The sequence below is a fragment of the Oryctolagus cuniculus genome, chromosome 5 (genome assembly GCF_964237555.1).
Source record: "Oryctolagus cuniculus chromosome 5, mOryCun1.1, whole genome shotgun sequence".
In the NCBI taxonomy this organism is placed as follows: Eukaryota; Metazoa; Chordata; class Mammalia; order Lagomorpha; family Leporidae; genus Oryctolagus; species Oryctolagus cuniculus.
The window spans coordinates 137,000,814-137,072,902 of record NC_091436.1 but is presented as its reverse complement, the minus strand read 5'-3'; positions in this window follow the sequence as shown (position 1 = coordinate 137,072,902).

Below are 72,089 nucleotides of genomic sequence, written 5' to 3'. Positions count from 1 at the left end.
CTCCTGTGCTTAATGAACCCACCTCGGAAAAGCAATAATCATCCAGCCATCCACCAATTCCAATACCAGATAAGTACTGATCCCCTCTTACACCACTACCAGCTCTTCCTACAACTCCTGTGGCAAGAGTATCAGACACACTCCTTACCTATTGACCCCTCTCAGCTCCTTTCAGATATTGAAGACTTACATTTCCAGGGAACCTTCTCAGACTTCACTCCCTCTGAGATCTACACTTTTCCATACCCTCTCCTATTATCTCATTCCCTCTTCTATATACCACAATGAATCTCTCAATAATATCACTCCTTCTACTCCTCTGTGCCTGTCCCACATCTACAGCAGCCCCTGAAGCACATTATGCATGGCAATTTCAAATATACTCCACTTCCACTCCATCCAAACTACTCAGTGTGACCTTTTGCACCACCACTGGCTGTGCAGGCCCGATCACTTTGTATTTTAATTTTGCTCAGGCCTGCACATGTAACTGTTATGACTGGGCTAGATATAGGTTATCTCACTTCATAGAAAATCCGTATTATTTGTGCCTAACTAAGAATAACACAGGCTCATATGATGACAGCTATTGGAAAGGGTGCTTATCATGGTCCTGTAACTATTACCACACTGACCAAGGACAGAGCCTCCCAGAAAACAATTTTATAAGGTCCTCCCCCAGGAAAAACCCACTCTAAATAGGAGGCCATTGTTAGGTCCAGACTACGGGATCCAACCCCTCTTAGCTTTCACTATAGTCAACCCCTAGCTTCAGGCCTGGCAAGATGGAGTTGAGGGATCTGTCACTTTGTATAGAGGAAATAACCTGCGAGATCCCCATGGAACCATAAAAATTATCAGGATCTACACTCAACTCCTGACAGCTCCCACAGATGTGGTGGTTGTTATGGTAAAGAAATCCTCTGGCATTGTGGTGCCTCTGGCTTTGTTTTTGTTGTACAAGATTGCTTTAGCTATTCGAGGTCTCCTGTGTCTCCATATCAATTTCAGTATCATTTTTTCCAGATCTGAGAAGAATGTCTTTGGTATTTTGAATGGTATTGCACTGAATCTGTAAATTGCTTTTGGGAGAATGGACATTTTGATGATATTGATTCTTCCAATCCATGAGCATGGAAGATTTTTCCATTTCTTGGTATCCTCTTCTATTTCTTTCTTTAAGGTTTTGTAATTTTCATCGTAGAGATCCTTAACGTCCTTGGTTAAGTTTATTCCAAGGTGTTTGTTTGTTTTTATAGCTATTGTGAATGGGATTGATCTTAGAAGTTCTTCCTCAGCCGTGGCATTGTCTGTGTATACAAAGGCTGTTGATTTTTGTGCATTGATTTTTACTGCTACTTTGCCAAAATCTTCTATGAGTTCCAATAGTCTCTTAGTAGAGTTCTTAGGATCCCCTAAATAAAGAATCATATCATCTGCAAAGAGGGATAGTTTGAGTTCTTCCTTCCCAATTTGTATCCCTTTAATTTCTTTTTCTTGCCTAATAGCTCTGGCTAAAACTTCCAGAAATATATTCAATAGCAGTGGTGAGAGTGGGCATCCCTGTCTGGTACCAGATCTCAGTGGAAATGCTTCCAACTATTCCCCATTCAATAGGATATTGGCTGTGGGTTTTTCATAAATTGTTTTGATTGTATTGAGGAATGTTCCTTCCATACCCAGTTTGCTTAGAGTTTTCATCATAAAAGGGTGTTGTATTTTACCAAATGCTTTCTCGGCATCTATTGAGATAATCACATGGTTTTTCTTCTGTAGTCTGTTAATGTGGTGTATCACATTGATTGTCTTGCGCACATTAAACCATCCCTGCATACCAGGGATAAATCCCACTTGGTCTGGGTGGATGATCTTTCTGATGTGTTGTTGCATTCTATTGGCGAGAATTTTATTGAGGATTTTTGCGTCTATATTCATCAGGGATATTGGTCTGTAATTCTCTTTCAATGCTGCATCTTTTTCCAGCTTAGGAATTAAGGTGATGCTGGCTTCATAGAAAGAATTTGGGAGGATTCCATCTTTTTCGATTGTTCTGAATAGTTTGAGAGGAATTGGAGTTAGTTCTTCTTTAAACGCCTGGTAGAATTCAGCAGTGAATCCATCTGGTCCTGGGCTTTTCTTTGTTGGGAGGGCCTTTATTACTGTTTCAATTTCTGTCTCAGTTATGGGTCTGTTTAGGTTTTCGATGTCTTCCTGGTTCAATGTAGGTAGGTTGCATGTGTCCAGGAATCTATCCGTTTCTGATAGGTTTCCCTGTTTGCTGGCATACAAGTCCTTGTAGTAATTTCTGATGATTCTTTTTATTTCTGTGGTGTCTGCTGTTACATTTCCTTTTTCATCTCTGATTTTATTGATTTGGGTCCTTTCTCTTCTTTTTTTAGTTAGTTGGGCCAATGGGGTGTCAATTTTGTTTAGTTTTTCAAAAAACCAGCTCCTCGTTTGGCTGATTTTTTGTAATGTTTTTTTGGATTCAATCCTGTTGATTTCTTCTCTGATTTACATTATTTCTCTTCTCCTACTAGATTTGGGTCTGGTTTGCTACAAATTTTCTAGATCCTTGAGGTGAATTGAAAGCTCATCTATTTGGTGCCTTTCCAATTTCTTGACGTGGGCACCTATTAATATAAACTTTCCTCTTAACACTGCTTTTGCTGAATCCTATAAGTTTTGGTATAAATTTTTCTCTGAACACTGGCTTTGCTGTATCACTTAAGCTTTTTTTAACAGATTTATTGTATATATTTGAAAGGCAGAATTATAGAGAGGTGGAGGCAGAGAGAGAGTTATAGAGAGAGAAAGCTGTCTTGAATCAGCTGCTTAACTCCAGGTGGCTGCAATAGCTGGAGCTTTGCTGATCCAAAGCCAGGATCCAGGAATTTCTTCCAGGTCACTCAGGTGGGTGAAGGGGCCCAAAGTTTGGGTCGTCTTCTACTCCCTTCCTAAGCCTCATCGGAATGCTGGATATGAAGTGGAACAGCCCAGACTTGAACCTATGTTCATATGAAATGCCAGCATTGCAAGTGTTGGTTTTACCCACAGGCCACTGTGTCAGCCACATCCCATACATTTAGACATGCTGTGTTGTCTTCATTCGTTTCCAGTAATTATTTGATTTCTCCTTTTATTTATTCTATGAACTACTGTTTTTTCAGGGGCTTGTTGTTAAGTCAGAATGTATTCATATATGTTCTAGAGATTCCTGAGTTGCTGATTTCTAGCTTCATTGCATTGTGGTCTGAAAAGATGCATGGTATGATTTTGATTTTTTTGAACTTGCTGATACACACAATATGGCCTAATATGTGGTCAATCTCAGGGTGGGTTGCATGCACAGGTGAGAACAATGTGTTTTCTGAAACTGTAGGATGAAAAGTTCTATAGATATCTGTTGGGTCTATTTGGTATATAGTGTCAATTAACTCTGCTGTTTCTTTGCTAATTTTCTGACTTATTGATCTGTCCATTGCTGAAAGCGGAATATTGTATTTGAGTCTAATTCTCGTTTTAGATCTCTTAACATTTCTTTTAAATAGCCAGGTTGTTGTGGTTGGTTTCTTCTGAGAAACAATGTTGCAGTGGATTCCTTTCTGAGAGGAGGAGCGTGGTGGGGGAAGAGGCACAGAGTCACCACACAGACTCCAGGAGTAGGGTGAAAGCAGGCCTGAGGCAAGCAGTTTGCAGACTTGTTTATTTCAGTTGGTACAACAGCTTATATAGCCAAGACAGCCAATCCAATCAAGTGGCGGTTTATGCCCTAACCAATCACAGCCAGTTGCCAGGCATTCTCCATTTGCCATGTGGGATTCAAAGCCATCCAATCACAGCTTGTTGCCAGGCAGGCTCCGTTGCCAAGTGGGATTCAAAGCCATTCCTAAGTAACTGACGCTCGCTTGCCAGTGGCCATCTTGGCATGGCCTTCTCATTCCATCATACCAGGTGACCTGTAATTAGGTGCATATATGTTTATAATAGTCACATCTTCCTGTTAAACTGATCTGATAATCATTACATAGTGTCCTTCTTTGTCTCTTTTAATGGTTTTTGTATTAAAGTCTATTTTGACTGATGTTGGGATAGCTACACCAGCTCTTTCTTGGTTTCTGTGCGCACGGAATATCGTTTGCCATCCTTTCATTTTAAGTCTTTGTGCATCTTTTTAGGCAGCAATAGATGGGTTTCGGTTTTTCTTCCATTCAGCCAGTCTGTGTCTTTTAACTGGAGAGTTAAAGCCATTTACATTCAAGGTGACGATTGATAAGCAATGACTTTGCCCTGACATTTTTCCATAAATATTCCCATGGTTTACTTTGAATTTCCTTTGCACTTTTACTTGTAACTATCCTTCCTTTATCTTCTACCCTAGTGATGATCATGTTTCTGTGTTTCTGTGTGCAACACATCCTTAAACATCTTCTTCAGGGCTGGACGATTGTGACAAATCCTTTCAGTTTCTGTTGTCATGGAATGTCTTTATTTTACCTTCATTCATGAAAGAGAGCTTTGCAGAGTATAGTATTTGTAGTTGACAGTTTTATTTATTTTTTTCTCATAAGACTTGGACTATATCTAGACACTCCCTCAGCCTGTAAGGTCTCTAATGAGAAGACCACTGTGAGTCTAATTGGAGATCTTCTGAAAGTAATCTGATGTTTCTCTCATGCACATTTTAAATTATTTTATTTATGTTTTACTGTGGAAAGTTTAATTACAGTGTATCATGGAGAAGATCTTTTCTGGTCACATTTATTATGAGTTCAATGTGTTTCCTGTACTTGGATTTGTCTTTCTATCTCCAAATTGGGAAAGTTTTCTGTTATTATTTCACTGAAAAGGCTTTCTAATACTTTCTATCTTTCTATGCCTTCAGGATGTCCTAGAACCCATATGTTCGGTTGTTTGAGAGTATCCTATAGATTCCCAACAGTGTTTTTTAGTTGTCTAATTTCTTCTTTTTGTGTTTGCTCTGTGTATAATTTCCTGTACCTTGTCTTCTACATCAGATATTCTTTTGTCTGCTTCACTGATTTTGTTGTTAAGGGCCTCTACTATATTTTTTATTTGTTCTATTGAATTCTTCATTCCCAAGATTTCATTTTGATTTCTCTGTAAGATCTTCATTTCATGGGAAAAATTTTCTTTCATGTCATGTCTAGTTCATGCATACACTTCTGATTTCTTCTAAGTAATCCTATGATCAATTTTTAAATTCTATTTCTGGATGTCATTAGTCCCTTCATCTTCACAATCTAGTATTGAGGTGTTGTGCTCTTTTGAGGGTGCCATGTTGTCTTCATTGTTCTTTTTTCTTAGATTGTTGCATTTGTTATTTGGCTTTTATGCTGATACTCATGGGTTTCTTCTTTGATTTTTTGTTGTGGTGGCTTTTTATCTTTGGACTATATCTGATTGGATTAGTTGGTTGTCTACTTTCAGGGAATAACTAGAGTTGAGTGGTGAGAGTGGCCCAGGAGCTCTGCTCCAGGGAGAAGAGGGGGTCTGAAGTGACACACCTAAGTTTAGAGTGGTAAATATGCTTTTTTTTATATATATCAGATGGGAGGTTTCTTCTTGTCTGTTGGCATAGACTCAGCTGAGCTCCTCCCTTCGAAGGAGACCAGTCCCCCAGTGAGTATATTGTTTATTTGCTCTGCCAAAAGAACCACACAAAGGATCCATGCAAGACTCAGTATAAGCTCAGATACCCCAGCAATATCTCTTGCCAGGTAGCCAGGGAGCCCTGGTCATGTGGAGCATTTACCAGGACTTCCCAATATCCCAGCCACACCTTGAATCCTCCCACACAGCCTTGGTTTTTTTTACAGTCCTGGCACACAAGACTCGCACAGTCATGAGCACCCAACCCCCAGTTATTTCTACCCACCAGACTCAGGAGTCTCTGCTTGGCTGGTTGCAAAGAATGAACATGAACTGGCAAAGATGTTTCATATGTCCAAAATGGGCCTGCTTTCTGTCAGCTTGTTACAGGATGGCTTTTCAGGATGATTTGGGAGAGAGAAAATGTGCTTCCCTTTTTTTTTTTTCTTCTGTAGAGGTTGGTATAATGTCCCCTATGGGATTCCAAGCCAGATTGCCTCTAGGATCTTCCTGCAGCTTTTCATCAGTGGCTCAGGCTACTGTAATCTGGTCTCACCTTGTTATCCAATGCTGGTGCAGAAGTAATTGGCTGGTGGGGTCTTAAGTTGTGCATTCTTCACCCTCCGCATAGGTCCTCTGTGTTCCTCCAATTAACATAGGGTTTCCTCTGTTGTTGTCCCTCTCACTCTTCCCTAAAAGGAACTCTTTCAACTTTTTTTTTAAATGCCTTCTCCTAATCTTGAGGAGCAAACTTCCTATCTATTCTGCCATCTTCATTCAGTTATTTAAATAATTATGAATTTACTATAAATCCCATGACTCAGTCATTTGACTTCTAAGAGAAATCAAATTGTAGATGTATAAAACACTTGTCAAACATTAGTAGTAAATTTTTCAATATGTAAGAATTGGAAATAAACTAAATGAACATCTTGTGGTATGTCCATAAAATAGATAATTCCTCATAAATAAATAAGAGTAAATAACTTTTTACAAACTACAACCTGAGTTAATCTCAGATAATTGTATTTAATAAAAGAAGTCAGAAGGCATATAAAATATGTATAATATACATATAATATATGTATAATAATATAATCTATAATAATTAATACAATATTATAATACATTATATTAATATATTATATATTAGTCCATATATAATATGTAATATAATATATCATTAATATATTAATATAATATATAATAATATGTTATATATAATAATATATGATATATGATTCCATATACATTAAAATCTATAGCAAAGAAAATATTTTATAAAATTTCATAAAAGGAGAAGTAAAAGCTCTGATCTAATTGCTTTAAATTTTTGTAACAAGTCTATAGATAGATATTGATAGTTTCTCTTCACAATATGTCAGGTGGAACATGCTAAGCATATGTGGTATTTTAAAAATAAGTCCCAAAGGAATAAGAACTATAAAGCATCCATCTATACTCTGAAATAACATTCAGAAATCTATTGTAATGTGCAGAATAATGGTCCCCTAAAAATTTCCAGCTAGAAAGGTTATCTCTAATTATCTGTGCATGATAACATATGATGACAAAGAAGGTAAGGTGTAGTAGTAAACACACAATAAAGAATTGGGTAGGGGTTGGTGCTGTGGCATAGTGAACTAAGCCTCCTCCTGCTGTGCTAGAAAACCATATGGGTAGAGGTTTAGATCCTGGCTGCTCCTATTCCAATTCAATTCTCTGCTGTGGCCTGGGAAAACAGAAGAAGATAGCCCAAGTGCTTGGGCCCCTGAACTCATGTGGGATTCCTGGAAGAAGCTCCTGGCTCCTAGCTTTGGATTGTCTCATCTCCACCCATTGTGGCCATCTGGGGAGTGAATCAGCAGATGGAAATTCTTTCTCTCTGTTTCTCCCTCTCTCTGTAATTCTTTCACAAAAAAATATGTTTCCGGCAAGATGGCGGAATACGAAGGGAGCACACTGATAGTCTGGGGAGAGATAGTTTAATAAAAGTGGAGATACTGCAGGTTCAAGGAAGAGTAGGGGAGGAAACAGCAGAAGAAACTCTTCCGGAATGCGTGACTCACAGCGGATCTGCGTGCAGAGCGTGGGATCCCACAGTTCGGGACACCAGCGGCAGACTCAACACACCAGCGCTGGAACCCGAGGTGAGCCGAACCTCAATAGCCCGAGACACCGGCAGGCAAGCAGAGAGAGGAGACTAGAGGGAACGACCCCCGGGGGGGGGGGAGTTCACAAGGCTAACTGGAAGAGAGAGAGAGAGAGAAAAAAAAGGATGACTAGTATGGACACGGGTTTCTCTCTCTCCGCTCACCTCTCAAGGGCGAGCAAGACAAAGAGCAGGTGCCATCTTGGACATACGTCATAAGCAGAGCGACCTCAGGTCTGCACAAGCCCTGAGTCTAGGAGAAAAACCTGACTCTGGGCGGGGCGAATTAACAGGAGATTAGGACCTAGTAAATTTGTGGTGCTACTGAACTGAGACTGTGAAACAAGAGAAGGTGGGGGAGAGAACTCACGGAATTCACGTGAGCACTCTCCAGAGATGCTACAATTCCATAACTTTGGCAACCCAGTGGGAGGCTGAAGGAGAATTTGAGCCCACTCTGAGGGCCGAACAGATTCCCTGTGGGGTTCTTGGGAAAGAGCTTCCGATCTCTGGCTCCTGTGGGTATATCATTTGCCTGCTAACTACCTCCAACTTCGTTCAGCTGTGCGGAATTACTTCCCTTTTGAATCAAAAAAAGAAAGAGAGAGAGAGAGAGAGATTTACCACGCCTAACCTGGGAGTGTCACCTTTGCCACACCAAACAGAGCTCTCAGGCCACACCCATCTCAAGCCCTAAGGCTCCATCAAAAACAGATAGTCCACCTAATCTTGAGTCATAGTATAACAAGAAAAAGCACCACAGTGAAGAAACCAAATATCTCCAATATGCCAAATAACAAACACAAAAACCGAGGTAATAAAAACAAGGAAGTCACCATGACGCCCTCAAATGAAAAAGACACCCCAATTCAAGATTATGAAGATGATGACATAGAAGAAATGCAAGAAGCAGATCTCAAAAAATTGATAAGAACATTAAGAAGTTCTCAAAAACAAATTCTTGAACTACAGAAATCCTTAATGGACAAGATAGAAAATCTCTCTCGTGAAAATGAAATATTAAGGAGGAATCAAAATGAAATGAAACAACTAGTACAACAGGAAACTGTGATAGTGACTGAAGTGAAGAATTCAATAGATCAAATGAAAAACACAATAGAGAGCCTTACAAACAGAATGGGTGAAGCAGAAGAGAGAATATTGGACTTAGAAGACAGAGAACAGGAAAGGATACAGTCAGACCAAAGAAAAGAAGAGGAAATTAGAAATCTAAAACATATTGTCGGGAATCTTCAGGATACTATTAAAAAAACCAACATTCGGGTTCTAGGAGTTCCTGAAGGCATGGAGAGGGAGAAAGGATTAGAAGGCCTTTTTAGTGAGATATTAGCAGAAAATTTCCCAGGTTTGGAGAAGGACAGAGAAATCCTAGTACAGGAAGCTCACAGAACCCCTAATAAACACGACCAAAAGAGATCCTCACCACGACACGTTGTAATTAAACTCTCCACAGTGAAACATAAAGAAAAGATCCTAAAATGTGCAAGAGAGAAACGTCAGATTACTCTCAGAGGATCTCCAATCAGACTCATAGCTGACTTCTCATCAGAAACTCTACAAGCTAGGAGGGAATGGCGAGATATAGCCCATAGCCCAGGTACTAAGAGAGAAAAACTGCCAGCCCAGAATATTATATCCTGCAAAGCTATCCTTTGTGAATGAAGGTGAAATAAAGACTTTTCATAGCAAACAGAAATTGAAAGAATTTGTCGCCACTCGTCCAGTCTACAACAGATGCTTAAAGATGTTTACAGACAGAAACACAGAAACACGGTCATCAATATGAAAGAAGATAAAGGAAGGAAACCTCACAGAAAAAGATCACAGGGAATTCAAAGCATATATTAGAACTTATCTTTGGCAAATGGCAGGGCAAAGTTACTACTTATCAATAGTCACATTGAACGTTAATGGCCTGAACTGTCCAGTTAAAAGACACCGATTGGCTGATTGGGTTAAGGAACAAAACCCATCTATTTGCTGCTTACAAGAAACACATCTTTCCAACAAAGATCCATACAGACTGAAAGTGAAAGGCTGGAAAAAGATATACCATGCTAACAGAAATGAAAAAAGAGCGGGCGTAGCCATCTTAATATCGGACAACATAAACTTTACCACAAAAAGTGTAAAGAGAGACAAAGAGGAACACTATATCATGATTAAGGGATCAATTCAACAGGAAGATATAACAATTATCAATGTATATGCACCTAACTACAGGGCACCGGTTTATCTAAAAGATTTATTAACGGACTTAAAGGGAGACTTAGACCCCAATACAGTAGTACTGGGGGACTTCAATACTCCACTCTCAGAAATAGACAGATCATCCGGTCAGAAGATCAACAAGGATACAGTAGATTTAAACGACACTATAGCCCAAATGGATCTAACAGATATATACAGAACTTTCAACCCTACAGCTAAAGATTTTACATTCTTCTCAGCAGTACATGGAACCTTCTCTAGGATTGACCACATACTAGGCCATAAAGCAAGTCTCAGCAAATTCAAAAGAATTAGAATCACACCATGCAGCTTCTCAGACCATAAAGGAATGAAGTTGGAAATTAGTAACTCAGGAATCCCTAGAGCATACGCAAACACATGGAGATTGAACAACATGCTCCTGAATGAACAATAGGTCATAGAAGAAATCAAAAGAGAAATCAAAAATTTTCTGGAAGTAAATGAGGATAACAGCACAACATACGAAAACTTATGGGACGCAGCAAAAGCAGTGTTAAGAGGAGAGTTTATATCAATAGGTGACTACATCAAGAAATTGGAAAGACACCAAATAGATGAGCTTTCAATTCACCTCAAGGATCTAGAAAACCTACAGCAAACCAGACCCAAATCTAGTAGGAGAAGAGAAATAATTAAAATCAGAGAAGAAATCAACAGGATTGAATCAAGAAAAACATTACAAAAAATCAGCCAAACGAAGAGCTGGTTTTTTGAAAAAATAAACAAAATTGACACCCCATTGGCCCAACTAACTAAAAAAAGAAGAGAAAAGACCCAAATCAATAAAATCAGAGATGAAAAAGGAAATGTAACAACAGACACCACAGCAATAAAAAGAATCATCAGAAATTACTACAAGGACTTGTATGCCAGCAAACAGGGAAACCTATCAGAAATGGATAGATTCCTGGACACATGCAACCTGCCTAAATTGAACCAGGAAGACATCGAAAACCTAAACAGACCCATAACTGAGACAGAAATTGAAACAGTAATAAAGGCCCTCCCAACAAAGAAAAGCCCAGGACCAGATGGATTCACTGCTGAATTCTACCAGACGTTTAAAGAAGAACTAACTCCAATTCCTCTCAAACTATTCAGAACAATCGAAGAAGAGGGAGTCCTCCCAAATTCTTTCTGTGAAAGCAGCATCACCTTAATTCCTAAGCCAGAGAAAGATGCAGCATTGAAAGAGAATTACAGACCAATATCTCTGATGAACGTAGATGCAAAAATCCTCAATAAAATTCTGGCCAATAGAATGCAACAACACATCAGAAAGATCATCCACCCAGACCAAGTGGGATTTATCCCTGGTATGCAGGGATGGTTTAATGTGCGCAAGAAAAACAATGTGATACACCACATTAACAGACTGCAGAAGAAAAACCATATGATTATCTCAATAGATGCCGAGAAAGCATTTGATAAAATACAACACCCGTTCATGATGAAAACTCTAAGCAAACTGGGTTTGGAAGGAACATTCCTCAATACAATCAAAACAATCTATGAAAAACCAACAGCCAACATCCTATTGAATGGGGAAAAGTTGGAAGCATTTCCACTGAGATCTGGTACCAGACAGGGATGCCCACTCTCACCACTGCTATTCAATATAGTTCTGGAGGTTCTAGCCAGAGCTATAAGGCAAGAAAAAGAAATTAAAGGGATACAAATTGGGAAGGAAGAACTCAAACTATCCCTCTTTGCAGATGACATGATGCTGTATTTAGGGGACCCAAAGAACTCTACTAAGAGACTATTGGAACTCATAGAAGAGTTTGGCAAAGTAGCAGGGTATAAAATCAATGCACAAAAGTCAACAGCCTTTGTATACACAGACAATGCCATGGCTGAGGAAGAACTTCTAAGATCAATCCCATTCACAATAGCTACAAAAACAATCAAATACCTTGGAATAAACTTAACCAAGGACGTTCAAGATTTCTATGATGAAAATTACAAAACCTTAAAGAAAGAAATAGAAGAGGATACCAAGAAATGGAAAAATCTTCCATGCTCATGGATTGGAAGAATCAATATCATCAAAATGTCCATTCTCCCAAAAGCAATTTACAGATTCAATGCAATACCAATCAAGATACCGAAGACCTTCTTCTCAGATCTGGAAAAAATGGTGCTGAAATTTATATGGAGGCACAAGAGACCTCGAATAGTTAAAGCAATCTTGTACAACAAAAACAAAGCCGGAGGCATCACAAGACAGATTTCAGGACATACTACAGGGCAGTTTTAATCAAAACAGCATGGTACTGGTACAGAAACAGATGGATAGACCAATGGAACAGAATTGAAACACCAGAAATCAACCCAAACATCTACAGCCAACTTATATTTGATCAAGGATCTAAAACTAATTCCTGGAGCAAGGACAGTCTATTCAATAAATGGTGCTGGGAAATATGATTTCCACGTGCAGAATCATGAAGCAAGACCCCTACCTTACACCTTACACAAAAATCCACTCAACATGGATTAAAGACCTAAATCTACGACCTGACACCATCAAGTTACTAGAGAACATTGGAGAAACCCTTCAAGATATTGGCACAGGCAAAGAATTTCTGGAAAAGACCCGGGAGGCACAGGCAGTCAAAGCCAAAATCAACTATTGGGATTGCATCAAATTGAGAAGTTTCTGTACTGCAAAAGAAACAGTCAGGAGAATATAGAGACAAGAGACAGAATGGGAAAAAATATTTGCAAACTATGCAACTGATAAAGGGTTAATAACCAGAATCTACAAAGAGATCAAGAAACTCCACAAAAACAAAACCAACAACCCACTTAAGAGATGGGCCAAGGATCTCAATAGACATTTTTCAAAAGAGGAAATCCAAATGCCCAACAGGCACATGGAAAAATGTTCAAGGTCATTAGCAATCAGGGAAATGCAAATCAAAACCACAATGAGGTTTCACCTCACCCCGGTTAGAATGGCTCACATGCAGAAATCTACCAACAACAGATGCTGGCGAGGATGTGGGGAAAAAGGGGCACTAACCCACTGTTGGTGGGAATGCAAACTGGTCAAGCCACTATGGAAGTCAGTCTGGAGAGTCCTCAGAAACCTGAAGATAACCCTACCGTTCGACCCAGCCATCCCACTCCTTGGAATTTACCCAAAGGAATTTAAATTGGCAAACAAAAAAGCGGTCTGCACCCTAGTGATTATTGCAGCACAATTCACAATAGCTAAGAACTGGAACCAACCTAAATGCCCATCAAAGATAGACTGGATAAAGAAATTATGGGATATGTACTCTTTAGAATACTATACCGCAGTAAGAAACAATGAAATCCAGTGATTTGCAACAAAATGGAGGAATCTGGAACACATCATGCTGAGTGAAATAAGCCAGTCCCAAAGGGACAAATACCATATGTTCTCCCTGATTGGTGACGACTGACTGAACACCAAGAGGGAAACCTGTTGGAGTGAGGTGGACACTATGGGAAACGGTGGCTTGATCAGCATAGCTCTGACTGTTAATGAACAACTTAATACATTATCCCTCTTAGTAGTTTTTTTTTTGTCTCTTCTACTTAATATGACTGGTTTAGTTCTGTAATTGATGCACAGTTATTCTTAAGTGTTGAAAATTAACTGAAATGTGATCCCTGTTGAACATGGGAGTGGGAATGGGAGAGGGAAGAGATGTATAATTTGGGACATGCTCAGGCTGACTTGCCCCAAGTGGTGGAGTTGGAAGCATACCAGGGGATTCCAATTCAATCCCATCGAGGTGGCATGTACCAATGCCATCTCACTGTTCCAGGTGATCAGTTTCAGTTCACAGTTGGTCATGGTGAAGGGACTAGGAGTCAAAGGGAGCACATAGACAAGTCTAGTACCTGCTAATGCTAACCGATGGAGTAAATAAAGGGGAGAGTGATCCAACATGGGAAGTGAGATACTCAGCAGACTCATAGAATGGCAGATGTCCTAAATAGCACTCTGGCCTCAGAATCAGCCCTAAAGGCATTCGGAGCTGGCTGAAAAGCTCTTGAGAGTATTTCAGGCATGGAAAGCCAAGACACTCTGGAAAAAGATCTCTGCGAGTGAGATCCCAGTGGAAAGAACAGGTCATCAAAGAAGGAGGTACCTTTCTCTGAAGGGAGGAGAGAACCTCCACTTTGACTATGACCTTGTCTAAACAAGATAAGAGTCGGAGAACTCAGAGGGCTTCCATAGCCTTGGAAACTCATGACTGGAGCATAGGGAGATTACTGATGCCATAGACAGGAGTGTCAATTGGTAAAGTCAACAACAGGAGTCACTGTGCACTTACTCCTCATGTAGGATCTCTATCCTTAATGTGCTGTACATTGAGATTTAATGCTATAACGAGTACTCAAACAATATATTTCACTTTGTGTTTCTATGGGGGTGCAAACTGTTGAAATCCTTACTTAATGCATACTAAACTGATCCTCTGTAAAAAAAAAAAAAAAGAAATTATCAATTCCCAACTTGACTCTCACTGGGATTAAACATGACAATAGGTCTGATTTGATTTCATCATCATTTAAAAAAATCATCTATTATTTTTCACTTTATGTTTCTGTGTGGGAGCAAACTGTTGAAATCCATACTTGATGTATACTAAGCTGATCTTCTGTATATTAAGATAATCGAAAATGAATCTTGATGTGAATGGAAGGGAAGAGGGAGTGGGAAAGGGGAGGGTTGTGGGTGGGAAGGACGGTATGGGGGGAAGCCTTTGTAATCCATAAGTCGTACTTTGGAAATTTATATTCATTAAATAAAAGTTTAAAAAAATATATAAACTTCAATTTGAGAGATTACTTTCCATAAACATACTTTTGTAACTAGTTTCATATGAGGAACCTGAAAAAATAGAAGACTGAGACTAAAGGGAAAATTATAAAGTAAAAAATGTTAGTAACAATGAATAACAAGAGGTAAAAAAGGTAACAGAACTCACGTTGTGATTCTTCTAAAGATCTTTCTGACATCCCATTGCAAGAAAGACTGAGTTCACACACACACAAAAAAATGAAACCCAGACTATTCAGTATGGTTTTCATCTTAATGCAAAACAGCTTTATCTTACAAACCATTTTCGGGAACTTTCCCAAATAGAAATTTATAACCTTAATCTATGGAGATGCTAATAACTTTGTCTTCAGAGTGTCAGTAAAAAAGAAGGCTTTCTTTAAGTAATGGAAACAAAACTGTAATTTATCAGCCACTTAGGGCATATCTAGACTCATAGAAGCCTGGGAAAATTAAAATGAGCACATAAACATGAATGCCAACTTAGAAATTCTGTGGGTTATCAAAATTTAAAATTACTGGGAAAAATTCTACAAATAACAGTAAATTCAGGATATAAACTTTAAAATCTCTCATTTCTTTATAAATTTTTATTTAATAAAAATTTTTAATAAAAACTTCATGTATTTTATATATACCTCTTTTTTTTTTGACAGGCAGAATGGACAGTGAGAGAGTCAGAGAGAAAGGTCTTCCTTTGCCGTTGGTTCACCCTCCAATGGCTGCCACGGCCGGTGCACTGCAGCCGGCGCACCATGCTGATCTGATGGCAGGAGCCAGGTACTTATCCTGGTCTACCATGGAGTGCAGGGCCCAAGCACTTGGACCATCCTCCACCGCACTCCTGGGCCACAGCAGAGAGCTGGCCTGGAAGAGGGGCAACCGGGACAGAATCCGGCGCCCCGACTGGGACTAGAATCCTGTGTGCCGGTGCTGCAAGGCGGAGGATTAGCCTAGTGAGCCCGGCGCCGGCTATATACGGTTTTAAGATCATAATGATACATCCCACCTGACCCTGCTCCCCTCACTTACTCTTACCCTCCAGTTTTGTTTCTCATTTTTCTTTTAATTTTCACAATGGCATATGCCATAATTTCAATTTTTCTTTATAATCACAAACTTAGCCTTCCACTAAATACCCTATTCAACAAGTAGTAAGTAGAAATGCCTCTCATTTCAACACACTAACAGGAGATTTCTGGTATCCATTGGACTCCAGGTGAGGTAAGTGTCGGTAAAAATTGTGGCTGGTAAACAAAATGAAAGTAAGGACAAAGAGTGAAGGAGATAGGTAGAAGTAAGAGGATAATAGCAGAAAACAAGGTGGAATAATCTCCTGGCACACTTCAAAACAGGGTTAATTTAAACTACAAGATTCTTAAAGGCACATACAGGAAAGATAAAATTTTAAAAATATGTTTATTAAAAATGTTGTTAAAATGTATGTTTATTAGTGTCAATGGGGGCAAAATAAGATCTAGAAAATACATGAAACCTCTTCTCTGTGTATCAGTTTGAAAGGTTAAATGAGTTTACCAAATAAAAAGGAAAAAAAATACACTGAAAATTTCGCCCTCTCTGCACCCCCATAGGACAAGCACTATAATAAGATACTTACCTTCTGTCTTGCTTTGGAACACACACACACACACAAAGAGAAACAAACATATCTTTATTTAAATGTCAGTATAATTAACATTTCTGCCTGTATTCCTGGGGAGTTTGTAGGTTAATTCTCTATTTGAATGTCTCATATATTGACTCAGAAGTTGTAGTTCTGCCTCCCATCTCCAGAATATATATTATCATCACCCTGAAGGACCACAGGTGCGTTTCTGATACAGACAAACACATGTCACCCTTTCACTATGTAAATTTTTATATATGTGTGTGTATATATATATATGTATATATACATATATATATATACACACACAATATTTTTCACTTTATCTCTGGTGTGAATTTCTACTTTGTCGCCACTGTCAGAGGGCTTACTGGTTGCTGCTTAGTCTTGGTGACTTTCCCTCCACAAAGACACCTGGGACAGGCTTCTGTGAACATATCCATGTTTATTCACAAGCACATAAATTATAAGGGCAGGTAAAAGTGTTGTAACCAATTCTGGGGAATCTGACCATAGTGCAGAATGGACACTGGAGCCAATATGCCTATCCAATTAGCTTGAAGGTCATGCAGACAGGATAGCTCCCCAGGTGGGCTAATTGACCTGGATTGCATCCAGGACTAGATTACTTTATTGGCAGAAGGTAGGGATGGGGAGAAATGTGTCTGGGTTCAAGTAACTGCTGAGATCACCCACAACTGGTGCCCAAAACAAGAGGGGGCATATTATTGTCAAATTGATTTTGGCCTTGGATATATGATATTCTTCCAATAGAGCAAATGATTTGGCCCTTCTTGGCTAAGTGTCCTCGTCCACCACCACTTCTCTAATCCTTGACAGGAAAGCAGGACAAGACTTTGGGAAAGTCTTACCTACACAAGGGAAAGATATTCATAAGGGAAATAGGCACAAGAAGTCTTATTCAACTTTGTCAACCATTACTGAAGTGTAAGACCATGATGACATATCACTAAATACCCACTGGAATGACTGAAACATCAGATAATATGCTAGTGAATGTACAGTGCTGGTATGCATATAAAATGGTACAGTCACTCGCAAAAGTAGTTCAAAAATTTCTTAAAAAGCTAAATGTTTATTTTACATGCCACAAATCAGTGCAATCCCTGTATGTATTTCAGAAAGAAAAAAAAATTCAATCTCAAAGAAACCTCTGCAAAAAAAAGTCATAGAAGCTTTTTTGTAAGAGCCAAAACCTGGAAATATGAAAATGGCTTTCATTGGGTGAATAGTTAAGCAAACCTTGGAATATCCATACTTTGGAACACATTCAGCAACAATGAAGCAAACTATTATTACAAAAAAAAATGACTTGGATGGATCTCAAGGGCATGATGCTGAACGGAGAAGATAGTCTCAAATTGTCACCTACTTTAGGTGAAATGACAATTGGAAATGGAAATGGAGAACAGATCAGTGTTTGCTAGGGTTAGAGGAGATGAGGGGGGAGAAGGTTAACCTTTGTGAGTTTAAAGGGATATTAGAGGAAGATCTTCATAGGGATGAAATAGTTCATTATGTTGTGTACATGAACATCCAGATGATACATAATGATACATAAACACACACACACACACACACAAATACAGACATGACTCATGGTATAAGATGCTGAATTGAACTACTTATTTTCAGATAAAAATCTCCTCAATCAACAAACCATCTAGTGAGTCCGTTGTACTTATTCAGAATAAGCAAGTATGAAAAAAATTGACCTGACATCATAAGCAGAATAAAATGTAATGAGAAAAATTTACCTGACATCTTATGCAAACACACACACACACACACACACACACACACACACAAACAGGACTCATGCTATAAGATGCTGCCTTTGAACTACGCATTTTGAGATATACGTCCTCAATCAACAAACTATTTAACGAGTCCCGACAACTCAAGCTCCCAAGAGGCCTTCTGGTCATAAATCTTGGGGCTGAATTAGAACTGTATCTGTCAGCATGTGAGGCAGTGTCATCCTTGAGCCTCAGAGAGACACGCCCCTTTCCAATGGAGACCTTGATGGATTCAGTTATTCCTCAATACGCTGATGTCTGAATGGATTGAAGCTCTTTCCCATGGAGAAAGGCCCCAAAAGAAGCTATTTCTTGCAGAACTCACGTCCAGAGCCACAACATTGGTCTTAGGAGATAGGAAGCAAGAGAACACTACATTCTCCCCCACTTAAGACAGAGACGGTTTTGTCTTGTTGAATCATCTACCACTTCCTTGTTCTAGAGGAGACACAAAAGAATATTAAGCAAAATCCATTTGTTGTGCCCTGCTCCTGTGTAGTATTTATATGTATGAGGAAGGAACATTCATCACAGTCTGTTTTCTTAATACCAAGATTCTCATGTGTACAGCCCCTTACAGTTGATAGGACATGGTCATGTCGTTTACTTCATTCTGTAATTAGAAATGTCCAGGCCAGTGCCATGGCTCAACAGGCTAATCCTCCACCTGCGGTACTGGCACCCCGGGTTCTGGTCCCAGTTGGGATGTCGGATGCAGTCCCGGTTGCTCCTCTTTCAGTCCAGCTCTCTGCTGTGGCCTGGGAGTGCAGTGGAGGATGGCCCAAGTCCTCGGGCCCAGCACCCGCGTGGGAGACCAGGAGAAGCACATGGCTCCTGGCTTCGGATAGGCGCGGTGCGCTGTCCACAGCGCACTGGCTGCGGAGGCCACTGGGTGGTGAACCAATGGAAAAAGGAGGACCTTTCTCTCTGTCTCTCTCTCTCACTGTCCACTCTGCCTGTCAAAAAAAATTCTTAAAAAAAATCTTAGAAATGTCTGTAGCTGTGTGTGTTATTTATTTGCAACATTCAACATGAGAATACCATGTTGTGGTGGAGACTAAGCCATGTGGAGGGATGAGAAGCCCTTTCCAAATGCAGACCCTATTACTGGAAGATAGTCTAGTCCTGTTTTCTATCCCACGTCTGTGTGATTTACAGTAGACTCTCAGAGGGTCTGCTGTCATCTTCTTTGCTAATAACCCTTTTACGAATGCCCAGGATGGAGTATGTAGCCATACTATCAGCAGTCTGGAACAGTGTACTTCTTTCATAATACATGATTATGAACAGGATAGTTAGTTACAAGAGGCCCCTGAAGGAGAGAGGTTACTTGCTGTTATAAGGGAAGTGGTGGGGATGGGAACCTGTCTTAGAGGGTAAGCAAAGGCAGAATGATACCAATCTGTGACAGTAGAAAACAGAAGGCACATAGTGATAGGTAACAGGAATATGCCTTTATTATGATAAAAATTATATTTTCATCAATGTCGGTACAGAAAACAGTTACTCTTAAAATTCAGGTTTTATCCCTTTGTTTAGCGATGAAATCTCCTCTATAACTTCTCCCTGATGTGATCAAGCCCCAGTGAATCTCAAGAAAAAGACTATCCCTTTGTAAGGGCATATTTTGGAGGCAATTTAATTAGTCATAATCAATGATAATAAGAAACATATTTTATATTTGAACTTGAACACATTGATCTTAACACACTTACACATTGAATTTGAAATTAATACAGAGTATTCTTAATACCACTGATCAATACATACATTTGCTCACCTCATCAAATTGATAGTCTTTATGTATTTAAATTAGAGCAACTTCACATCTCATTAATGTTTCCTTACCATAAGTTAAATATCTTCTATTTTATAAATCTATGTTCTTCCTACATAGAGCTTGTAGACCTTGCATAATTCTAAATACTATAACCATTTGCCCTTAATAGCATTTGTTCTCTAATTTAATTCAGTGTCTGTTTCTATGCCAAAATATTTGGATCTGTAACTTCACCTACTTAGAAACTTACCTTTTGCCTATAATTCTGCAGAAATGCCTTGATAAAATGAAATTAGAACCATGATTAAGTGAATTACTAGAAGAATCTTAGATGAATTGGCCATTATGAAGCCATGATGTGAAAAGATAATTCTGGAGATGTTTTGATTGAATGCAATCAATGACTTCACTTTTTTCCTGCAAGTAAACCGGAGAATCATGACTCAGATCAAGATTCCATAAATAAGTTGATACCCTTCCCCTACTATTTCCAAGGACATGGAGGAAGGATGCTGACTCAGGTTATACCTAGGCGAGTAATTGTGGACAGAGTTGGAGGAGGCAAGCTTCCCTTCAGGGCAATGGTGAGCTTTGAGTGGGATAACCTCATCTGATCACAGGTTGAGTCTTATCCTCTCATCGTTCTAGAATAGGACTGAGAAGCTAGAAAGATGTAATTCCAGATCGTTATGAAATTTGTTTGAATGAAAGGTTTTTAATGAGTGATTTACTTGAGGTGAGGATATACAGGGATGAAAATGGATTTACCAGCCATAAGGCATTTGGATCTGGCTAAAAAGCCCATGAGAGTTTCACAGGCATGGAAAGACAAGACACCCTGGCAAAAAAAAAAAAAATCACCAAAATGAAAGATCTCTGTGAATGAGATCCAAGCATAAAGAATGGGCCATCAAAGAAGGAGATATCTTTCTCTGAAGGGAGGAGAGAACTTCCACTTTGAATATGGTCCTGTCTAAATAAGATCAGAGTCGGCAAACTCTAAAGGCTTCCATAGCCTTGGCAGCTCATGACTAGAGCCTTGGATGATTACTAACGTCATAAACAAGAGTGTCAATTGTTAAATCAACAATGGAAGTCACTGTACACCTACTACCCATGTAGGATCTTTGTCCTTAATGTGTTACATTATGCAAATTAATGATAAAGCTACTACTCACAACACTATGCTATACTTTGTGTGTCTGTGTGGGTGCAAACTGTTGAAATCTTAGTATATACTAAGTTGATCTTCTGTATAAAGATAATTGAAAATGAATCGTGATGAAGAATGGGATGGGAGAGGGAGTGGGAAATGGGATGGTTGCGTGTAGGAAGGAGGTTATGGGGGGGAAACCGCTATAATTCAAAAGTTTTATTTTGGAAATTTATATTTATTAAATAAAAATTCAAAATAAAGGAAAATGGATTTACAATATTCCCACCACACAGGAGAAAAGTGCTCGTGGTAGACAGACTGCAATGGGATAAACTGAAGGGTGTGGGGATACTTGTGAGGCCTTGGAATGGATCCAAAGAGAAATAGAGCCAGTAAAGTTCTCAAGAACAGAATGTGAGGGAAATCCAAATACTTAAGTTTTTATAGGATTATAGACTAGAAGAATTTTAAGGTTTTATAACTGTAGAAGAAAAAAAAAATTAAAGTCAGTTGAAGAAATCATGAGGACAAATGACATTAATTAAATCTTTCCAAGTATTCCTTGTTTTCTCTATTGACCTTTCTTAGGCCCGTCATGAATCCTCCTGTTTCTCTCTCTCTCTCTCTCCCTCTCTCTCTCTCTCTCTCTCTTTCACACATACACACACAAAAACACATCCCAACACTATCTTTAAACTTTTCCATGATAAAAATTTCTTTTTAATTTTCCTGGTTTAATTTCAGCTGAAAAATATGAGGTTCAAATGAAGCACTGAATATGTCTTTCTGTTTAAGCTGCTTCTACTATTTGGAAGTGACGATGTCTGCTCCATGCACTGTGACCAACAGGAATATGAGTGTTGTAAGGAATAGAAAGAAAAAGGAATAACAGGGAAGGACTCTGGACTGAACTTTGCACTTCTCCATTTAATTAGTGGCAATAAAGACCTCTAATGAACATAAAACAAAGTAGACTGACCCTAGATATTTATATGCTCATATAAATACACACATACTCAAAAAAATCGCTGAAGACTGACTACTCTCCTTCTTAATTTTTCCTTTAATTACTCCTATTGGTGGGAAGTGTCACTATGTTCCTAAAGCTGTATATGAGAAATACATATATAACTTGTATATGTACATGAAAACTTGTATAACTTAAATAAAATTTTAAGAAAAGATCATCAAAATTACTACTATTTCAAAGAGAAAAATTTAGTGGATATTTAAATGAGGCATTCATACACCAACTTACCAGATACATGTATTTACTTTGTTCAGTGTAATGGATGTATAAATACATCACCTCTGTGGCCCTTTGTTCAGAAAAGCTGATGTTACCTGACCTACTAGGACACAGAGGAAGGATGCTGCCAAGAGTTGTTCTATGGTGAAGAATTGAGGACAGAATTGGAGTGCACCTTGTGTCCTGGATCATGAGTGGGTCTTATCAATACTACAGTTTAGATAAAATCTTCCCAGATATTGAGAAAGGCTGATTCTTACATTTATATCTCCAGAGCCATAAATGTTTACAGCCTGCCTGTGTAGAGTAATACTTCAGATACTTAAAATTATCAAGTGTGCATTCTCTGAGCACTCCCCTTTATTCAGTGTTGTCAACATATAAGACTGAATTAGAAATTCTGACAGTTGGTCTAGGCAAGAACTCATGTAGTAGTGAAAAGCCCATGTCCCTCTTGTTGTTGGGACATTTATGTGAGGTTTAATCTCTGAGGATCCCTGAGGATCTAAAGTAAATTCTAGGGATCATAATCTGAATTTATTAGATACCTCTTGCTTCTTTGAATTCGATTCCGTACTTGAAAACGCTATCTGGAATTCATTCCCCTACACTGATGTCAGCATTTCGCACCACTTTGTTCCACGTGTAAATGTTCTGCCCAGTCCCTCTTCTCAGTTCAGAAGTCTGGATGACTTAGTGAGGTGTATTCTTAAGCATACGACTTATTCTTGTCACACAGCCTTGAAAGAATTTGAATATTTGAGTACAGAACATTTTTCAGATAAATGCAGAATTGCATTAATTGCAAACTATTCTTTTAGATTAATGGATAAGATTTAGAACAGAATTTAAAGCCTATGCATGCACAAGACTTCAGGAAGCGAATTTCTTTCAAAAATGTCCCAACTTTGCAGGATGTCACGAAATTGAAGGGGACTGTGGCCATGCTTCTGTGACTAACATAGATACCAGGACATCTCAGCACTGCTTTTCACAACCCTCGAAGCCTATAATCCAAATATTTCTTATAACTCTCTTCCTACTGGTCAAATTGTTATTTCTGTGGTCATGTAAAAATGCTAATTAGGGAAAGTTAAGCCAAAAAATAATACACAACTCCTTCACAAAACTCTATTGAAAGTCTTAGGAATCTCTGTCAAGTAAACCCGATATAATCTTAGGCTGTTAAGATGACAAACTGTCTACTGTTGTCTAGAGATGTGGATGATAGTTAATGATATTTAATCTATGACTTAGGTCACAAAGTATGATGAAGGCATTTCCAGGATTCACTTAGAGACCTTTCACTGTAAATCCTTTCCTTTCTTGGTAAGGATAACTGAGTTTCCTTCCCTAATTTGAAACTATCCTGTGCCTCTCTCAGATCTGTTAATCTTGTGTGTAACCTTCCTTGAAATTTAGTCTTTGCACTTCTGCTGAGTTAGGTTTTCATTTTAACTTTTTATGTTCGTGTTTGTTTTTTAAGTGTGTGATCCATGGCTCAGACTGCTGATACCAGAATGCCAGTCACACCTTCTGGATGGGCAGGGCAGAAATGCCATGATATGAACTCTAGCTACTTAGTGTTCTTTAAAAATTTACTCTCTACACAGAATTAAAGTATATATCAAATCAAAGGTAATCTTTGTACTGTTTTTACAACTATACTGTTATCTATGTTTTCAAAGTTCATATGGAATAGTTTCTGCAGCTTATAATGCCAAAGCTTGCTGATTTTTGTATTTTCATTTGTTTTCCATGAGTTCTTTACTGAGTATAACAAGGATTCTATCATTTTTGCATTCAGTCTTTCTTGCCATCCTGGTACACTATTTATTTTTAACACATTACTTCAGAAAATATTAATATGAAAAAGTCTCCCAAATATTATTCCCCAGATAAGAATGACTGCAACAGTAAATCAGCCATGAATGATGAAGATAGAAGTTGTGGGGGGAGCCACGGTAATCCACAAGCTATACTTTGGAAATTTATATTTATTAAATAAAAATTAGTAAAAAGAATTGTCATACACAAATATATATGTCTATATATGCATATACATGTTTATACATATAAATTTCATACACATGTATACTAAGGGGCTTAAAAATGCATGGAAAAGCTGAATTTTACATTATTTTGCACTAAATTAAACTTTTCTTGTAATTCCTTTTCCACAGAACTTTTGAAGTACACATATTTTACATTCATATATATTTTCACATATAATGTTGTGCACTTTCAATATATAAATAGTAAATGTTTAAAAGAGTGATCCCATATGTATAAATACATAAAATATATCAAATTATCATTGTAAATCATATCTATTGGTGACCAATTTCATAAATGAGTATATGGACTCAGATGGACATGAGAGAACTCTCAGAGATGATGAAGGTACAAATCTTGGCTAGTAATGTGTTTACATGGGATGAATTTTAGTCAAAATTATTTGGGCTGTACACTTGAAAGAAATGCAGTCTTTGAGCTGAAGCTATACTCAATAAAAATTGTTTTTAAAAAACAGAATAAGAGGTGCTGGTACCAGGTTGACCTTATTGTTCAAGCTTGGCCCCAAAGCAGTGTCTAAGCCAGATATTATGTTGGATAAAATTAAAACAATAGAACAAAATCAAAACCAAAAAGCAGTGTGAGAAACAACTGAAAGTCTTAGGCATTTTCAGTAGGAATTCACAATGGTGTTGCCTCAGAGGAAGCATTTCCAAATTTCTCACAAAGCTGTAATTCCATCATTTGACACAGTATTCCATACATAGATGTTAGCCATAAAAATGAAAACTAACACACACCTAAAATGCTTACATGAATGTTTTTATCTGCTTTATTCACTAATCACCCAAATTGAAAATAAAACATAAATGTTTTCAAAGGGTGAATGGGCAAACTGTGGTATGTTCATTCAATGTACAACTACTCAGCCAACATGATAATGCACACTCAATACCCACATTAAGATGGATGACTATCAGAGGCCTCATTCTGAGTAAAAGAAGACAGGTACTCACATCCATAAATTTTATAAGATATCTTTGTAAATGCAAAAGTATAGAGACAAAATTTTATCCATTGTTAACAAATTAGGTCCTTGAGAGGAATGAGTACCAAGGCATGGTTTTAGAAAATTTATGTGAATAATAAAATGGTTATATATCCAATGGTGGCACATGAGTGTACACATGTGCAGAAACACATAGATGTACTATAAAGAGACAAATTTACTACCTGTACAATAAGAAAACACTTTCTAAAACTATAAATGGTGAAACGAAAATACAAGAGCCAGAGCTGTGGTTAAATGGGTTACTCCACCACTTGCAGTTTCAGCATCCCATATGCACACCACTTCAAGCTCCAGCTGCTGCATTTCCAATCCAGCTGCTTGCTAATGTGTCCAGAAAATCAGCAGAGGATGCCCCAAGTGCTTGTGCCCCTGCACCCATGTGGATGTTTGAGATTGGCCCAGTTCCAGCCATTGCAGCCACATGGGGAGTGAACCAGTGGATGGAAGATTTCTCTCTTGGAATATTCCTCTCTCTCTCTCTCTCTCCTCTTTCTCTCTCTCTCACTCTGTCTTTCAAATAAATAAATAAATCTTTCAAAAAAGCAAAGGAAAAAGAAAATATAATGTGTTAGAAAGGAATGAGAGGGTAGAAACATCAAGATGTAATGTACATAATGTTCTCACAGAGGAAGCTAAAGGATAAAATCACAAACACTTGCTTCCCCCATAGTCATACTGGGTTAAACAAGTGAGAATAATTTATTTCTTTTTTTTAAATAGTTTACTTTTATTCATATCATTTTAAAACACAAAGATCAAAATCTGAAGTTACAAAAAATATGGAAGGAAAATTAATCATTCCTTATTCCTACCCTTGATAAATACTCAACAAATATCACTCAATAGATAATATAGTTTCTTGTATAATATTATAGTGACAATATGATTGTGCTACATGGGTATGTATGTCTATGTCTTATATCGTTTTTCATATGCTACATGCAACAAACACTTCTTTACACTGGACCAGTCTTTAAGGGAGAGCATTTATAGGAAAATTACATGATGCAGGGCCTGGCTCCAGTAGGTTGGTCCTCCATCTGCGGCACTGGCATCCCATATGGGTGCTGGTTCTAGTCCCGGCTCCCTGTCTTCCAGTCCAGCTCTCTGCTATGGCCTGGGAAAGCGCTAGAAGATGGCCCAAGTCCTGGGGCCTCTGCACCCATGTGGGAGACCTAGAGGAAGCGCCTGGCCTTGGCTTCGGGTCAGCACAGCTCTGGCCGTTGCGGACATCTGGGAAGTGAACCAGCAGATGGAAGATTTCTCTCTGTCTCTCCCTCTCACTTTCTGTAACTCTACCTTTCAAATAAATAAATAAATCTTTTTTTAAAAAAAATAGAATTTAAATGATGTAAAGAACCATAGAGAGTATAAAAGGTGATTTGCTCTAGTGCAGGTCTCAGTCCTCACTGACTTGCAGGGTACATGATGTCTCTAGGCATGGGATGACATAAGGGTGAGAGCTATCTGCAAGCTGCACTGATTAAGGCACTGGACACAGGGACAAATGTCCTGAGTCTGTGGACCAAAGTCTTAAAAAAGTCTCAGGGACTTATCAAATGAGTCTCAGGAAAAGTGTAAATATGAGATTTATCTGTCATATTATAGAATGAGACATGTCCATCCTTATATTCTAAGAAAATACACTCCCGTGCAGGGTGTTCTTTTAGGGTGAGCAGTGTATCTGGAGAGGTGAGTGCCTGTATTCACCCTTATAAAACCTGATGGCCCAGAAACCATCCTCAGGTTTTGTGTAAACCCTTTAGTTCCTCACTACATTATGCCGACAAATTCCTAGGTCCCAGGCTGTTCCCAACCTCCACCTCCCAGTAGGTGGTGAGTTATTGGCCCTGCACACAGGGAAGGGCATAGAATCTCTGTGGGTTGTTAGCTAGATCTTGAAGTTCCTCTCCCCATGTTACACATGTCTTCTCTTCAGACAAGATGAGAGCAGGTTGCACTATGTCTGGATACAAGACCACATTCACTGCAAGGAAAATCATTCTTAGACACAGCAGACTCATAGAATGGCAGATGTCATAAATAGCATTCTGGCCTCAGAATAAGCCCTTAAGGCATTTGGATCTGGCTAAAAAGCCCATGAGAGTATCTCAGGCATGGAAAGCCAAGACACTCTGGGGGAAAAAAAAAAAAAAACTAAATGAAAGATCTCTGTGAGTAAGATCCCAGTAGAAAGAATGGGCCATCAAAGAAGGAGGTACTTTTCTCTGAGGGAGGAGAGAACTTCCACTTTGAGTATGACCTTGTCTAAATAAGATCAAAATCGGCGAACTCAAAAGGCTTCCATAGCCTTGGCAACTCATGACAAAAGCCTAGGGAGATTACTGATGCCATAAACAAGAGTGTCAATTTGTTAAGTCAACAATAGGTGTCACTGTGCACTTACTCCTCATGTAGGATCTTTGTCCTTAATGTGTTGTTCAATGTGAAGTAATGCTATCACTAGTACTCAAACAGTATTTTACACTTTATGTTCTGTGTGGGTGCAAGCTGTTGAAATCTTTACTTTATATAAACTAAATTGATCTTCTGTAAAAATATAATTTCTGAATCTTTAGAGTAATGCAAAAAGTAAGGTGTCAATATTAGCCTGAGCTATCCAGAGGACTGTGGGAGGAGCACATACTCACAATCTCACAAGGGGTGCGTCATCCGCCCTTCTCCAACAACTCTTCCTGAAACTGAACCTGAATGGAAGGATTAGAGACCCTCTTAGACCATGAGGGCATGAGCCACAGCCTTGAAAACTTCTTCCCTCCAGTCAGGCAATTTGGCTTTAATTTCCTAGCACAAGAGATAATTTCATTTTCTCTACTATTTTTTGTGCTTTATTTTCCTGCTAATACTCCTAATGTACCCTGCACCTTTCACTTGATCTAAGTATTCTGTTGCTTTTCCTATTTCCTATTCCCATAGGAAGTAATCCCTTAGGGCTAGCATTGTGACACAGCAAGTTAAGCTGCAGATTGTGACACTGCCATCCCACACACATGAGTGCTCCTACAAGACCCAGGTGCTCTGCTTTTGCTCTAGCTCACTGTTAATGCACCTGCGAGGAAAGAAGGTGGCTAAAGGACTGGGGCCCCTGACACCTCTGTGGGAGACCAGGATGGAGTTCCTGGATCCAGATATCAGTCTGGCCCAGCTCTAGCTCAAATGGTAGATGAGAGATTCTCTCTCTCTCCTTTTCAAATAAATAAAATGAGTATGTATTTTAAAAAAGAATTAATTCCTATAAATTACACTTCCTGTTGACTGCAGAGAAATATTCATGAAAATACGTTATTCCCCTCTTGAACAGAAAGAACAAGTGCATGTCCCTCAACACCACTCTCATTACATGTAGGTGCCCCCCAAAAATGCATAGCAATGATCTACATAATTTCTTTTTTTTTTTGACAGGCAGAGTGGACAGTGAGAGAGAGAGAGACAGAGAGAAAAGTCTTCCTTTTGCTGTTGGTTCACCCTCCAATGGCTGCTGCAGCCGGCACACCAGGATGATCCGAAGGCAGGAGCCAGGTGCTTCTCCTGGTCTCCCATGTGGGTGCAGGGCCCAAGCATTTGGGCCATCCTCCACTGCACTCCCGGGCCATAGCAGAGAGCTGGCTGGACTGGAAGAGGGGCAACCGGGACAGAATATGGCTCCCCGACTGGGACTAGAACCCAGTGTGCTGGCGCCGCAGGCGGAGGATTAGCCTAGTCAGCTACGGTGGTGCCGGCCAACATAATTTCTGATAAAACACTTCCTGTGATTCGTTTCTCTCATGCTTTTATCATGGTAATACTTTTCCAGTATTCCCCAGGACTGCATGGTAGAAAGTAAAGCCCTATAAAGTAGAAGCAAAAGATTGAAAAAAGCTCTCATCCTCAGAGTCATCATTTTGATGAGTTGCCCAGGAAAAACAAGCAATCAGGTACATTAGTATTATAACTTGTGGGAGTATAGAGTAACAAATTACGTTAAACTTCTAAGATATGGGAAATGATTAAAAAAAAAAAAAACAGAATAAGGCCGGCACCATAGCTCACTAGGCTAATCCTCTGCCTGTGGCACCGGCACCCTGTGTTCTAATCCCAGTTGGGGTGCCGGTTCTGTCCCGGTTACTCCTCTTCCAGTGCAGCTCTCTGCTGTGGCCCAGGAAGGCAGTGGAGGATGACCCCGGTCCTTGGGACCTGCACCTGCATGGGATACCAGGAGGAGGCACCCGGCTCCTGGCTTCGGATCAGCACAGCACGCTGGCTGCAATGCACCGGCCGTAGCGGCCACTTGGGGGGTGAACCAACGGAAAAAGGAAGACTTTTCTTTTTGTCTCTCTCTTGTCTAACTCTGACTGTTCAAAAAAATTTAAAAAAAAACATAATTAATTAGTTTTATGCAGAAAATGTTTCAATAAAATGAAATGCTATAACACATACTTAAAATATGTTATCTTGTAGACTTACATGATGAGCAGTGATAGAATTCTGGATAAAATTATTGCCTATGTTGGTCACTGGAAAGCATATCATGTATCCTAGGCAGACCAGTGATGTAAAGGAATGCATTTGAAAAGAGAGTAGTCATTAAATCTGTTGGTAACATCCTATTTCAAAAGCTTTATTATTATATCCCTTCTTTTTCAAGCAGAAATCAAAATAGATTAAACATTATTCAACATATAGGCTTCGAATGAACTGAATCTCTCCCAGTATTCTGTAATCTGGCTCTCTCTGAGGCAGGTTTCATGTTTTAGGTTTTGTCAGTACACATGAACAATTAGAACAAGCACTTACATGTGAGTGAGAAGTTGGTTAAAAATCTGAGAGTGGCATTTGAGTTAGAATTTGTTTGAACTTGTAATTGATTGGGAGGCCAAAGATTTAAAGAAACGGAAGATTCTCTTAAGACACAGGAAAAAAGTTGCATGATAAATGGTGGGTGTAATATGTGAATGAGTGAAGGTTTGTAAATGTTGAAATCTAGGCTCCAACAATCATTGTCAGTAGAAAATTAAGCTTCAAATATTTATGCTTTAAAATGCAAGTTATAAAACTAGTTAAATATAACAACTAGTTATAATGATTATGGACACATTTTACCTAGGTTACATTTTACTTCTATTGAGAGCTTGTTTCAAGGTTCTAGCAGGGGAGTGCAGCTACTCGTATACCCTTGACTGAAGACCAGTCCTCCTCTAGTGGGGAAGGTCGTCCTCTTCGACCGAGAGAGCAGCTTAGGGAGGGACGCACATGGAGCGGTGAGGGAGAAAGGGGACACCCGCCTAGCCAGCCAGATCAGCCGAATCAACCCTGGCGATCAATGGGGTGACAGATGTCACAGCCAGATCGCCCTCACATACACATTTTACTTTTATTGAAATATATTTTAAGCACAAATTGGAGCTTGAATGCCAGCTTGGAGAAGAGGGTTTTGTGAATTCTTTCATACTGCAGGTGAAAAATGTGCATTCTGTGGAATCAAACTAATTTCTTTTTTTTTTTACTTTTCTTTTTATTCTGTTTAACTTTTATTGAATAAATATAAACTTCTGAAGTACAAGTTTTGAATTATAGCAGCTTCCCCCTCCATAACTTCCCTCTCACCTGCAACCATCTCATCTCCCACGCCCTCTCTCATCCCATTGTTCATCACGGTTCATTTTCAATTATCTTTATATACAGAAGATCAACTTAGTATATACTAAGTAAATATTTCAACAGACTGCACCCACCAAGACACACAAAGTAGAGAGTACTCTTTGGATAGTAGTTTTAATATAGTCTTTAAAACTAAAATGCTAAAAACAAAAACAGGAAGAAAATCTCATATTAAATCTTTAAAAACATTTTTCCTGGGAATTGACTGGGATCTCAGGCCTTTCTTCCAGAAAACAAGGACTTGTCAGGCTTATATTAGGGTATGAACTTTAATGTCATGTTTGTACTTATCATGAAAGATTGTTAAAGTGAAAAGTGAGTTAGTAACTTTGGTGGTGCAATTAGAGTTCTTCCACTTTGAAAAATATGATATTTGTGGGGCAAGCACTGTGGTGCAATGGGTTAACACCCTGGCCTAAAGCTATGGCATCTCATTTGGGTGCTGGTTCATATCCCAGCTGCTCCACTCCCATCTAGCTCTCTGCTATGATCTGGAAAAGCAGTAGAAGATGGTCCAAATCCTTGGGCCCCTGCACCCACGTGGGAGACCTGGAAGAAGCTCCTGGCTCCTGGCTCCTGGCTTTGGATCATCACAGCTCCAGCCATTGTGGCCAAATGGGGAGTGAATCATCAGATGGCAGACCTCTCTCTCTCTCTGCCTCTCCTCTCCTCTCTGTGTAACTCTTTGAAATAAATAAATGAATCTTTAAACAGAATAAAAAGAAAAGTAAAAAAAAAAAAAAAGAAATTAGTTTGATTCCACAGAATGCACATTTTTCACCTGCAGTATGAAAGAATTCACAAAACCCTCTTCTCCAAGCTGGCATTCAAGCTCCAATTTGTGCTTAAAATATATTTCAATAAAAGTAAAATGTGTATGTGAGGGCGATCTGGCTGTGACATCTGTCACCCCATTGATCGCCAGGGTTGATTCGGCTGATCTGGCTGGCTAGGCGGGTGTCCCCTTTCTCCCTCACCGCTCCATGTGCGTCCCTCCCTAAGCTGCTCTCTCGGTCGAAGAGGACGACCTTCCCCGCTAGAGGAGGACTGGTCTTCAGTCAAGGGTATTCAAGTAGCTGCGCTCCCCTGCTAGAACCTCCAAACAAGCTGATTTAAATTGATGATTACTAACTAGCACTAAACTTGAAATACTAGAGAACATCTAAGCCTAATTCTAGTTATATATTACAAATATAATTTATATATTTATATATTTATTATTACAAATATATATATTTACAAATATATCATATTAGAAAACTTTTACAGTGCAATATAGTTGTTTTTCTGAGGCAAATCAAAGGTAAATTTCTCAAGATTTTTGCTGCCTTTATGTGCAGTATTTAATCGAAGATATTTTATACATTTATAATATATTTTAAAAAGTTACAAATTCCTTTTAAAAAGTTTTAAACCATGTACCACTTTTTACCTATCTTTATATTATTGGCTGAGTCAACAAATTGTCAGAAAAATCCAGAGGTTTGTGGAACACAGGCCAAGTATAATTTTATCTGCCCCTCATCATCTGGAAGCCTGAATATGTACACAAGACCACATACATATTTTTCAGAAAAAGAAGAGGATACTGCTTGTTTAAGTGTTCCTGGTTGAACATGAGAACTTGAATATGCTGAAAGCAAAATGTGAGGATGACTAAGAACCAGAATCAGCCTGAGACTTGAATAAATTTTCTAAGCCAAACACAGATTCACTAACAAAAGATGAAAACCTTATTGGGTTAACCACAACATTTAATCAATGGTTTGTTTATTACTAATATTCTGACTCAAGGACGACTTACAGAATTCCAGGTTGAAAATATTAAACTCTTAAAAGGTGAGCAAAGGCATTAACAACCACATGTTGATGAATTAATACTGAGAGAACACTAAACAAACAAACATGTACACAATGATTCCAAGGTGTGAGAGCAAAATCAGAACCCAAATTACTATGTTATCTAGCATTCCGTTTTCTACAGAAAAACAAACAAACAAACAAACAAAAACTCATAGAGCATGTGCAGAAAGAGGAAAGCATGGAAAATGCTCATTAAAAAAGCTGTCTGTCTGATGACACAAAGGATGAAAATTACACAGAAGGAAATCAAAGAAGATATTATAAATAAGTTTAAATAACTAAAGGATAAAACATAGCATCAAATAAAAGTATGATGACACTGAGATGTCTAATAGGAATTACAAAATATACAGAGAGGAACCTAGAATTGAAATTTATAACAAAATCTATAGCAAAATTTTAAAAAATCTCTAGATGAACTCATAGAAGAGTTGAGCAGTGTTAGTAAAATGGCACGGTCTTATCTGTGATGCCATCTAAGCCCCAGGTGCCATCTTAGGCTCTGGCCCCATCACCATCTTGTACAATAAGGCTTAGTCCTAAGCCCAACCTGGGTTACCAGTAGTCAGGTGACCAAATGGCCCAAGCACAAACGTCAGCTCCACGCCCACCCTAACGGGATTCGCTGTTCCCACTTCCCTACCCCTGCAAGACTATAAAGACCTGCTTTCCCACTCAGGGTTTCTTCTCTTCTCTTTCTCTCTTGCCCTCTCTTGCTCTCTCTTTCCAGCTTGTTTGACACCTCCCCTCCACAATAAACATTTCCCTTACTATGGTGTTTGCTGTGTTTTATGGTGGCCTTTCCTTGGTGCCATGACTCAGATGCAGGCTCTCCCACTGACCTTACTCTCCCCTCAGTGATCTGAGCTGCTTCAGAATCCTGTGTTCCTGCCAACCACAAAACTCACCCCAAGACCTCTTTCTTTGCCACCCAGTTCTTTGTGATTGCCATTCAACACTGGCCCTCCAACACCCTGAGGTAAGATGGGGAACAGGGGATTCTGTTAAGGTGACCTCTACCACAGGTACCTCCACTGACTGTTCACCTTTCCATGGGCTTTACACCTCGGCAGCAGTGGGCATGAATGATGACGCCACACACTCCTTCCTTTCCAGAGGCTCCATGCTTTGACAACCCCCACTCTCTGCTCCCACTCTCATGCTGGACTGTTATGACACTAGGAATGCCTCCTATCCACCAGTCAGATCCCACAGGTCACTATGGGAACTTCATCCCATATTCTGTCGCTCCCCCTCTTCATGGAGGAACGACACAGGACCCTGCGCTGTTCTTTTCGTCTACTCGGCCCTCCCCGGGTTTGCTGCTGGTTCTTCCCGGGTTGGCTACTATCCCTTCCACCTCCGTGGAAGGGCAGTTCCCCCTGGCCACATTCCCCACTTCCGCAGGGGAGCGGCACACCGCCGGCCGGCTTTCTCGGGGGCTGCACGGGTTCCCTTAGATGTTCCCCATAGATGTTCCTGGTGCATGCCGTCTCTCTCCTCCTTTATAGTCCTCCTCCGCCAATCCCAACTCGGCTGCCCACACGCCGAGTACGCTGCTCTCCTCCAATCAGGAGCAAGTCCTACAGTTTATTAGTTGAACTGGAGGCAGCTGTGCGGAAGCTGTTTACTTCTCTCCCAGCGCCATATTGTGGGAGAGCAGATGCATAGAATAAGTCCTAATTCCAGCAACTCAGTCTAGTCCGGTTTGCTCCCCACATATTCCATCTGATTCTCCCCTCAGTTGTCTCCTAAATAATCTTGTTCCTCTCAAATTGGCCCCAGATCTGAAATGGTACCACCTTATCTTCCTTTGTAACCAGGTGTGGTCCATGTATGACCTCACCAACCAGTACAAAAGGCCACTTAACACCTCCTTCGACCCTGACATTCAGGCTCTCTACCACTTCGTAAGCGTTCAGGAAAATTGAAGGAGATTCCAAATGTTTAGTCTTTCTCCTGACTCTGATCTAGCCCTTCTTTTTGTACTTCATGCTTCCTGGCCAAGGTCCTTTTAGCCTCCAAGTTCTCCACTAAAGATTCAAAACTGAAGCCCCTTTGTTCTACGTTCAGTCCTACAGATGAGCTCCCCCACCACTGCCTTCCACCACAGGCACCAGCTTAACCACTCCCTGCTCAGGCCCCAGTACAGTCACCTCCCCATCAACAACCTCAAAGCCCCCCACCCCCGCTCAATCTGGCTCCATGGCTCTGTCTCAGTGATACCTCACCCTCCTGCCCAGAAATTCCAGAGGCAACAGCCATTTCTACTCCCCCTGCCTTATCTCAAACTCCTCATGCCAACTTAACCCTCCCCCATTCAGCTGAGTCAGCATCCTGCTCCTGTCCTGCCACAGTAACCTTACGACCTTGACCCCTTTTCCTGTCCCCAGTCCCTGGTCACTCACACTCATGTGGCAGCAAGAAAGCTTGCTTCCATGCTATCCCTCCAAGAGTGTGAATGGGGGTGGGGGACAGTCAGGGTCCATGTTCCTTTCTCAGTAGAACTGAAAGTCTCCATCTTCATACCACCACTAGACTCCACCTCGATCTTTGGCATACAACTCCACCCCTCCAATTGTCCCCAGATCCCTATCTCTCCCTCCCCTCTGCAGCACCCTAAACTGCCTCTCTCTTCCTAAACCCTCCTCCACTGTTCTGCCACTCTTTCCGCTGAGTACACACACACACACACACACACAAAATACTGTAGAATCTAAGAAAATGTTTATCATTCTGAAAGTCCTGCTCCTGCAACATTTCAAGCTCCTAAGAGAGTACACTGCCAATTTCACCAAGGAGCCTTCCTCTCATCCTCCACTCTTCTTATCAAAGTCCTTGTGGTGCTTTGCACCTCCACCAACAAGTAGCTCTGCTTTTCAAGCCTGACTTTGCTCCCCTGCCCTTTGTTTAAACAGGCTCAGCTCTGAAGTCTTCTCTAAATTTTCTTTAAAGCTTACAATCTTAAAATCTAACATAATTCTAAACAATCTCCAGTGGGTAACTCATCTACGCCACACCCGTCCCTGGCCCACAGTTACCCTTGCAACCTGTCTTACAGCTGCCTGAACACTTTTATTTTCAGAGAAAATTCAAAGTAGCTGACTGTTGACTAGGCATCATTGGCCTAAGATGTTTTTCTTTGGGAGAAAAAGAAAACTAGAATCAAATTCAGTTAAAATCTAAAAGATGCATTTGGTAAATAATAATCTTGGTCATGAAAATTTGGTTTGTCTATAGCTAGACATTGGGTTTAAGGAAATTTCCCTCTTAAATACAAAAATGTCACTTCCTTTAAAAATATTGCTTTGTGTCCGGTGCCGCGGCTCAATAGGCTAATCCTCTACCTTGCGGCGCCAGCACACCGGGTTCTAGTCCCAGTTGGGGCGCCGGATTCTGTCCTGGTTGCCCCTCTTCCAGGCCAGTTCTCTGCTGTGGCCCGAGAGTGCAGTGAAGGATGGCCCAAGTGCTTGGGCCCTGCACCCCATGGGAGACCAGGAGAAGCACCTGGCTCCTGCCTTCGGATCAGCGCGGTGCACTGGACGTGGCGGTCATTGGAAGGTGAACCAACGGAAAAGGAAGATCTTTCTGTCTGTCTCTCTCTCTCTCACTGTCCACTCTGCCTGTCAAAATATATATATATATATATATATATATATATATATATTGCTTTGTAACTTACCAAACTTTTTTAAAATTTAGTTTATCAGGTTTCTCTTGATATAATTGGTAATCAGTATTTGATGAAGCAGCAATTGGTGTTTAGTACTCATTATAGCCCTTATGGTTATTTTACAATCTCTGGTATAATATCATGATTTATAGTTAAGAGGAGTAAAATTCCATATAAATGCAATTTTGCTCTTAATTCAGATGAAGATATAATTTGATATCAGCATCTTAATTCATGTAATTATAATTGTGAAATGTAATTGGGTAAAGATAAATGAGATAAATGTGTCTAAATGTGTATACCAGTGCTCTTAACACTGTATATTCTATAAAAATTTCATTTGGGTTTGTTTACAAATATATTTTTACAAAATATATTAAAAATAGTTCAACACTGCTTAAGAGTAACTAAGGTTAAAATTCAACGTGTTATTTAAAAGAATTTAATTTGGAGATTTTTACATAGATTTAGAATCTGATCCTCTGTTAAAACAATGAGGTATTTTAAAAATTTATTTATTTATTTGAAAGTCAGATTTACACAGAGAGAGAAGAGGCTGAGGAAGAGAGAGAGAGGACTTCTATCCACTGGTTCACTTCCCAAATGGCCACAACAGCCAGAGCTGTGCTGATCCAAAGCCAGGAGCCAGGAGCTTCTTCCAGGTCTCCCACGTGGGTTCAGGGGCCCAAGGACTTGGGCCATCTTCCACTGCTTTCCCAGGCCACAGCATAGAGATGGATTGGAAGTGAAGTACCCAGGTCTCGAGCCAGCACCCATATAGGATGCTGGCAGTCCAGCCGGTGGCTTAATTGCTACACCACAGTACCAGCTCCAAAACAACGAGATTTTACAATACATATAAGTTAGTGAATGTTTTCAAAAAACCATAAAAAAAAAAACTATTTAAAACCTACAGCATCTCCTTTTAGTAGTTTTGCTTAATGGTTGACTCTGTGTCAATTTTCTAGCCAACTCCAGTCAGCTATTTTCTCTTCCCTAGTTGTGACTCTGTTAAAATTGTTACAGATTATGTGGAATTTCATGCACTGACTTGTATATTTAGGATTTTATTTCTGATATTTGGAATGATCAAAGAGACACAGATTTTGTGTTCTGTTTAAGTAATTTATTGTGCTCCTTTATATCTCTGTTAATTTCTGATTGTTTAAAACTGCTGAGTTTTTATTAAGAGCAATGGTTTGACCAAGTAGGATTTATCCCTGGTATGCAGGGATGGTTTAATGTGCGCAAAACAATCAATGTGATACACCACATTAACAGACTGCAGAAGAAAAACCATATGATTATCTCAATAGACGCCAAGAAAGTATTTGATAAAATACAACACCCGTTCATGATGAAAACTCAAAGCAAACTGGGTTTGGAAGGAACATTCCTCAATACAATCAAAGCAATCTATGAAAAACCCACAGCCAACATCCTATTGAATGGCAAAAGTTGGAAGCATTTCCACTGAGATCTGGTACCAGACAGGGATGCCCACTCTCACCACTGCTATTCAATATAGTTCTGGAAGTTCTAGCCAGAGCTATTAGGCAAGAAAAAGCAATTAAAGGGATACAAATTAGGAAGGAAGAACTCAAACTATCCCTCTTTGCAGATGATATGATTCTTTATTTAGGGGACCCAAAGAACTCTACTAAGAGACTATTGAAACTCATAGAGGAGTTTGGCAAATTAGCAAGGTATAAAATCAATGCACAAAAATCAACAGCCTTTGTATACACAGACAATGCCATGGCTGAGGAAGAACTTCTAAGATCAATCCCATTCACAATAGCTACAAAAACAATCAAATACCTTGGAATAAACTTAACCAAGGATGTTAAAGATCTCTACAATGAAAATTACAAAACCTTAAAGAAAGAAATAGAAGAGGACAGCAAGAAATGGAAAAATCTTCCATGCTCATGGATTGGAAGAATCAATATCAAAATGTCCTTTCTCCCAAAAGCAATTTATATATTCAATGCAATACCAATCAAGATACCGAAGACCTTCTTCTCAGATCTGGAAAAAATGATGCTGAAATTTATATGGAGACACAGGAGACCTCGAATAGCTAAAGCAATCTTGTACAACGAAAACAAAGCTGGAGGCATCACAATACCAGATTTCAGGACATACTACAGGGCAGTTGTAATCAAAACAGCATGGTACTGGTACAGAAACAGATGGAGAGACCAATGGAACAGAATAGAAACACCAGAAATCAATCCAAACAGCTACAGCCAACTCATATTTGATCTAGGATCCAAAACCTATCCCTGGAGTAGGGACAGTCTATTCAATAAATTGTGCTGGGAAAATTGGATTTCCACATGCAGAATCATGAAGCAAGACCCCTACCTTTCACCTTACACAAAAATCCACTCAACCTGGATTAAAGACTTAAATCTATGACCTTACACCATCAAATTATTAGAGAGCATTGGAAAAACATTGCAAGATGTAGGTACTGGCAATGACTTCTTGGAAAACACCCCAGAAGCACAGGCAGTCAAAGCCAAAATTAACATTTGAGATTGCAGCAAATTGAGAAGTTTCTGTACTGCAAAAGAAACAGTCAGGAAAGTGAAGAGACAACCGACAATGGGAAAAAATATTTGCAAACTATGCAACTGAAATGGTTGATAACTAGAATCTACAAAGAAATCAAGAAACTCCACAACATCAAAAAAACAACCCACTTAAGAGATGGGCCAAGGACCTCAATGGACATTTTTCAAAAGAGAAAATCCAAATGGCCAACAGACACATAAGAAAATGTTCAAGATCACTAGCAATCAGGGAAATGCAAATCAAAACCACAATGAGGTTCCACCTCACCCCAGTTAGAATGGCTCACATGCAGAAATCTACCAACAACAGATGCTGGTGAGGATGTGGGGAAAAAGGGACACTAACCCACTGTTGGTGGGAATGCAAACTGGTCAAGCCACTTTGGAAGTCAGTCTGGAGATTCCTCAGAAATCTGAAGATAACCCTACCATTCAACCCAGCCATCCCACTCCTTTGAATTTACCCAAAGGAAATTAAATTGGCAAACAGACAAGTTGTCTGCACCCTAATGTTTATTGCAGCTCAATTCACAATAGCTAAGACCTGGAACCAACCCAAATGCCCATCAACAGTAGACTGGATAAAGAAATTATGGGACATGTACTCTGTAGAATACTATACAGCAGTCAAAAACAACGAAACCCAGTCATTTGCAACAAGATGGAGGAATTTGAAAACATCATGCTGAGTGAATTAAGCCAGTCCCAAAGGGACAAATATCATATGTTTTCCCTGATCAGCGACAACTAACTGAGCACCAAAGGGGAAACTTGTTGAAGTGAAATGGACACTATGAGAAACAGTGACTTGATCAGCTCTTGTCCTGACGGTTGATGTACAATGTAATACTTTATCCATTTTAGGATTTTTTTTTGTGCTAGTACCATTGGTTGAACTCTGTAATTAACAGACAATTATTCTTAGGTGTTTAAATTTTAACTGAGAAGTAATCCCTGTTAGGAATTTGGAAAACATTATGCTGAGTGTAATAAGCCAATCCCAAAGGGACAAATACCACATGTTCTCCTTGATAGGTGACAACTAACTGAGCACCAAAAAGGAAACCTGTTAAAGTGAAATGAACACTATGAGAAACGGTGACTTGATCAGCCCTCACCCTGACTGTTGATGAGCAGCTTAATATGTTATCCCTCTTAGTATTTTTTTTGTTTGTTCTACTTAATACTTTTGGTTGAATATTGTAATCAATACACAATTCTTCTTAAGTGCTGAAACTTAGCTGAAAAGTAATCACTGTTAAATATAAGACTGGGAATAAGAGAGGGAAGAGATGTGCAATTTGGGACATGCTCAAGCTGACTTACCTCAAATGTTAGAGTTCGAAACATACCAGGGTATTCCAATTCAATCCCATCAAGGTGGCATGTACCAATGCCATCTCACTAGTCCCAGTGATCAATTTCTGTTCACAATTGATCGTAATGATAGGACTAAGAGTCAAAGGGATCACCTAAAAAAGAATAGTGTCTGCAAATACTAGCTGATATAATCAAAAATGGAGAGAATGATCCAACATGGGAAGTGAGATACACAGCAGACCCATAGAATGGCAAATGTCCTAACAGCACTCTGGCCTCAGAATCAGCCCTTAAGGCATGCGGATCCGGCTGAAAAGCCCATGAGAGTATTTCAGGCATGGAAAGCCAAGACACTCTGGGGGAAAAAAAAACCTAAATGAAAGATCTCTGCGAGTGAGATCCCAGTGGAAAGAATGGGTCATCAAAGAAGGAGGTATCTTTCGCTGAAGGGAGGAGAGAACTTCCACTTTGACCATAGCCTTGTCTAAATATGATCAGAGTCGGTGAACTCAGGGGGCTTCCATAGCCTTGGCAGCTCATGACAAGAGCCTAGGGTGATTACTGATGCCATAAACAAGAGTGTCAATTTGTTAAGTCAACAACAGGAGTCACTGTGCACTTACTCCTCATGTAGGATCTTTGTCCTTAGTGTGCTGTACATTGAGATTTAATGCTATAACTAGTACTCAAACAGTATTTTTCACTTTATGTTTCTGTGTGGGAGCAAACTGTTGAAATCTGTACTTAATATATGCTAAACTGATCTTCTGTATATACAGAGAATCGAAAATGAATCTTGATGTGAATGGAAGGGGAGAGGGAGTGGATAAGGGGAGTGTTGCGGGTGGGAAGGACATTGTGGTGGGGAAGCCATTGTAATCCAAATTCTGTACTTTGGAAATTTATATTCATTATATAAAAATTAAAAAAAAAGAATAATGGTTTGAAATTTCCAGATGGGTCCCTGGATATATCAAATAATATGTCTCTCATCTTGTAGAGACACTACCTAATAAGGCTGTTTGGATTATATTAAAGATACTGTCAAGATGTATCAAGTGATGCTAAGTTTTAAGTCATAATAATGTAAAATACTATTGATACATATCTCCAAATTTGCTATCAGACATGATGGTTATCTTAATGAGAAAGGCCCAGAGGCCTAAAATGTTTACATGTTTTATAAAATCCTACAGGTTCTTTCAAAAATAACATGTGGAGTAAGCAGTTGCCTCTTGTTGGTTGATGAGTTTATAATTTTAAACATGGCTATTTAAATGTCTTTTGTCGTCCATAGTTTGTGTTCTCCTCCAAACAATAAATTTCAGATTTGCTTCTCACAAAAACTAAAACATTGTTTAAAAGTGTCTATAGGTTCTGAAGGTCTTTTTTAGCAATTTCTATTATATTCAGTATTGTGGGATGGATCTGTAAACAGATGATGGCAATAATGAACTACAGGTTCCAACTAAGTGAATGTATGGTTAATTGAGGTTACTAAGAACAGAAAATAATTCAAATCAATTGGTAATTTAAAAATTTAAACATTTTAAGAAGCTACTACTAAAACTGCTTTATTGTTCTATCTTGTATCATATGTTACTTGTATATACATATTATATATCTGCATGGAAAATTTTATTAAAAACTGTTTTATTGGGCTAAAAGGTTGATAAAAGATTACTCCTAAATTTAAACTGCTAAATAATCAAAGATAAGATTTTGGTTTGTGTGTCTAAAATCTCCATACCAAATGTTTTAAAGTTGTTGGTAAAATAATCTAAAAATGTTTAAGACACTGATATGTTTGTACTTGATTTCTGCTGGTCAAACAAGTTACATTTGTGTTAGATAGTTGAGTAATGTTTCCAAATATATGTATTACTGTCTTAAAATCTATAGAAGGCAGTGGGCCTTCTGGTAAATTTTTCATAACTTATTTAATAGTTAAAATCGCTTGCTGAGTTTTCATTTGTAAGCAATCTGGAAGCCTGACTTGTTCCTCATTTCTCTATTCTCTTTAAGATGCGAAACTGACTCCATACTGAAGGACTCTCCATGAGTCCACTGTCAGAACATACCTGTGACAATGGATTTCTAGTATATCCACCAAGGATTAGGGTTGAAGCACTAGTCTTGCATCCCCATAAAGGTTTCCTCTGGTCTGCTTTAACAAAAACCAGGAGGAAGAGAAAGCTAGGTGCAGAAGCAATGTGAAAATAGATGGCAGGGCAATTAATGGCCACTTTATACAGTGACCTGCCATCAAGGAGACCCAACAGGCCAGTCTTCTGCAGCAGTTTTCAATGTAGAAAGCCAGGGCTTCATCAGAAGTCAGCTTATGAAGAGCCTTGGCAGTTCAACCAGCCAAAAATTGGGTAACTGAAAATGGAACTGCCCTGGAGTTGAAGAACATCCTGATCAGAGTCTCAGACCTCTTTGGCTTTACTGAAAAGCCTTTCACTCAGCCCAGCTTCCAAAGTAACCACCACTTCTGAGCAGATGGCCAAGTAGGGTGAGCAACATTGCAGGCAGAACTGTAATTTTCCTATTAGAGATGCATCCTGCCTTACCTGGCCAGCTTTCCTCCCAGGTCAGCTAGGTAATAGAAGTCAACAGGTGCCTTCCCCTAGGAAGTTCACACCTCCCTCATGATGTAGCACGTATAAAGAGATAGACAGGTCTGGTCCTCATAACTGACAAGGCCTTAAAGGCTACCTGATTGTTATCAAGCCTCTCCTGTTAGTTTCTACTTGCTGCTCAATGGGAAAACTTGCTCATGGTTTAGACAGCACCTTTCTAACTGCAAAATAGTCTAACAATGATGTTTATGTTAATCAGGCCATGTAAAAATGTTTTAAAAAGCTCCAACAAATCACCACACCTATTAAACAGCCTGTCTGAGGATGCAGAGTCTCTCCTATCTTCCTCTCTGGAGACCCCTCACCACTTGGTTAATGTCACTCCCAGGGCCATTGGCTGCTATTCTCACCTTGCATTCTATACCACTTTTCTATTGAAGTGTTTACAGGAGGTGGTAATGAAATAAACCAAAATCTTCACCAACCAGGCGGTCAACCAAATGCTACTACAGGGATATGCTTGCCTCTCCACCAAGAAATCTTGACTTGAGAAATTGCCCCAGCAGTGGAGAGTGACTTGTTTCCATATGCTAGCAACAAGTAGCTCTAAAAGATCATCATTCTGCCACCTCTTCTGGACTTTTGGGACTGATGTAATTCTATAACATTTGCTTTATAAAAAACAAAAGGGGAGATGTTAGTAAAATGGGATGGTCATATCTCTGGCACCATATAAGGCCCAGGTGCCATGCTAGGCTCTGGTCCCTTTGCCACCTTGCACAATAAGTCTCAGTCCTAAGCCAAGCCTGGCTTACTAGAAGTGATGTGACCGACTGGCCCAACCACAAGCCTCAGCTCAATCCCTACCCTAATGAGATTCGCTGCTCCCACTCACTATGCCTACAAGGCTATTACAAGACCTGCTTTCCCATAGAGGATTTCTTCTCTTTCTCTCTCATCTTCTCTCACCTTCTCTCTCCAGCCTGTCAATTTGCCCACCCCATCCCGTACAATAGACCTTTCCCTTAATCAGGTGTTTGGTGTGTCTTGTGGTGGCCTTTCAGGCAGGGAAACAAATCAGTGAATTTGAAAACAATACCTCAAGAGCTTATCCAATCTAAAGAACCAAAGAACAAGAAATGAAAAAAAAAAAAAAAAAAACTGAATTGAAATTCAGAGACTGGTGAGATTTCTCCAAGAAGAAGAGAAGAGCAGAATATTTGAAGTAAAACAGCCACAACCATCTCAAGTTTGATGCAAAATATTAATCCACACACCTGAGTAGTTCAACTAACTCAAAGTAGCATAAACAACAAAGTCTACACACTGAAGACAAGCAGTTAAACTTAATGACAGATTATGTTGGAAGCAGCTACAGAAAAGAAACTCATGACATAAAATGAAACAGCAATGTCATTAATAAATGAGTCTCAGCAGAAACAATGGAGGACAGAAGGCAGTTGTACAACATATTCAAACTACTGAAATAAAATAATTAGCAGCACAATGTCTATATCCAAAAATATATTTATTCAACCATAAAGGCAAAAATAAAGGCATTCCAAAAGAAATAAAAACTGAGATGATTGGCTGACAAGAAGCTTATATTAAAGAAAATAATGGAAATCAATAACTCAAATCTTTAAAAGAAATAAAGAATACCAATAAATGTACACATAATAGTAGTATTACCAATAAATTTCTATAAAAAGAATATATCCTATATAATTTTCCATTTTTTCTTCTGACTTATGAGTGTTGCATAAACAAATAACTGTAAAATTTTGAGAGATTTTAACTGAAAGTTAATTTATGCATCAGTAAAGAGAATGGAGGGTTAATGGAGTGATTTTCTGTTTTTTCAGAATTCAGTGAGTGTAATCTGAAGTAAATTGCTTTCATTTAAGATTTATCTTGTGATTCCCAAAGCAAATATTAAAATGTGACTCTGAAAAAAAATATAGTAATAGCTAAATAAAGCAATGAAAATGTACTTTAGAATGTTATCTGTTTTATACAGGATAATCTAAAAGAATAGAATAAAAAGATTCATTAACAGTGGTTTTTCTACTCACTACTAATAGAAATTTTATTTAGTGCAAGGTTAAGCTTGTGATTAAAAGTAAATTGAAAGTATGCCATTCTGAAACTTCAAATAAATATAAGAAAGAAAGGAGGGGGAGAGTGGGAATGAGGGAGGGAGAAAAGGTGTGGTGAGAAGTATCACCATGCTTTTAAACCATATATACAAAATTGAAAAGGTAAAAGCTAATAAAAATATATACAGGAAATAATTGAAAATATGGTAAAAATCATAGAGAATATGTTAAATTTAAACATATTAATACCCCAAGCAAGAGATAGAGATATGATCATCATCTAATTATATGTATTTGCAAGAAACAAAATTTAGATTCAAAGGCAAAACTGGTTAAAAACAAAATATCAAAATTATTATTCAAGCACAAATAATAAAAAAACTTCATTGACTATACCAATTTCAGGGAAAGTAGACTCTAAAACAAAAAAAATGCTATCACAGAAAAAGAAATATTGTATAATAGTAAAGTACTGATATAGAAGCAGGATCTAACAGTTATAATCATCTTCACTTCTAAACACAGAACTCATAGTATATGAAGCAAAATGCCTAATGGTGTAATAAATGATTTTAAAGTAATTGTCAAGTGTTTCAATAACTCTCAACAATTGAGAAAAAAACTACATTGAAAATGATAATGATGTGAATACTTATACATCATTAGTAGTATGATATCATTACCATCTACAGAGACTACTCCCAGCAACAACACAACACGCATTATTTTCAAGCTTATGTAATGCATTCCCCCATATAGACAATATTCTAGGCAATAACACAAATTTCAAAAAACTTAAAAGGGCATTATTTGCTCACAGTGAAATTAAATTGAAAATCAAAATGGAAGCAAAATTTGAACTTAATTAAAATTTGGACATTAAAGAAAACAAGTAATCCATGGATCAAAGAAGAAATCAAAAGTGAATTTAAAAAATATTTTGTATTGCATGAAAATGAAAATTGTATAAACCAAAATGGCTAATATGTAATTAACGCGGTGCCTGGAAGGAAGTTTGGAGCTTTGTATATTGGAGTACAAAAAGTAGAACCATCCTAAATCAATATCCTAAACTTCTCCCTTTAAAAACTAGAGAGAGGAGCATCGGAGGCAGCAGCAGTTTGGTTATATGCAAATGGCAAAAGGTGGGGAGAATGAGCCATTGTGAAGTGAGTAGGGGTTTTGGCCAGTGATTCTTGTGCTCACGTGGAATCCAAAGACTTTACCAGAGGGAAAAATCCATATTCGCCACTAATTTTGGGTCTGATTGGAGAGATTGACAGGGGCTGAGCATCCACTTGGACTGTGTGGAGCCCACAATTTCTCAAGATATCATAGACTCTGGGGTTCAAATCACCTAAGCAGAGCACCCACAGACAGCTGTCTCTGGGAACACCTCTGCATCTCTGCGGACAGGAAGGGCCAGCAGAAAAGACTGCACCCCATGAATATTGGAGCCCTGTATTCTGAGACCGTGGGAAATTTGGTAGACAACACCAAGCAAGCTAGGTTGTATTATGAGAATATCATAAAGAAGAGAGAGATAGAGATAGAGAGGGGGGTGAGATAGAGAGAGAGGAGTATAAATGTGTATTTAAAGATAACGTTGATGTAAGACATCATCAAGGACACAAAAAAGGAAAAATATTCCTTGCTTATGGATTAGAAAAATCAGTATCACTGAAATGTCTATACTACCCAAAGCAATCTACAGATTCAATGCACTCCCTATCAAAAACCATTGACAATATTAGAAAAAGCAATCTGAAAATTCATATGGAATCACAAAAGAACCAGAATATTCAAAGTGATCCTGAACAACAAAAATAAAGCTAGAGGGAACACAATACCAGACTTCAATTCATGTTACAAAGTGATAATAAATAAAATGGCATGGTACTGGCGTGAAAACTGTTATATAAATAAATGGAACAGAATATAGATCCCAGAAATGAATCCACTTACATACAGCCAACATATTTTTGACAAAATTGCTAAGATAATACAGTGGAGTAAGGATAATTTCTTCAAAATATGATTTTGGTGAATTAAAATCTACATATGTAGAAGAATGAAATTAGATCCATACCTCTCACCATATACAAAAATCAAATCAGGATGGTTCACAAGCCTAAACTTAAGACCTGAGACAATGAAATTGCTGGAAGAAAACATAAAGGAACACTCCATGACATTTGTGTAGGGCTAACTTCCTGTATAAGACACTCAAAGTACAGACACAAAGCCAAACTAGAAAATGAGATTGTTTCAAACTCATAAACTTTGCAAAACAGCCCAAACAATCAACAGAGTCAAGAATCTTCCAATAGAATGGGAAGTAATATTTGCAAACCACCTATTTGACAAAGGATTAATATCCCAAATATATCAGTAATAATAATGTCAACAACAACACACACAAAAAAAGAGAAATGGGCAAAAGTCTTCAATAGACAGTTCTCAACAGAAGAGATACAAATAGCCAACAAATATATGAAAAAAAAATGCTCAACTTTGAGCAAGCAAGCATCAGTTACTCAGGAATGGCTTTGAATCCCACCTGGCAACGGAGCCTGCCTGCAAACGGGCTGTGATTGGATGGCTTCAGATACTGCCTGGCAACAGGCTGTGATTGGTTAGGGCATAAACCGCCCCTTGACCGGATTTGCTGTCTTGGCTATATAAGCTGTCGTACCAACTGAAATAAATGAGTCTGTGGGCTGCTCACTTCTGGCCCGCTTTCACCAGACTCCAAGGGTCTGTGTGGTGACGCTGCGCCTCTTGCCCTCACCACGCTCCTCCTCTCAGAACGAATCCTCATCTCAGAGCAAATCAACCACAACACAACATCACTAGTCATCAGGGAATAGCAAATCTAAACCACAATGAGCTATCACCTCACATCTGTCAGAATGGCTAAAATCCAAAACACAGAATAACAAATGCTGACAGGGATGTGCAGAAATGAGAACACTTACATACTGTTGGTGGGAATGTAAATTAGCACAGCCACTGTAGAAAACAGTGTGGAGATTTCTTTAAAAGTTAAAAATAAACCTGGCATATGACCCAGAATTCCCATTCTCACTATTGAGTATATAGCCAAAAGACTTGAAAGATGGACTGACATTGTGTCATAGAGGGTTAAGCTGCCACCTACAGCACCAGCATCACATGATGGTGCTGATTCAAGTCATGGCTGCTCCACTATCAATCTAGCTCCCTGCTAAAATACCTAAGAAAACAGCAGAGGATGGCCCAAGTGCTTGGGCCCTGAACCCAAGTGGGAGACATGAAGGGTGCTCCAGGATCTTGGCTTCAGCCTGGCCCAGCTATAGCCATTGTGGCCATTTGGGGTGTGAATTAGCAAATGGGAGATTTCTCTGTCTGTAACTCTACCTTTCAAATAAATAAAATCTGAAACTTGCAGAAAAGTTTCATGACATTTCTCTTGGAAATGAGTTTTTAATACAACCACAAAAGACATAACAATGAGAAAAAAATGAGTGAGAAATCATCAGATTTTGTACATCAAAGAAAACAATAGAATGAAATGAAACCCACATTATGGGAGAAAATGTTTGCAAACCATGTATATGATATTAAGGAATAACATCCAAAATATACAAAGCTTCAATACAGCTCAATAGCAAGAAAACAATGAACTGGTTTAAAAATGGGCAAATGATTCAATGGACATTTTTCAAAGAAGATATGCAAATGAGCACCTAATATATGAAAAAGTGCTTAATAACACTAATCATCATGAAACTGTAAATCTATATCACAATGAAATATGAGCCCACACCAATTAACGTATTCAAAAAGAGAAAAAATAAATCTTGAGGCTGTGAAGAAAAGAGAACACTTGTGCAGCACTATTGGGGATGTAAATTTATGTAGCCATTATAGAAAACAGTATTATGGCTCTTCCAAAAATTAAAAAGGGAACTAGCATATGATCCAGCAGTGCACTTTTGAAAAGAAAATTTGGCATATGATCCAGCAGTGCACTTCTGGAAAGTGTATTTTCTTAAAAAGATGTATATGAATTTCATTTTTTTCATCAAAATAAAAATCTTTTAATTCAAATATACTGAGAGACTTTTTATAGTATTCTTGTAAAATGAAATATCATTCAGCATTAAGAAAGATATCCTGCTATTTGGAAGAGTATACGTGGACCTGAAAGATGTAATGAGAAGTAAAGTTAGCCAAAAATGAAAATTATATGAGGTAGTTGATATGTTAATTAGGTTGATTGTGTTGATCATTTCACAATGTGTGTGTATGTGTATAAAATGTGAAGACACATGTGCATTTTAAATATATGCAGTTTGTGCTATTTATGTTTATCAATCATATGTAAATTAAGCTTAAGAAATAAAAGGAACTATAGTATATTGTTAGCAGTCGCAGAGAAGAGTGCAACCCATACTTTAGGACGGCTACATGGGTAAGCACTGGGCAGGGTCATGAGGCACAGGGAAGGGGGACATAGGCTACAGCCCAAGAGAATGAATGAGCAAGTTAAAAAGCAGACTTTAACTAGTTTGAAAAATTTCAGCAAATTTTGGGCATAGGGATTATCTGTACTTCTCTGATTTTTTGGTCTGTTGTGACTGGAGCAGGTAGATAATAGTTCAGTGGGCAAAGGCTTCATTAAAGATGTGGCTTTAGATCGATGGTTTCTAATTATCTGTGCTTGTCTTTTTTTTTTTTTTTTTTGTCTGTGGTGACTGGAGCAGGTAGATGATAGTGTAGTGGGTGAGGCTCCATTTAAGATGTGTTTTTAGATTGATGGCTTTTATTGGGAAAGTACATTTTGTGTCCTATTGTTTACTATATCTAGTAACTGTTTTACTCTGGGAAGGCCAAACACTCCAGGGTCAGAAAAGCCCCATCTATCAATGTATCAGAATACAGAAAGTAAAAGACATGGTTAATACGTGGAGTGGAATAATTGCCTCTGCTTCTGCTGGAGGGTAATGGCAATTACTATACATAATTTGCATATTTTCAAGCAGTGAATAGTTTTAGTTACATGCACTTTGTAAAAACTCTCCAGGCATTGCCTTCCAAGATTTTGCTTAGATATTGATTTAATTAATCATAAACAATATCTCTGACAATCTGGGCTGTACCCATTGCTACACAACAAACTATTGTAAAATTCAGGAGCTGAAGATGACAAACAATACAAAACGTCTGTGATAATGAATCTAAGGTGGTTTAACTGATGGTTCTGGCTTAAAAATTCACAGAACTGCAGTTAAGGTCTGCTTTGGTGTCAGTCATCTGAAGGACTGAAGAAGGATGGAGGATGTGCTTCCAAGAAGTATTACTCATGTAGTTGTTAAGAGGCCTGAGTTCCTTGCCCTGGGGGCTTCCTCAGATGACAGCTCATGAAAGATGGCTTGCTTTCTGCACTGAGTAATCAAAAGGAAAGATTGAGAGGGTAACAAACAAGGCTTTGAGAAACCAGGGGTGGGGTATGTGTGCGTTTTCTATTCCTACTCTCAATTCAGCACTTCAAAAACCAGATGTATGGGGATTGTTTCCCCACATTTTAAGCAACTCTCCAGGAGATACCAACTGGATGTTCATTCTGGCACTTCTACCTAAACACGGTGTCATAGTCCACAAGTGGAAGGCTCAGATCCAAGATGGCCCTCTATTTCAGATGCCAGTTGCAGGTAGTCAGTTGTTAACATTTCTTTTTTTTTTCCTTTTCTTAACTTTCATTTAATAAATATAAATTTCCAAAGTACAGCTTATGAATTACAATGGCTTTGCCCCCCATAACTTCCCTCCCACTCGCAACCCTCCCAACTCCCACTCCTTTTCCCATTCCATTCACATCAAGATTCATTTTCAATTATCTTTATGTACAGAAGATCAAGTTAGTAAATACTAAGTAAAGATTTCGACAGTTTGCACCCACACAGAATATAAAGTGTAAAATACTGTTTGAGTACTAGTGATAGCATTAATTAACATTGAACAACACATTAAGGACAGAGATCCTACATGAGGAGTAAGTGCACTCCCGTGGTTGACTTAACAATTTGACACTCTTGTTTATGGCGTCAGTGATCTCCCTAGGCTCTAGTCATGAGTTGCCAAGGCTATGGAAGCCTTTTGAGTTCACCGATTTTGATCTTATTTAGACAAGGTCATACTCAAAGTGGAAGTTCTCTCCTCCCTTCAGAGAAAGGTACCAACTATTTGATGACCCGTTCTTTCCAATGGGATCTCACTCGCAGAGATCTTTCATTTAGGTCCTTTTTTGTTTTTGTTTTTGTTTTTTTTTTTTTTTACAGAGTGTCTTGGCTTTCCATGTCTAAAGTACTCTCATGGGCTTTTTAGCCAGATCTGAATGCCTTCAGGGCTGATTTTGAGGCCAGAGTGCTGTTTAGGATATCTGCCATTCTATGAGTCTGCTGTGTTTCCCCTTTCCCATAATGGATCATTCTCTCCCTTTTTTATTCTATCAGTTAGTATTAGCAGACAGTAGTCTTGTTTGTGTGATCCCTTTGACTCTGAGACCTATCATTATGATCAATTGTGAACAGAAATTGATCACTGGGACTAGTGAGATGGCATTTGTACATGCCATCTTGATGGGATTGAATTGGAATCCCCTGGCACATTTCTAACTCTACCATTTGGGGCAAGTCTGATTGAGCATATCCCAAATTGTACATCTCCTCCCTCTCTTATTCCCACTCTCATATTTAACAGAGATCACTTTTCAGTTAAATTTAAACACCTAGGAATAATTGTGTGTTAATTACAAAGCTCAACCAATGGTATTAAGTAGATCAAAAAAATACTAAAAGGGATAAAGTATTAAGTTGTACATCAACAGTCAGGACAAGGGCTGATCAAGTCATTGTTTTATATAGTGTCCATTTCACTTCAACAGGTTTCCTTTTTGGTGCTAGGTTATTTGTCCCTGATCACGGAGAACATATGATATTTGTCCCTCTGTTGTTAACATTTATAATCCAACAGCTAAAAATCTGAGCTCCCCATGATCACTTCCTTGGGTTTGACCAACTTAACAGAGTGGGTCACAAAATTTAATGTTTACTCATTTATTATAAATTTTATCACAGAGGGTATAGATGAATATATGGAATAGATAGAAGAGATACATAGAGTAAAGAATGTGATGAGGTGTGGAGTTTTCATATGCTTTCTGATAGTGCCACTATCTAGAAACTTCCACCTGTCCTACTGTCCGGAGACTCTCAAAACCCAGTCCTGTTGGTGAAAACCTGAATCATCAGCCCTTCACCCTTCCCTGGAGGGTGATAGGCTCAACATCATAATGCTCCAATAATACCTTATTTTTTGCAGATGATCTGCCCCCATCCCGAAGCTATCTAGTAGCCCTTAGGCTCCAGTTATTTCATTAATTCACTGAAGACATTCTTATCTTTCCAGAGATTTCAAGAATTTTTGGGAGTCATGTTCTAGGAAATGAGATGCAAAGACCAAATATAAATTTCACAGTATCACAGAGATCAATGTCTTTTATTACTCAATCATGGAAGTTACAGGGCAAGCCTGGCATAATAAGGAAGGATAGCACACAAGTACAAATTTTTGAAGTTCGAGACTATTAGGGCCATTTTAGATGTTGACTACTGCAGATACTACTTGTGCTTATCTCCCCATGCTTACTTAATTTTATATTAACCTTGAAGTTGAGGGTCACAGTGATGAAACTGGGCATTGTTTATCACAAATGCCCATTGTAATTCTTCAGCTCAGCACTAGTAGTCAATATTGCAGATCATATTCAAACCAAACTTTCTTTTTGTCTCATGCACACTTTCAGTTTGAAGACTATGGATAAGTGTATGAAGACCATGGCGGCACAAGGACCTGCAAAAGTGGTGCCCTCATATTTACCATGTGCAGCATTAAAGCCTTGCATGCAGCAATGCAGCTATTTAATAAGGACTTAGCTGTATATTCGTGTAAAACTTGAAATCTAAAACCTGCAAGTTCAGAGTTCCTGATTCCAACCTATGCTTCATTGTTAAGAGTAGCAGGATATAAAATGAACCTTGCTGAGAAACCTTGCTGAGTGTGAAAACTGTGACCTGCCAATGTTACCTGGTGGTGTTGTGGGCTTGGCAGGGCCTGAATCTCTTTTCCAGACTCTTGCCTTTTACTTAGAGAATAATTGTAAGTACAGGTACAAACACAACATGCAGTGTGGTAATGATTATTTACAGAGTGAAAAGAATACAAAGGCTCATGAGGTCTTATTTATGGAAAGTGAGCCAGGAAAAGTAAAGAGGGACTTCCATACTCTGCTTTTCCTAGGTCCATGAGGCAGAGACAGAGCAGGAGAGTGAGAAAGAGTGATCCCCTTCCCTTTACCAGGCTTCCTATGAGCTTAGAGAAGGGGAGTGGTTACCTAGTACTGCCCCCAGGTCCCAGGTAAGGGGAGGTACATCCAGGGTAGGGTCATCTGAGTGACAGGTGGGTTGATACGGTTACACAGAGCAGAAAAGGAATGGCAAGCAGCTCATGAACTTAAAGTATCTGCCTGACCATCACACATCAGTTACTGCCTCAGCTGGGCTCCACTCTCTTATTTGAGTCTTACTGCCAAAGAGCAGGACAGTGAAAGTATTCCAGACTGAGTAGTGCTCTGTGTAATCCAAAGTTACTTTTTTCTCCATGAAAAAAATTCAAGCTAATGTTTTAAGATTACATTATGGTGAAACTTTTAATAAGTGACCATTTCCCTGATGATTACTGATGTTGAGCATTTTTATATATCTGTTGGTCTCCTTTATGTCTTCCTCTGATAAATGTGTTTAAATCTGTTGTGCATTTTAATTGGATTGCATGCTGTCCTCTACTGTGTTATTTAAGTTTTTACATACTCTGTAAACATGTATGGCTCTAAAATATTTTCTGATTCTGTAGTTTGAGTCAACCTATTGTTTTCTTTGTTTTGCTGAAGTGTTTTAGTTTGATGAAATCACATTTGTTTATTAGGGTTTTATTTGCTGTGCAGTTAGCAGTCTGATATATAATATCCTCTCCCATTCCAATGTCATGAGGTGTTTTCTCTATTTTTTCTTTTAATAGCTTCAGTTTCACATCTCATGGTAGAGATACTTCATCTATTTAGTTAAATTTATTCCCAGGAATTTCATTTCTTTGTATTTATTGGCAATGGTATTGCTTTCTTTATCTTAATTTTATTTTTATGATATTAATATAAAGAGAACAGATTTAATATTGTTCACAGATGGAATTCTAAGAATATAATGTCCTTTTCCTCCCTCCTCTTCCTTCTCTTTCCCTCTCTCACTCCCTTCCATCTTCGATCTCTCTCTCTCCTCCTTTTTAATTTTTGAGAAAATATTTTATATTGCCATTATAGTGAAAAGCTTAATGCTTCACTAAATAAAGAGGTGGGCAAGTAAAAAATCCTATAGGGACTACTTTCTTGACCAGATAAGTCTCTATTAATATCTAACAAGACTAATTATTTTTTTACATTGACTGTTTTCTGCTACTTTGTTTAATTTGTTTTATTGGTTTTAACAGCTTTTCAGTGGAATTTTAGAGATTTCCTATAATATAAGATCATGCATCAGCAACTAGTAACAGTTTGGCTTCCTTCTTTCTGGTTGGGTGCATTTTTTTCCTGTTGCCTAATAGTTTAGCTGGGCCACCTGTGCCATGTTGAATAAAATTGGTGAAGGTGGACACCCCTGTATAGTGCAAGATCTAGAGAGAAAAGTTCAGCTTTTCCCTATTCAATATGATGTTATTTGCTGACATGTTACATATGGGTTTTATTATCATGACATATATTTCTTGTACAGTAAATTTGGTGAGAGTTTTATCATTAAGGATGTATAATTTTATTAAATGCCTTTCTGCATCTCTTAAGATGATCATATTGGTTTTGTCCTTCATTCTTTCGATGGTGTATCACATCTATTGATTAACATTTCTTGTATTGTCCTTCCATCTCTGGTATGAGTCCTACTTGATCATGCTGAATGATATTTTAGTGTGCTGCTCAATTCAATTTGCTAGTATTATGCTGAAGATTTTTGCACTCATATTCATTAAGAAAATTGGCCCCAAATTTTCTTCTTTTTGTTGTGTCCTTGTCTGATTTTGATATGAATGTAATGTTGAGTGAATAATATATATTTGGAAGAATTCCCTCCTCTTCTAGTTTTTAAAAATTGTTTAAGAAAATTTTGGTTAATTCTTGTTTAAATGTTAGGTATAATTTGGCAGTGAAGCCATTTGGTCTTGGGCTTTCCTTTGTTGGGAGACTTCATTATTAAAAGGATATTGTAAGGGGTCCAGCGCATAACAAATCTTCCCAGGCAGACGAATTAATTAATTCACAGGCTTTTATTGGGGTTCCGCTCCCGGGCGAGGTTCCCCAGTCCCAACAGGGCAACAGAGCAGGGGTTGGGGAAGTCGCCCATCAGAGATTGGGAGAGCACATTTTATAGATTCAGGGCATGGGGTTTAAAGGTTGAGGCGAGTCTGATCCTCACTGGTTGACCTTTAGGCATCCACAGGGACCTTGACAAGGACTTTTCTTCCCTGGAAGTACAGGAAGGAACTTTCCATTCCCGGAAGTGTAGGCCTTCCCTCCTTGCAGATCCCAAAGCTACCATCCTGACCTTTTGATGATAGGAAATGGGGCAAAGATGAGTCTCTCTGGCTACTTCCTGATGACTGGGGATGTTGTCTACAGGGGCCCACTGGGGGTATCTTGGGGTTCCACAGGGACAGGCATATATGGATGGAGAAGCATCTGGTTGACTGCCTGGTTGCTGAAGGCCTTGGTTCATTCCATTATCACCTGCTGTAAACACTTAAACAGACACTGTATTATACAAGTCAGGGTGAGAATGGCAACCAATGATCCTAAGAGTGGCATTAACCAGGTAATGAAAGGATTTCAAAGAGGAGAAGAAATGAGGGGGGGGGGGGCTCTGGACCCTTGTGAGGATTGTTTGAAGGACGTGGTTTAAATCTGATCCTAGCCAAGACCAGGAGAAAGGCCACTCAATTTTTCAGGTAGAGGGGTTTGTCTGTAGAGAAATTCTGAATAACCATACAACATTAAGTGGAGGAGAGGGAGAGGACTATCAATACACACAAGTTGGGAGTAGAGTCAATTAAGTTTTCTGATTGAGAGGCAAAAAGAACCTGACAGAAGGGGCTTGATAATAATCTGGTGGGCTTTAGGCCTTGTAAGTTAAGAGGCCCAGACCTATCTCTTCATAGGGTACATCCTAAGGGAGGTGTGAACCTCCTTGGGGAAGGCACCCTGTTGACTTCCATTACCTACCTGGCCCGGGAGGAGAGCTGGCCAGGTGAAGGCATGTGGCATCTCTAACAGGAAATTTACAGTTCTGCCTGTAATGTGGCTGACCCTACTTAGCCGTCCCCTCAGCTGCGGTGGTCACTTTGGAAGCTGGGCTGAGTGAAGGGCTTTTCAGCTTAGAGCCAATAAGATCTGTGGCTCTGACCTGAAGTCCTTCGACTCCAGGGCAGGTCCATTTCCAGTGATCCAACTCTCAGCTGGCAGAGCTGCCAGGGCTCTTCACAAGCTGATTTCTGCTGAAGCCCAGGCTTATCACACTGAAATCCACTGCAGTGGACTTGCCAGTTGGGTCTCCTTGAGGGCAGATCACTGTACAGAACAGCCATTAATAGGCCTGCCACCCATTGCTTCTGATGCCTGGCTTTCTCCTCCTCCTGGTTTTTGTTAAAGCAGACCAGAGGATGCAAGTCAAGGGGGTGCTCAAGTCCGAGATCACTTACTGACAACAGTAATATCAAATGAAAATTTAGAAAGCAGTTTAAATCATTAGATAACAAATATAGCAGTTTCAATACTAGCTTTTTAAAACTTTAACTGTTTTTTAATTTACCAATTGATTCAAATTACTTTCTGCTCTTAGTAACCTCAGCTAACCATACTTTTAGTTGGTACTTATAATACATTATTGGCTTCATCTGTTTACAGCGCCATCCCAAAGTACTGAATACAATAGGTGGGGCTGGAAAAAGTCCATCAGAACCTATAGGAGGACAGCTAAGCACAGAACCAACAATGCTTTAGTTTTATGAGCAGTGACTCTGATATATAAAACTGTGGAAGACAAAATACTTTAAGTTGCCAGGTTTAAAATTATAAACTTATTATAAACTCAACAAGAGACACGTACTTACTTCACATAGCATTTTTGAAAGCACCTGTAGGATTTTACAGAACATTTAACTCTTTAGGCCTCTGTGGCTTTCTCATTAAGATCCAAGAATTCTTTTGTAACCTTCTGTGACTTCCACACACCCTCTTCAACGTACTTGAAACATTCCATCATTTCCATTCCAGTCTAGAGTAAAGTAGCCATCAGGATGAAGTTAATCTTACAAACTTTGTCCTTTCTTTATTCAAAATAACTCTTTCCTTTTAACTTTCCTAACCAAATGAACATTTATATAACATTTTCAACACAAATTTAACATGCTGAGTATACAATAGTTTACAATAAATTTGCAGTTACACCTAAATTACTTAAGATGGTGATATGATATATCTCTACTTGAATTCAATTAAAATTAAAATTGCTTTCATCTAGAACAAGTACTAATTACCCATTGCTGTTTCACTGAGTACTGATTGCCCAGAAACCTGTTAAAATAAATTGCAAAAATAAGCACAGCCAGTTACAAAACAATATTTTCAAAGGTAGTGATCTTCCTAGATTCAAAGAAAGGAAACCAGAGGAGGAGGCTAGAGAGCCATGTGTTCAGGAACAGGTCCTTTTAAAACTTTGCCAGAGGGCAGCCAGGGAAGCAGGAGCAGCAAATCCCACTAGGATGGGGGTGGGAGCTTAACACTAGTGGTTGGGCCAGGTGGCTACCTGACTTCCAGTAATGGCAGTGGGGAGAGGCAGGACATGGGGTGGGGCAGGGTGGAAGAATGCGCATATGGGGGAGGGAGGTTCCAGGCTAGCTGTGGGATACCCAGGAACTCAGGAGGGTCAGAAAAGGTGGAGTGTCAAGAATTAGCAGTAAAACAGAAGAGGCATCCTAAGGAGGTGGGGGCCCAATCTTGGCCAGCAAGACCTGGGCCATGGAGCAGGCAGAGAGGAAATTAGAGAAGAGGGTAGGATGGGAGCAGAGGTCTCAGAAAGCCTGGACATATGGGACCTCTGACCATTTTCTCTCTCTGTGGCAGAAATTCTCGAGGTAATTAGGCCATGCCTGGGTGGAGTAGAAGATTAGGCATTTACACCGTAGGTCCTGGGCCAGTCCCAGTTTCTTCAAGTTCTTTAGGAGGCAGGCCAGGGGGCATTTTGAGTCCCACCCTCGAGATTAGCCAGACCCCATGGTCTCCCCGGGAGCCTGGATCTACTGAAATTCGATCAAGGTGTCCCCTCTCCCGGACTTCAGCAGACTGATTAGAGGTCAGTCCTCTACAGGGTCAATCCAGCGGCAGGACATCTCCACAAGCCGCTGGGAGGCTAAACAGTGGAGAACAGAGCCCATGTGCGCACGATTTGGAGATCTCTGTCCAGACGGAGAGCTAGCCGCAGATCGCAGAGACTGGGCCAACCCAGAGGAGGGAGGGAGAACAAGGGAGGAGTTACTTACAGTTGGTCGAGCATGGTCTGGAGTCAGCCTGGGGCACCAGACAGGTTCAAGGAGCGAGGGAGCCTCATTCCCAGAAAGAGGAGGTGCCAACCTCAGCTCCTGGGTTTTGGCGCAATCTGCAAGGTGTCTGGCAGGTAACAAATCTTCCCAGGCAGATGAATCAATTCACAGGCTTTTATTGGGGTTCTGCTCCCAGGCAAAGTTCCCCAGTCCCAACAGAGTGGGGGCCGGGGAAGTCACACATCAGAGATTGGGAGAGCTCCTTTTATAGATTCAGGGCATGGGGTTTAAAGGTTGAGGCAGGACTGATCCTCATTGGTTGACCTTTAGGCACCCACAGGGACCTTGACAAGGACTTGTCTTCCCTGGAAGTACAGGAAGGAACTTCCCATTCCCGGAAGTGTAGGCCTTCCCTCCTTGTGGATCCCAAAGCTACCAGATATTTCTAGTATTTATTTAATCGCTCAGGCACCCTGATCATGATTCTATATTGCTAAATTATACATATTTAAGAATTTGGCATTTTTTAGGTAACCAAATTTTTGTCATACAATTGTTAATGGTAATCTCCTACAATTTTATATCTTTGTGAAGTCAATCATATTGTCTCCATTTTCATTTCTGATTGTATGTGTCTGAATCCATTGATTGTATAGGAGTAAGCCATTTAATGTCTATGTACTTGTATGGTTCCCAATACTTACCTAGTTGTTTTTTCTGGTTTTATTGCAGTGTGGTCAGAAATGATATTGATCTGATGTCTGCTGTTTTAAATTTGTCAAGACTTGTTTTGTGACCTCTGGAAGATGGGGGCTGTGTATTTATTGGCTCCACTTCCTAGAAAGGTACTGTACTCCATCATTTCACTGCTGTAGATATGTAAGTACGAAATTAGGTCCACACCCAATCAAAATTTAATTAAAAAGTGTTAAAAAGATGAATCAGAAACGTGAAGCTGAAAAGATAATAGATAAAAATAGAGGGAAATGCTTTTTAGAAAACAAAAGGAAGGATTGTTAGTAAAATGGCACGGTCATATCTGTGGCACCATCTAAGACCCAGGTGCCATGTTAGGCTCTGGTCCCTTTCCCATCTTGCACAGTAAGCCTCATTCCTCAGCCCAGCCTGGCTTACTAGAATTCAGACCAAATGGCCCAACCACAAGCATCAGCTCCAACCCCACTATAATGAGATTTGCTACTCCCAGCTCCCTGTGCCTGCAAGGCTATAAGAAGGCTTGCTTTCCCAGACAGGCTTTCTTCTTTTTCTCTCTCACATTCTCTCACCTTCTCTCTCCAGCCTGTCAGGTCCCCACCCCCATCTGAAACAATAAACCTTTCCCTTAATCAGGTGTTTGGTGTGTTTTGTGGTGTCCTTTCAGGCAGGCAATCAAATCAGTGAATTTGAAAACAATACCTTAAGAGATAATCCAACCTAAAGAACCAAAGTACAAAAAAATAAAAATATAAACTGAACTGAAATTCAGAGACTTGTGAGACTTCTCCAAAAAGAAGAAAAGAACGGAATATTTGAAGTAAAATGGCACAAAAATCTCAAGTTTGATGAAAAATATTAATCCACACATCTGAGTAGCTCAACTAACTCAAAGTAGCATAAACAACAAAGTCTACACACTGAAGGCAAGCAGTTAAAAACAATGACAGATTAAGTTGGAAGCAGCTACAGAAAAACTCATGACATAACATGAGTACAACATATTCAAACTACTGAAAGAAAATAACTAGCAACACAATGTCTATATCCAACAATATATTTATTGCATCATGAAGGCTAGAATGAAGGCATTCCAAAGAAATAAAAACAGAGATAATTGGCTGGTAAGAAATTTATATTAAAGGAAATAATAAAAGTCAGTAAATCAAATCTTTAAAAGAAAGAATACCAATAAATGTATATGTAATAATAGTACTCCCAATAAATTTGTATAAAAAGAATATATCTTTCTTTCTTATTTGAATGCCAGAGTTACACAGAGAGAGGAGAGGCAGAGAGACAGAGATCTTCCATCCGATGGTTCACTCCCCAATTGGCCGCAACAGCCGGAGTTGTGCCGATCTGAAGCCAGGAGCCAGAAATTTCTGCCAGGTCTCCCACATGGGTGCAGGGGCCCAAGAACTTCCACTGCTTTCCCAGGCCTTAGCAGAGAGCTGGATCAGAAGTGGAGCAGCTGGGTATTGAACCAGCACCCGTATAAGATGCCGGTGCTCAGGCCAAGGTGTTAACCCACTGAGACACAGCACCAGCTCCAAAAGTATATATCTTATATAATTTTCCATTTTTTCTCTTAACTGACAAAAGATATGCATAAACTAGTACCATAAAATTTCATTGTGAAACTTTAACTGAAAGGAGTAATTTATGAGTCAATAAAGAGAATGGAGGGTTAATGGAGTGATTTTCTGTATTTTCAGAATGCAGTGAGTGTAATCTGAAGTAAATTCCTTTCATTTAAAATTTATCTTGTGATTCCCAAAGCAGATATTAAAATCTGACTCAGAAAGATATAGTAATAACTAAACAAGATAATTAGTACTTTAGAATGTATCTGTTTTATACAGGATAATCTAAAAGAATAGAATAAACAGATACATTAACAGTGGTTTTTCTAATCACTACTTGTAGAACACTTTAGTGCATGGTCAAGCTTGTGATTATAAAGTAAATTGAAAATATGCCATTCTGAAACTTCAAAGAAATATAAGAAAGAAAGAGGGGGAGAGTTGGAATGAGGGAAGGAGAGAAGGTGGGATGAGAAGTGTCATTATGCTCTTAAAACTGTATATATGAAATTAAAAAGTTAAAATGAATAAAAATATATGCAGGAAATAATTGGAAACATGGTAAAAATCACAGAAAATATGTTAAATTTAAACATATTAATACCCCAAGCAAGATATAGAGATATGGTCATCATCCAATTATATGTGTTTGCAAGAGATAAAATTAAGATTCAAAGGCAAACGTAGTTAAAAACAAACATAAAAATAATTATTATTCAAGCATAAATAATAAAAAAAATCTGCATTGACTATACTAATTTCATGGAAAGTAGACTCTAACACACAAAAAAAATGCTATCATAGAAAAAGAAATACTTTATAATGGTTAAAGTATTGATATCGAAGTGTTAGGTAGGAAGTCAGAAATTAGTTTATGTGTGTGTGACAAGACCCTAAGGAATGGACATCTACATCAGTGCAGCATCTGTATTTCAAAGTCACCCAGATAAGCTATTAGGTACAGTCCAGTATCTGAACTTTAAAGTCCTTCCTGTACCCTGATAAACTTCCAGGGGGTCCTGCCCCTTCTACCTGGTTCCAGATGCAGCCTAGTATCTGCACTTCAAAGTTCTGCTAAGATCCTTATGAACTTCCAGGGGGTCCTTCCCCTTCTACCTAGTCTGATAAACATCCTTCCTCTAAGGCAGGCACCGTAGAGAGAAGTTCTCTTGGCTGATGCCAGCCAGGCTTCCCCTGTCTGACAACTTCAGGGGGAAAACTCAGAAAGGAATTTTTCATATTTATACCCAACAAGTCCTTTGTTCTAGGGAAGAAGGAGAAGGGGAGAAAAAAGTTGGGAGGGCAAGGCCCATCTTGTTAAAAGCCCCAGCCTAAATGTGAACTATGCATTCTCTCTCAGGTTCTGTCTGGAGAGGTGCCCATCCGTTCTTACAAATGTCCCTATCCTAATAAACTTCTCTACTTTGCTTTCCACTGCTCACTGTCTCATGCCTGAATTCTATCTTGCGTGAAGACAAGGACCATTTGCTTCTCCTGTAACAGAAGCAAGATGTAACAGTTAAAATCACCTTCACTCCTAAACACAGAATTCTTAGTATATGAAGCAAAATGCCTAAAATTAATGGTATGATAAATAATATTAAAGTAATTGTCAAGTGTTTCAATAACTCTCAATAACTGATAAAACAACTACATTGAAAATGATGATGATGTGAAGATTTATACATTATTAGTAACATGATCTCACTAACATCTACAGAGCACGGCACCAAGCAACAATACAACACGCATTATTTTCAAGCTTATGTAATGCATTCCCCAATATAGACAATATTTAATGCAATAGAACATGTTTCTAAAAACTTAAAAGGGCACTATTTGCTTACAATGGAATTAAATTGAAAATCCAAGTGGAAGCAAAATTTGAACTTAATTAAAATTTGGATATTAAACAAAACAAGTAATCCATGGATCAAAGAAGAAATAAAAAAGAATTAAAAAATAATTTGGATTGCATGAAAATGAAAATTATACAAATCAAAATGTCTAATATGTAATTAATGCAGTGCCTAGAAGTAAGTTTTTTTTTTTTTTTTTTTTGACAGGTAGTTACAGACAGTGAGAGAGACAGAGAGAAAGGTCTTCCTTTTGTTGGTTCAACCCCCAAATGGCTGCTACGGGGAGTGCTGCGCCCATCCGGAGCCAGGAGCCAGGTGCTTCTTCCTGGTCTCCCATGCGGGTGCAGGGGCCCAAACACTTGGGGATCCTCCACTGCCCTCCTGGGCCACAGCAGAGAGCTGGACTGGAAGAAGAGCAACCTGGACTAGAACCAGGCACCTATATGGGATGCCGGGATTAACTAAGTGAGCTTTGTGTATTAGAGCACAAAAAGTAGAAGCATCCTAAATCAATAACCCAAACTTCCCCTCTAAAAACTAGAGAGAGAAACATTGGAGGCAGCGGCAGTTTTATTGCATGCAAATGGCAACAGGTGGGGAGAAGGAGACATTGTGAAATGAGTAGGGGTTTTGGCCAGTGGTTCTAATGCTAACGTGGAATCCACAGGTTTTACCAGAGGGAAAAATCCATGTTTCCCACTGACTTTGTGTCTGGTTGTGGGGGATTGACAGGGGCTGGGCACCCACTTGGGCTGTGTGGAGCCCACAACCTCTCAAGATATCATAGGCTCTGGGGTTCAAATTGCCTAGGCAGAGCACCCACAGACAGCTGTCTCTGAGAACATCTCTGTATCTCTGTGGACAGGAAGGGCCAACAGAGCAGAGCAGGTCCTCAGCACACCATGACTATTGGAGCCCTGTGTGCTGAGACTGTGGGAAATCTGTGACTGCAAGAGAGAGTGCCAGATATAGGCGGTTCTCTGGAAAATTACAGGGTGTGGCTCGGCATGCTTAGAGCTCCCAGGGTTGGGTCACTGCAGCAGGATCCATGCTAACACTAAGGACTGCACAGATCCTTTATACAGTCCATGAGGCTAACACCTGGGCATTGATCACCTTGGAAGGGAAGAGGTGAAAGTATGATTACCCCAAGACAGGTGCTCATACCCTCCTTCCTGCTAAGGAGACGAGATCCACAATCTAACATACGTGTCACCCTGGATACTCACCCAACCCTGAAGCACTGACCAGAGCTCACTAGCAACCCAGTACATGCCTCTAGGGATTCACTGAAAGAGCAGATACTCCCCTAAGTCACAGCAACATAGTTCAAAGAGGAAATCCATCACAGGAAAAAATTAAGAAGTATTTCCTAAAGGCCTTAGAATAAATGTAGAAATTCAAGAAACAAGAATAAGGAAGACAACATAACCCCCCAAAGGAACACAACACTCCAATATTAGATGTGAAGATGAAGAGATTGTTGAATCATCTGAAACAGAATTCAAAAGATTTACCACAGTCTTACTCAGAAGAGAAGGAAAATCATGAATTAAAGAAATCCATACATGACTCAGGTACAGTCACTGTGCACATACACACAAATGGCCTGGGCCCCTGATGCAGATTTCTGTTTTCCCAGCTATTTGTGTCTTCAGGCTCCCCTACAACTATGTGCACACCGATGGCTCCTAAAGCAGGCTACTGCTGCTGGAAATGTGAATGCTGCCAGCTGAAGCACCTTTACCTGGTACCAGCATCTGTTATCAGATCCCATCATCATGTTTGTGTCCACAGCTGGCCACAAAGCTGCACATGCGCCCATTGTTATCATTGAATGTGGTAGCTACATGTGTACAGAAAGCCAGATCCCACTGCTGTGGTTATGCACACAGTCTGCATTGGCCCCAGCTCCTGGCTTTACTAATGCAAGCATTCCTGAAGCCAGGCTCTGTTGCGATACGTGTACTTGCAGCAAGCCTCTGTAGCTCAGTCATGAGTATGGCTGGTCTCAACCCCCACAGCTGCCTGGATTGATTCCCTGATACTAAAAACAAAAGTGCCTCTGAGGTCTACAATAACCCTTGCATCCAGAGACCTCCTGCAGTTCTTACTTCCAATATCATGCAGTTGTAATGTCATGGACAGCAACTGCCTTAGCCAACATGACATGTGCCCATGTCCATCCCAGGGTAGAAATACTTTGGCACCCAGTGTCGCTCGATTGATCCAGTGACCAGGCATGATCCAGAATGCCTATCCGAGTAACAGCTGAAGTTCTTTCCTCACCAGTGTCAATCCACAGTGTTTGGAAAAGATGACTACAACTGCAAATATGTAGCTACTTACACAAAGCTATAATAATCCCTAAGAATCAAAGAAACAACACCACCACCAAAAGAACACAATAAACATCGAGTAATTGACTCGAAAGCAATGAAAATTGTTCCTAAAAGAAGTCTAAAAATTGTCCCAGAATTTAAAATTGTTCTAAAGAAGTTCATGAACTACAAGAGAACACAGATACAGACCTCAAAAATGAAAACAGCATAAGGAGAAAATGAGAAGTTCAGTTAAGAGACATTAAAAAAAAAGAAGAACCCAGGTGAAGTGCTGATAGTGAATAACAGAAAGAATGAAGTGAAAAGTACACTAAACAGAGTCAACAACAGATTTGAGCAAATGACAGAATCTGTGAGACAATATTACTATTCTGAAAGTAGACAGTGGTGGAGGAAAAAAATAGAAAAGGAATTAAATAAACATATAGTATTTGGCAGACAACACCAAGCAAGCTAAGTTTTATTATGAGAATATCATAAAGAAGAGAGAGAGAGTTAGAGAGAGAGAGGGAAAGAGAGAGGGGAGTATAAATGTGTATTTAAAGATAATGTTGATGTAAGACATCATAAAGGACACACAAAAAAGAAAAATATTCTTTGTGTATCTATTAGGAAAATCAGTATCAGTAAATATCTATACTACCCAAAGCAATCTACAGATTCAATGCAATCTCTATCAAAATACCAATGACATTCTATACAAAATTAAAGAAAAAGCAATCCTAAAATTCATATGGAATCATAAAAGAACTGGAATATTAGAAGTGATCCTGAACAACAAAAATCAAGCTTGAGGGATCACAATACCTGACTTCAAAGCATCTTACAAAGCTATAATAATTAAAACAACATGTACTGGCTTGAAAAATGATACATATATAAATGGATCAGAATGTAGAGCCCAGAAATGAATCCACATACATACAGCCAATTTATTTTTGACAAAATTGCTCAGACCATACAGTGGAGTAAGGATAATTTCTTCAACAAATGATTTTGGCAAAATAAAATGAACATGGGTAGAAGTATGAAATAAGATCCATACCTCTCACCATATAGAAACATCATCTCAAGATGGATCACAGACCTAAATTTAAGACCTGAGACAATGAAATTCCTGGAAAAAAATTTACGGGGAACACTCCAAGACATTTGTGTAGGGCTAACTTCCTGGATAAAACCCTCAAAGTACAGTCAACAAGCACAATTAAACAACTGGGATTATTTCAAATTCAGAAGCTTTGAACAACAAAGGAAACAACCAACAGAATCAAGAGCCTTCCAACAGAATGGGAAATAATATTTGCAAAACACCTATTTCACAAAGGATTAGTCTCCCTAATATATCAGTAACTTAATAATCTCAAGAACAAAAAAAAAGAGAAATGGGCATAAGTTTTCTTTTTTTTTTTGCCTTTGAAATATATACTTTATTTTAAAACTTGTATGGATGTATGTAAAGTTACATTTTTAAAGCCAATTTCCTCCTTGCACTTACTTATTTTCATTCTTACAGTGTTGTAAGTCATATTATCTGAAACATTCTGATGGATAACTTCCAATCTACTTTAGAATAACAGTGAAAAAGATACTAACATATGTTCATTCTGTTTCTCTACTATTTTCACATTTCTCTCTTGCTCTTTTTTTTAACGTTTATTTAATGAATATAAATTTCCAAAGTACAGCTTATGGATTACAACGGCTTCCCTCCCCATAACGTCCCTCCCACCCGCAACCCTCCCCTTTCCCACTCCCTCTCCCCTTCCATTCAATCAAGATTCATTTTCAATTCTCTTTATATACAGAAGTTCAGTTTAGCATACATTTAGTAAAGATTTCAACAGTTTGCTCCCACACAGAAACATAAAGTGAAAAATGCTGTTTGAGTACTAGTTATAGCATTAAATCTCAATGTACAGCACACTAAGCACAGAGATCCCACATGAGGAGTAAGTGCACAGTAACTCCTGCTGTTGACTTAACAAATTGACATTCTTGTTTACGGCATTAGTAATCACCCTAGGATCTTGTCATGAGCTGCCAAGGCTATGGAAGACCCCTGAGTTCACTGACTCTGATCATATTTAGACAAGGTCATAGTCAAAGTAGAAGTTCTCTCCTCCCTTCAGAGAAAGGTACCTCCTTTGATGACCCGTTCTTCCCACTGGGATCTCACTCGCGGAGATCTTTCATTTAGGTGTTTTTGTTTTGTTTTGTTTTGTTTTTTTTGTTTTGTTTTGTTTTGTTTTGTTTTTGCAACAAGATGGAGGAATTTGGAAAACATCATGCTGAGTGAATTAAGCCATCCCAAGGGGACAAATATCATATGTTCTCCCTGATCAGTGACAACTAACTGAGCACCAAAGGGGAAACTTGTTGAAGTGAAATGGACACTATGAGAAACAGTGACTTGATCAGCTCTTGTCCTGACGGTTGATGTACAATGTAATACTTTATCCATTTTAGTATTTTTTTTTGTTCTAATACCATTGGTTGAACTCTGTAATTAACACACAATTATTCTTAGGTGTTTAAATTTTAACTGAAAAGTCATCCCTGTTAGGAATTTGGAAAACATTATGCTGAGTGTAATAAGCCAATCCCAAAGGGACAAATACCACATGTTCTCCCTGATCCGTGACAACTAACTGAGCACCAAAAAGGAAACCTGTTAAAGTGAAATGAATACTATGAGAAACGGTGACTTGATCAGCCCTCACCCTGACTGTTGATGAACAACTTAACATGTTATCCCTCTTAATATTTTTTTGTTTGTTCTACTTAATACTTTTGGTTGAATACTGTAATCAATACATAATTCTTCTTAAGTGCTGAAACTTAACTGAAAAGTGATCGCTGTTAAATATAAGAGTGGGAATAAGAGAGGGAAGTGATGTGCAATTTGGGACATGCTCAAGCTGACTTACCTCAAATGGTAGAGTTAGAAACATACCAGGGGATTCCAATTCAATCCCATCAAGGTGGCATGTACCAATGCCATCTCACTAGTCCCAGTGATCAATTTCTGTTCACAATTGATCATAATGATAGGACTAAGAACTAAAGGGTTCACATAAACAGGAATAGTGTCTGCAAATACTAGCTGATAGAATAAAAAAGGGAGAGAACATAAGTTTTCAATAGACAGTTCTCAACAGAAGAGATATGAATGGCCAACAAATATATGAAAAAATGCTCAACATCACTAGTTATCACGGAATAACAAATCTAAACCACAATGAAATATCACCTCACCTCTGTCAGAATGGCTAAAATCCAAAACACAGAGTAACAAGTGCTGACAAGGATGTGGAGAAAAGAGAACACTTATATAGTGTTGGTGGGAATGTAAGTTAGCACAGCCATTGTGGAAAATAGTGTGGAAACTTCTTTAAAAATTAGAAATAAACTTGCAATATGATCCAGAAATCCCATTCTCACTACTGGGTATATAGCCAAAAGACTTGAACAATGGGCTGGTATTGTGGCATAGTGGTTAAGCTGCTACCTGCAGACTGGCATCACATGTGGGTGCTGGTTCAAGTCACGACTGCTCCACATCCAATCTAGGTCCTTGATAAAATGCCTGAGAAAACAGCAGAGGATGGCCCAAGTGCTTGGACCAAGAACCCAGGTGGGAGACCTGGAGTGGGCTCCTGGATCCTGGCTTCAGCCTGGCCCAGCTACAGCCACTGTGGCCATTTGGGGTGTGAATCAGCAGATGCAAGATTTCTCTGTCTGTAGCTCTACCTTTCAAATAAATAAAATCTGAAACTTGCAGAAAAATTTCATGACATTTGTTTTGGAAATGCGTTTTTGATACAACCACAAAAGACATAACAATGAGAACAAAAATTAGTGAGAAATCATCATAGATTTTGTACATCAAAGAAAACAATAAAATGAAAAGAAACACACATTATAGGAGAAAATGTTTGCAAACCATGTATATGATATAAAGGAATAACATCCAAAATATACAAAGCATCCATACAGCTCAATAGCAAGAAAACAATGAACTGGTTCAAAAATGGGCGAATGATTCAAATGGACAATTTTCAAAGAAGATATGCAAATGAGCACCTAATATATGAAAAAGTACTCAATAACACTAATCATCATGAAACTATAAACCTAAATCACAATGAAATATGAGCTCACACCAATTAGTGCATTCAAAAAGTGAAAAAATACATCTTGAGGCTGTGAAGAAAAGGGAACTCTTGTGCAACGTTCCTGGGGATGTAACTTTATGCAGCCATTATGGAAAACAGTATTATGGCTCTTCCAAAAGTTAAAAAGGGATCTAGCGTTTGATCCAGCAGTGCACTTCTTGGTATACATCCAATGGGAATAACATCACTATTTTGAAGTGATGAGTGCATTCTTGTGTCCATTGCATCATTATTCAAAACAGTTGCAATATGTGAACAACTTCAGTTTCCAGACACGTAACTGTATTTAGTTTATATAAACTATGGAATGCTACTCAACCATCAAAAAAGAATGAAATTCTCTTTTGCTACAAAATGGATGCAACTAGAAACTATTATGCTTAGTGAAATAAACCAGTCCCCAGAAGATAAATATCATATATTTTCTATGATATCAGGTAGCTAACATAGAACACAAAAAATTATAGGAATAAAATAGCTATCTTGTGATTTGATTGCTGTTTTAAACCCTCTTTTACACTCCTGTAGAACTTGTGGTTTTTCTACTTATTACTAGTTGAGTATTATTGTTAGTGCTGCATTCAGCTGGTGATTATAAAATGGACCATAATTTTGTTTTAGCAAAAAATAATGAAAAAAAAAATATGATCAGATTGTTGGAGGGAAAGAAAAAAGTTGGGGCATATGGTTATCTTATAATCATAACTTCCTGTAGAATAAACAAAATCTGTTCTATTCATATTAATAAAAAACTTTTAAAAACAAAATTTGGCATGCGATGGTCTTCCAAAAGTTCATGGAATATATATGTTGATAAAAAGCTATATATAGGCCGGCGCCGCGGCATACTAGGCATACTAAGCTAATCCTCCACCTGCGGCGCTGGCACCCTGGGTTCTAGTCCCATTTGGGATGCCGGATTCTGTCCTGGTTGCTCCTCTTCCAGTCCGGCTCTCTGCTGTGGCCTGGGAAGGCAGTGGAGGATGGCCCAGGTACTTGGGCCCTGCACCCGCATGGGAGACCAGGAGGAAGCACCTGGCTCCTGGCTTCAGATTGGTGCAGCACCGGTTGTAGTGGCCATCTGGGGGGGTTGAACCAACGGAAAAGGAAGACCTTTCTCTCTGTCTCTCTCTCTCTCTCACTGTCTAACTCTACCTGTCAAAAAATTTTAAAAAAAGCTATATATAAATTTCAACTTTTTCACTAAAATAAACATCTTTTAATTCCAACTTACTGAGAGACTTTTTAGAGTATTCTTGTAAAATGAAATATAATTCAGCATTAAGAAAGAGACCCTGCCATTTGGAACAGTATATGTGAACCTGAAAGATATAATGAGAAGCAAAATTAGCCTAAAATGATAACTACACAAGGTAGCTGATATGCTAATTCAGTTGATTTTGTTGATCATTTCACAATGTGTGTTTATGTGTATAAAATGACAAAACACATGTGCATTTTAAATATATGCAGTCTGTGCTATTTATATTTATCAATCATAGGTAAATTAAGCTTAAGAAATAAAAGGAAGTATAATATATTGTTAGCAGTTTCCAGAGGAGAGTGCAACCCATGCTTAGGGAGGCCATATGGGTAAGCACTGGGCATGGTCATGAGGCAGAGGGAAGAGGGACCATGGGTGAGAGCCCATGAGAAGGAATGAGTAAGGTAAATAAGCAGGCTTCAACTAGTTTGAAAAATTTCAGCAAATTTTGGGTATAATCTGTACTTTGTTTTTTTTTTTTTTTTTGGTCTGTGGTGACTGGAACAGGTAGATATTAGTTCAATGGGAGAAGGCCCCATTAAACATGTGCTTTTAGATAGATGGTTTTTATTTGGAAAGCATATTTTCTGTCCAAATTTTTACTATATCTAATAACTGTTAAACCCTGATAAGGCCAAACCCTCCAGGGTCAGAAAAGCCCCATCTGTCAATGTATCAGAATACAGAAAGTAAAAGACATGGTTAACACATGGAGTGGAATAATTGCCTCTGCTTCTGCTGGAGGGTAATGGCAATTACTATACATAATTTGCACATTTTCAAGCAGTGAATAGTTTTAGTTACATGCACTTTGTAAAAACTCTCCAGGCACTGCCTTACAAGAATCTGCTTACATGTTGATTTAATTAATCATAAACAGTTTCTCTGTCAATCTGGGCTGTACCCATTGCTACATAACAAACTATTCCAAAATACAGCAGCTGAATATAACAGGCATCACAAAACATCTGTGATAATGAATCTAAGGTGGTTTAGCTGATGGTTCTGGCTAAAGATTCAAAGATAGCATTTATGATCTGCTCTGGTGTCAGTCACCTGAAGGACTGATGAAGGATGGAGGATGTGCTCACAAGATGTGTTACTC